Below are 72089 nucleotides of genomic sequence, written 5' to 3'. Positions count from 1 at the left end.
TTTCCAAGCTAACATTGAACCTCCTATTCAATGAACCTTACCTTTCTTACCCAAACCTTTACATAGGGACATATTTTCCAAGGAATGGCAATCCCATGCAAATTGTTACTTTAACACTTATTTTTATGAAAGGAGAGAGCTCTGTACTTCTGAGACGAAAGTCTGCTCAGACCTCTCTCAGAAATGAGGAGCTGTACTGTTGTTCAGTCAGTTCCTTCAAAGTGCAGAACTGTCAGGTGAAAGCAAACAAGACCCCTTTTTAACAGCAGCCAGCCAACGTATTCTGAAATTTCAAGGTCCTGATGACCACAGCTGCTGTAAAACCTGAGTACAAAAGGCAGGCCTGCTGAGAAGGTAGGGTGCCAGATGAGTAGGGGGGAATAGAGTGCCAGGCAAGAAGGGTGCAGGTTCGTAGGGTGTCAGGTAGGTAAGGTGACAGCTGGGAAGGATACTCTGCACTTGGTAATGCCCAAAGGGCCCTGAAATAAATGTCCAGAATGTCATCTGTGAGTGAAACTGGAATGTCCAGCCTATCAAATACCAACAATTCATCTATAATGGTGAAGTATGGTCAATAAATCTTCATGGTCATTCCACTGGACCATCAGTCTGTCAAATCTCCAATACAATATGGGGTGGCATGGTGGCTCAGCTGTTAGCATTGCTGTCTCACAGCATCAGGGACCCAGGTTTGAATCAAGCCTCGGGAGACTGTCTATGTAGACTTTACACATTCTTCCTGTGTCTGTGTGGGTTTCCTCTGAATGCTCTGGTTTCCTCCTACACTCCAAAGATGTGCAGGTTAGGTGAACTGGCCATTCGAAATTGCCCTTAGTGTTCAGGGATGTGTAAGTTAGGTGCATTAGTTAAGGGTAAATGTAAAGTAACAGGGTAGGGGAATGGCTCTGGGTGGGTTACTCTTTGAAGAGTTGGTGTGGATTTGATGGGACAAATGGCCTGTTTCCACACTGTAGAAATTCTATTAAAAAGTACTGATGAATAACACATGTCAGGTCGTTCTTTCGTTTCCATTGGTTTTCAATGAACCTGATTTGGGTTGCTGACCACAATATATCTATGGCCTAAGTTTATGATTCAAGTTCAAGAGGGAATTCCATTTCAGTTGTTGCAAGTTAATAGGTAGTCAATCAATCTGTAGAAAGCATCACTGTCATTTACAGATTCCCTTGCACATATTTGGTCTCCAAGGCAAACCTCTTCAGGCAGAGACATAAACTTTGTATTTGTGGATGTAGCCTTGCAAACTCATCCTCATTGAACAGCAAGACCAATGGTTTATGATCCATCTCTATGACACCTTCCAGGACAAGGATGTGTTATTTTTTCCTCTTGTGGAGTATTCTTACCTTATGTGGAACTGGTTGTGTTATCCCTTTTAACATAGGAAATTAGGCCTCGATAACATGGCATTGAGGATTTCAAAATAAACTCGAGTAATAATCAATCTCATGAAAACGTTGACCCCATATTTTTGGCCAAATAATCTGGAACCTTCCATAGATCCCATCTTCAACCCTAGTTCTTCACAGATAACAGATCAATGTATATGAGTCAATGTACCGCCCGTCATGTCCCGCTCCAGCTTTCCAGTCTGCCAGTTTTTCCGCTCTGCTCCCGGTCTTCCAGTCCAGATTTTCAGAATTACCATAATTCGTTTCCTTTATTCATTTAAAGATCAGTTGGGCTTTTGCCAATGATATGGTATGAATTTTAATGGGCGTGAATTTCAGCCCCTCCAAAGTAATAATCAACCCCATAAATTTAACCTTAAAATGCTGTCAAAAAAATTTGACTATGTACAAGAATATTTTCTGACTCAGTATATGGATGTACCTACTTGAGAAGGTGCAAAACTTGACCTACTCTTGGGAAATAAGGCAGGGCAAGTGACTGAAGTGTCAATGGGGGAGAACTTTGGAGCCAGCCACCGTAATTCCATTAGTTTTAAAATAGTGATGAACAAGGATAGACCAAATCTAAAAGTTGAAGTTCTAAATTGGAGAAAGGCCAATTTTGACAGTACGAGGCAAGAACTTTAGAAAGCTAATTGGAGGCAGATGTTCGCAGGTAAAGAGACAGCTGGAAAATGGGAAGCCTTCAGAAATGAGATAACAAGAGTCCAGAGAACGTATGTTCCATTAGGGTGAAAGGAAAGGCTGGTAGGTAAAGGGAATGATGGATGACCAAAGAAATTAAGGGTTTGGTTAAGAAAAAGAAGGAAGCATATGTCAGGTATAGACAGGATAGATTAAGTGAATCCTTAGAAGAGTGTAATGGCAGTAGGAGTATAATTAAGATGGAACTCAGGAGGGCAGAAAGGAGACATGAGATAGCTTTGGCAAATAGAATTATGGAGAATTCAGAGGATGTTTATAAATACATTAAGGACAAAAGGGTAATTAGGGAGAGAGTAAGGCTCCTCAAAGATCAGCAAGGCGGCCTTTGTGTGGAGCCACAGAAAATGGGGAAGATACTAAATGAGTATTTTGCATCAGTATTTACTGTGGAAAAGAATATCGAAGATCTAGAGTGTAAAAAAATAGATGGTGACATCTTGAAAAATGTCCTTATTACAGAGGAGGGAGTGCTGAATGTCTTGAAACGCATAAAGATGGTTAAATCCCCAGGACCTGATCAGATATACATGAGAACTCTGTGGGAAGCTAGAGAAGTGATTGCTAGGCCTCTTGCTGAAATATTTGTATCATCGATAGTCACAGGTGAGGTGCTGGAAGACTGAAGGTTGGCTAATGTGGTGCTACTATTTAAGAAATGTGATAAGGACAAGCCAGGGAATTATAGACCAGTGAGCCTGATGTCAATGGTTGGCACGTTGTTGGAGGGAATCCTGAGGGACAGGATGTACATGTATTTGGAAAGGCAAGGACTGATTAGGGATAGTCAACATTGCTTTGTGCATGGGAAATCATGTCTCATAAACTTGATTGAGTTTTTTGAAGAAGTAACAAAGAGGATTGATGAGAGCAGAGTGTTAGATGTGATCTATATGGACTTCAGTAAGGCATTCGACAAGATTCCCCATGGAAGACCGGTGAACAAGGTTAGATCTCATGGAATATAGGGAGAACTAGTCATTTGGATACAGAACTGGCTCAAAGGTAAAAGACAGAGGGTTGTTTTTCAGACTGGAGGCCTGTGATCAGTGGAATGCCACAAGGATTGGTGCTGGGTCCACTATTTTTCATTATTTATATAAATTATTTGGATGTGAGCATAAGAGGTATAGTTAGTAAGTTAACAGATGACACCAAAATTGGAGGTTTAGTGGACAGCAAAGAAGGTTACCTCAGATTACAATGGAATCTTGATCAGATGGGTCATCTGAGAAGTGGCAGATGGAGTTTAATTTAGATAAATGTGAGGTACTGCATTTTGGGAGAGCAAATCTTAGCAAGACTTAGGCACTTAATGGTAACATCCTAGGGAATTTACTGAACGAAGAGATCTTGGAGTGCACGTTCATAGCTCCTTGAAAGTAGAGTCGCAGGTACATAGGACAATGAAGAAGGTGTTTGGTATGCTTTCTTTTATTGGTCAGAGTATTGAGTACAGGAGGTCATGTTGCAGCTGGACAGGACATTGGTTAGGCCACTGTTGGGAATATTGCTTGCAATTCAGGTCTCCTTCCTATCAGAAAGGTGTTGTGAAACTTGAAAGTGTTCAGAAAAGATTTACAAAGATGTTGCCGGAGTTGGACGATTTGAGGTATAGGGAGAGGCTGAACAGGCTGGGGCTGTTATCCCTGGAGCGTCAGAGGCTGAGAGGTGAACTTATAGTGGTTTATAAAATCATGAGGGGCATGGATAGGGTAAGTAGACAGGTCTCTTTTCCCTGGAGTTGGGGAGTCCAGAACTAGAGGGTATAGGTTTAGAGTGAGAGGGGAAAGATATAAAAGAGACCGAAGGGGCAACGTTTTCATGCAAAAGATGGTACGTGTATGGAATGAGCTGCCAGAGGATGTGGTGGAGGCTGGTACAATTGCAACATTTAAAAGGCATTTGGATGGGTATATGAATAGGAAGGGTTTGGAGGGATATGGGCTGGGTGCTGGCATGTGGGACTAGATTGGGTTGGGATATCTGTTCGGCATGTACGGATTGGACTGAAATGTCTGTTTCCGTGCTGTACATCTCTATGACTCTATCACTATTACATGAATACATCATGTATTACAGTTTATTAGTATGTACAAATATTGCATCAGTATCTAGGGCCATATTAAGCTATTGGGCCACAAAGAACAATTGCTTTCAAACGTATGTCATACTCAGGTAATCTGAGATAGATTAACATCTAAGAAGTTTGTACCTTAAGATCTTAGGACATGTGCTATGTTGCAGTGATGATATCATGAGCATGCTTCTTTCTGGTAAATACTGACATACCATGTCAATGTAAAAGCATGCTAATATACCAACATGAGACATAAGCCCCCCCTTTCCAAAGACATTACTCACTCCAAATGGATATATATATGATTATACATGGACATGTATAATCAACAATTATATGAACCAGTAAAAGACTTTATAAGAGTAACATTTCAAATTTTAATGTCTGGGAGGTTTAAAAATGCGTCCTGATCTGGCGATTCTATACTTGGCTTGACAACTTGTTTGTCTTGCTGCTAGTTGTGTCACTTAAAATCATTACATAGCCATCACTGTTAGAGTGCTCTCCCTCATAGTAATGACCTTTTTACCAGTAAGTTATTAATTTATTATTCTAGTCTTCCACCCTGGGCTTTGTTCAGTTATGGTATGTTTTGCACCCTGATTCCTGATGGCTTTAACTTACAACTGGGGGTCCTGATGTCTGTCTTCTCTGTCAGTCCTCTTTGGCCCAAGTCTCTCCTGTAGCCCATAATGGATTATTTGTGTTTCTTTTTCCTCAGGGCTGACTGCTTTGTTGCCTTGGACTACAGCTACTAACTGTAACAGCTTCCATAAGCCTATTCCATCTGATGACTGTTTTCAAAGTTTTCAGCTCCTGGTTAACTGGCTAGGCTTTTCCTACAATGGCAATGCTCTTAAAGTGGCAACTCACTCCTCTGCATTGTTTTTCTTCTTTGTCTTTAGGTCTCTCTGGATTTGGTCTTCTCATAGTGGGGCTCAGATCTGTATCACTGTAACACCCACGTAGTATTAAGCCCACAGTTGATGTCATACTGTAGCAAACACAATGTCTGGGTAACAACAACTTTATGGGGTAAAGTACTGTCACTAATCCTCTTTCCTGTGCTACTTTGAGCAGCTGTTCAGTAGTCTGTGATGGAGGATGGACATCAAATAAATCTCAGCAGAAGGGGCTGTTGTCTTAGGAAAATACTTAAATTAGCAATTACTGACAACAGATGAATGTAATAAGTTAGTCTCCATCAAAAGCTTGTGTCGAAGTCCTAATCCAAATTCTCCACCCAAAGACTATGTGGCATCATTAGATAGGGCCACATTTAGTATAGCTCAACTATGGGGCGCACAGTGCTCAGTGGTTAGCACTGCTGTCTCACAGAGCCAGGGGCCCGGGTTCCATTCCACCCTCAGGCAACTATCTGTGAAGAATTTGCACAATCTTTCCATGTTTGCATGGGTTTCTTCCAGGTGCTCTGGTTTCCTCTCACTGTTCAAAGATATACAGGTTAGGTGGATTGGCCATGCTAAATTGACCATAGTGCCCAGGGATGTGCAGACTAATTGGATTAGCCATGGGAAATGCAGGGTTATAGGTAGGGGGTAAGTTTGGGTCACACGCTCTTTGGAGGGCATCATGGACTTGATGGGCCGAATGCTTCCAAACTGTAGGGATTCTATTCTATGATTAACTCTTTCAGAAGTATTAATTGATACAGTATTCATCATAACCTTCAAACAACAATCACCTTATTAATCATTAACCTAAAATAAACAAGGTTCAGAACTTTCATTTCTCCAAATTGACGAATGAGGACTCCCTAAACAAATCTTCATCCAAGGTTATGAATTCCAGGGCTGGATTTCTATTTGAAAACCAAGGAGTTACAGGGGAGAGTTTCAGATTTCCAAATGATCCTTCCAAATATAAAGAATTTATTTTCAGTTTTTGAGTCCCTTTAGAGTTTGAGAAGTTGGTTTGCCAGATTTGTGACACCAGAATACAACTAGGGAGAGCAAAGAAGGGAGAATGGGATCAGAGGCCTAAAGAATCAAAGGACCCAGTTGAGAGATCTTTGAAGTCGGTGGATAAGAGAGGGTTTCAGCTAGAGAGGGCAGACATCAGCCATCAGAGGCTTGATACTAGTTGATCTGATGTCAAGGAGTGGAAGATAAGAACCTTTATGGCAGAATAAAATCAAAACAATACAGATGATAGAAATTTGTACAAAAAGAGAAAGTGCTTAAGAAACACAGCAGGTCTGTGGAGAGAGAAACAAAGTTAACGTTTCAAGGCCAATGTACCCACTGAAGAGTCATTGTGGACTTGAAGCATTGACTCTATTTCTCTTTCCACAGATTCTGCTAGGCCTGTTGAGTTTCTCCTGCATTTTCTGCCCTGTGGAAGTTGTGACAAACTGAAGGCTTGTATGGATGATGTCTGATCACAGTGGTTCATGGAGCAGACATGTTTGGCCAATCAGGTAAGTGGAAAGTAATGAACCTCACAGTTCCAATGGCACCTTGTCTTTATTCTACCTGTTGGAGTTACCATGGTCTGGGAAAACTGGTCAACCAAAGTTAAACTTGAAAATGAAAAGAATTACATTTCACAAAGACTAGCAAGAAACTAAATGTGTTTGGAAGTGTGCAGAATATCAGGGATGGATCTTTCCATTTCATCAGTTCCTTTGTGGATTTTAAGATTGTACATATGTCTGAATAGTCCAACTAACCTGAACTGAATTTATGACCCTGCACAAATGTTTAATTCACTCAGACGCCTCGATATTTTACATTTAAAAATTGTTGTATGCTTGAGACCATACCTTTAATCCAAAGGTCAATGTCTCAACATTTAGAGGCTAAAACTTTCAAGTTCCAGCCAGTCTTTAATGCAGCTTTGGGCTCCATAAGTGAAAGATTGAGAGAAGTTTTTTTTTGTCATTTTATTGAGCAAGAAACTAAGCGATAGTTTATACTGGATAACTTTAGCAAAGAATTCATTGTGTTCAAAAGAACAAATGGCCTTCCTTTGATTATTTGTTGCCAAAATTGACTGAAGGCACAATAGGATAGAAAATTGTCGAGTTGTATCCCCAAAGCAGAGTATCACATCAGTGACCTGTTTTATGTTCAGATCAGTATTCAGTCTTCAATAGACTGAATATTGAACAGCATGTATAAAAGGCACTCTTGCAGTATTGCCTACTTTGTACTACAAATCAAGTCATGCTTCTATTTTAGTCAGAGAATGACTGCAGCATATAATGATGCCATTTAACCCATTGTGTTTGAGATAGCTCTGTAAAGGAGCAATCCACTGTAAAAAGAGCAAAGTACTGACATGCTGGAAATCTGAACTCAAAGCAGAAGTTACTGGAGATACTCAACATGACTGACGACATTTGTGAATAGAATAATGGAGTTAATGTATTGAATTCAATTCAGTGCCCAGTGCCTCTCTTCAACTTCTCCTGACAATGTTATACATATTGAGGTTTGTTTTAAAAAAATGTTGATGACAAGCTACTTTTCAACAATCACAGAAACTACTTGAACTATTGAATTTAATTAATATTCCAGAGCTCTCTAATGAATATGGTCAATTGCAAACTGAAACATAAATGTGCACAATCCATGGCAATGTAAAAACTATTATTTAAAATGTACACAATTGATAACAACATACAAAGTAAAGTTAATATATACAAGTCTGATGTTCGAGAATAGTGTAAGAATATTAGATAATTCATTGCGCAGGGGTCATTTTTGTAAGCCTGCACTCCCAGTACATGAGTGTAAATTGGACAACTTGGCATGGAGATCAATTAAGAGGAGACAGTGAGGTCTGCAGATGCTAGAGATCAGAGTTGAGACTGTGTTGCTGGAAAAGCACTACAGCTTAGGCAGCATCTGAGGAGCAGGAAAATTGACGTTTTGGGCTAGAGTTAGCCAGGAAAGACCTAAAGAGAGCACGAAGAAGAGCCAAGAGGGGACATGAGAAGTTGTTGGCAGATAGGATCAAGGAAAACCCCAAAGCTTTCAATAGGTATATTAGGAATCAATGAATGACCAGCGAAAGATTAGGGACAATCAAAGATAGTAGTGGAAAGTTGTGCATGGTGTCCGAGGAGATAGGGGGGTGCTAAATGAATATTTTTCATCCGTATTCACATGTAAAAAGTCAATGTTGTTGAGGAGAATACTGACATACAGGCTACTAGACTAGACAGGATTGATGTTCACAAGGAGGAGGTGTTAGCAATTCTGGAAAGTGTGAAAATAGATAAATCCTCTAGGATGGAATTTATCCTAGAATTCTCTGGGAAGCCAGGGAGGAGATTGCAGACCCTTTGGCTTTGATCTTTATGTCATCATTGACTACAGGAATAAAGCCAAAAGTCTGGAGGATAGCAAATGTTGTCCCCTTGTTGAACAAGGAGAGTAGAGACAACCCTGGTAATTATAGACCAGTGAGCCTTACTTCGGTTCTGGGTAAAGTGTTGGAAAAGGTTATAAGAGAGAGAGGAATAAGTTGATTAGGGATTGTCAATGCGTTGTTGTGAAGGGTAGTTCATGCCTCGCAAACCTTATTGAGTTCTTTGAGAAGGTGACCAAACAGGTGGAAGAGGGTAAAACAGTTGAAGTGGAATATATGGATTTCAGTAAGACATTCAATAAGTTTCCCCACTGTAGGCTATTGCACAAAATATGGAAGCTTGGAATCTGTTTTGGGACCACTGCTGTTTGTCATTTTCATAAATGACCTGGATGAGGGTGTAGAAGGATGGGTTGGTAGATTTGCAGATGACACTAAAGTTGTTGGAGTTGTAGATAGTGCTGAAGGATGTTTTAGGTTACAGAGGGATATGGAGAGCTGAGCTGAGAGGTGGCAAATGGAGTTTAATGTGGAAAAATGTGGGGTGTTTCACTTTGGAAGGAGAACAGAAATAAAGAGTACTGGGCTCATGGTAAGATTCTTGGTAGTGTGAATGAGCAGAGAGATCTCAGTATCCATGCACTTAGATCCCTGAAAGTTGCCACCCAGGTTGATCAGGTTGTTAAGAAGACATATGTTGTGTTAGCTTGTATTGGTAGAGGGATTGAGTTTCAGAGCTATGAGGTCATGCTGCATTTGTACAAAACTCTGGTGTGGTCACACTTGGAGTTTTGTGTAAAGTTCTGGTCACCACATTATAGAAAAAATGTGGAGGTTTTGGAAATATTTCAGATGAGATTTACTGGATGTTGCGTGGTATGGTGGGAAGGTCTTATGAGGAAAGGCTGAGGGACTTGAGGCTGCTTTCATTAGAGAGAAGAAGGTTGAGAGGTGACTTAATAGAGACATATAAAATAATCAGAGCGTTAGATAGGGTGGACAGTGAGAGCTTTTTTCCTCAGATGGTAATGGCTAGCATAAGGGGACATAGGTTTAAGGTGAGACATGATAGATATAGGAGCGATGTCAGAGGTAGTTTCTTGGATAGTCAGCATGGTTTTGTGAAGGGCAGGTTGTGCCTCACAAACCTTATTGAATTCTTTGAGAAGATGACTAAGGAGGTGGACGAGGGTAAAGGGGTAGATGTGGTATATATGGATTTTAGTAAGGCATTTGATAAGGTTCCCCATGGTAGGCTACTGCAAAAAATACAGAGGTATGGCATTGAGGGTGCATTAGAGGTTTGGATTAGGAATTGGCTGGCTGGAAGAAGACAGAGGGTAGTAGTTGATGGTAAAGGTTCATCTTGGAGTGCAGTTACTAGCAGTGTTCTGCAAGGATCTGTTTTGGGACCATTGCTGTTTGTCATTTTTATAAATGACCTGGAGGAGGGGATAGAAGGTTGGGTGAGCAAGTTTGCGGATGATACGAAAGTCGGTGGAGTTGTTGACAGTGAGGAAGGATGTGGCAGGTTACAGCGGGATACAGATAAGCTGCAGAGCTGGGCAGAAAGGTGGCAAATGGAGTTCTATGTAGGTAAGTGTGAAGTGATCCACTTTGGTAAGAGTAACAAGAAGATGGAGTACTGAGCTAATGGTCAGATAGTTGGTAGTGTGGATGAGCTGAGGGATCTTGGTGTCCATGTACACAGATCTCTGAAAGTTGCCACCCAGGTAAATAGTGCTGTGAAGAAGGCATATGGCGTACTGGCTTTTATTGGTAGAGGAATTGAGTTCCGGAGTCCTGAGTTCATGTTGCAGTTGTATAAGACTCTGGTGCGGCCACATCTGGAGTATCGTGTGCAGTTTTGGTCGTCATACTATAGCAAGGATGTGGAGGCACTGGAACGGGTGCAGAGGAGGTTTACCAGGATGTTGCCTGGTATGGTAGGAAGATCGTATGAGGAAAGGCTGAGGCACTTGTGGCTGTTTTCATTGGAGAAAAGAAGGTTTAGGGGTGACTTGATAGAGGCGTACAAGATGATTAGGGGTTTAGATAGGGTTGACAATGAGAACCTTTTTCCACGTATGGAGTCAGCTATTACGAGGGGGCATAGCTTTAAATTAAGGGGAGGTAGGTATAGGACAGATGTTAGGGGTAGATTCTTTACTCAGTGAATCATGAGTTCATGGAATGCCCTGCCAGTAGCAGTGGTGGACTCTCCCTCTTTATGGGCATTTAAACAGGCATTGGATAGGCATATGGAGGATAGTGGGCTAGTGTAGGTTAGGTGGGCTTGGGTCGGCGCAACATTGAGGGCCAAAGGGCCTGTACTGCGCTGTATTTTTCTATATTCTATGTTTACTCAGAGAGTGGTAGGGGACATGGGACGCAGTGCCTGCAACAGTAATAAACTTGCCAAATTTAAGGGCATTTAAATGGTCATTGGATAAGCATATGAATGAAAATGGAATGGTATGGGATAGATAGGCTTCAGATTGGTTCCACAAGTCAGCGCAACATCGAGGACTGAAGGGTCAGTACTAAGTTTTAATGTTCAATGTTCTATGTTCGAAAAGATAGTCTTTATCTACACAGGAAATAAAAGTCATCTTCACAGTCAGATTACTTAAAACATTCATCCGATATATGTCCTTGAATTCCAGTGTAGTTTTCCAACATGGAAGTAAGCTATCACAAAACTAATGATGTTGCCGAATTATTCTCCCACCCTCCTTTCTAATTTTATATGACTCTTTGATCAATGATTAATAGGCAGTGTGCAACATCAGTGAGTGATGCTTTTAAATATATTTTGCCTTCCTATAAGATCAGAAATTTCAAATTTGAGTTCAAGATTTTATTGCATTCATCTATCAAGTCATTGAATTTTGTCAAGGTAAGTGAAATATTATGACTGCTATCCATTTCAGTTAAAAGCAAATATGCACACCCGCAGCCACACACCCTCTCAAACATCGACAGATGGACAGGGCGTTGCAGAATTATATTCTTTCCAGTCTTATGCAAATAAATCAGGTAATGAACAAAGCTTGAGCTAAGATTTTACAGCAGTCAAAGTGATGCATTGTGGCGATATATTTTAATAAAACTTTGAAAGACTGTAACAGTCATTTATTTGCACAGTTCAGAAAAAGTAACAAATGCTTTCAGTGCTCGCTTACATCAAAGCTAATTAGTATGCATGCAAGATAAGAAAAAACAGGTAATTCAGGCCAGGAGCGTGGGTTCAATTGGAACATTCAAGAGGGCATTGGATGATTATATATAGAGAACCAAAATGCAGGGTTACAAGGAAAAGGCAAGCAATTGAAACTAAACCAAAATGCTTAGAATCAGGGCAGACACAATGGCCTGCTTCTGCAGTGTTTTGATTCTGTGACTGTGATGCCTATTTTGTCAATGTAACTATGGAGAAGTATCCTGAATCCTTGAATCACTAACATGAATTGAACTGAAACAAGTATGAAACAATAACTGAATTCTCTTCCATAATGTGAAGACACACTTTCCCAAGTAATTTCTGACTAGCCTCAGAAGTGTAGAAACAGAATGGGCACTAGGATATTAAGGAAAAAATGGAATTTATTTTTGTATATATTTTTGTTGAGAAAAAAAGATTTGAATTTTTTTTACAAAATTACAATATCACTTCAAAATAGTATGACAACCTTGTAATATAATGACAATAACAGTAAACAAACTATTGCTCTACTCCACAAACCACTGAGGAGAGAGAAAAAAACCTACAAAAACTAGAATTCAATAAATAACTAAAAACAAAAACTAAATTAAACCAAGGTAAAATTAAATTACATTCAGTTAAGTTACCGCACTCAGCACAATCCCACCAAAACTCCCCACCACTGGAACCATCAATAGGCAAACCCATATTTGTTCAGGATTCTTCCTCCCGGGAGCCCCTGGACGGCCAGACATAGCCCTCATGACTACACAAAGGCCCTGACCAATGTAGCCAACAAGTTTGCGTCTATATAATTCAGGAAGTGCTGCCACGTTCTCAAGCGGTTTTGTTTTTTAGTGCACCACTACTCGTAAGAAAGTCCGAGGTATGTGCTCAATAACTAATCTATGCCACCCTGAGAGTCCTGGGGGATTCTCTGACACCCAGCTCATTAGAATGTTCTTCCTCGTACAGAATGAAAGAATATTAAACCGTTTCTTCCCACGTGCGTCCAAAGAAGGGAGATTTGGCAAACCCAAAAGGAGGGACACTGGATCAACCTTAACTCAGTTCCTAAGACCCCAAAACACTCACCATGGCACACAAAAATCGAATGTTCTTAACACTTGCTTCTTTGATCTCTTGGATTGAAATAAACAGCTTTTTCTGAAGAAGAACCACTGGATCCAAAACATCAATTCTGCTTTTCCTCCACAGATGCTGTTGGACCATATGAGATTTTCCAACATTTCTTTTCTGATTTCCAGCATTTGCAGTTATTTTTGTTTAAGATTTTTGCAATCCTGTCACATTCAATCATGAATGGTGATGAACAATTAGGCAGCTAACTGGAGGAGACTGAGTTAAGTTAAAAATGAGGGGAGTTGTTCTTTTAGAGTATTATTAGTCAATGGAATTCTCTTCCCCGCAGAGAGCAGTGTCATTGAACATTTTGAAGCTGAGTTAGATGCAATCTTGTATGACAGGGGAATTAGTCGTGTGGAGCAACTAACAATATTCATCAAAATTAATGTTCATTGTTTTACAATATCTTTGATATATCTGTGTACTCTGCTGGACCTGACCTGAATTTACAAACTTAACGCCCTAGCACCAACATATCCTAAATGCAGATTCATGTTCATAGAAGGTGATTTTGACACTCAAAGAAGGCTGAAGTAATAGAAACAGTTCTCTCCATTCTTTGGCTGCTGCCCAAAGCTTGTAAGCCTGTATGTATATGAGTAGCATTTTAATTTGCTTCAACCTCTCCCTTATAGTCAAATGCTAGAATTGCAAATGTCAAAAGTCTGCCCTGATTCTCTTTTTGATTCTGCTAAGTATCTAAGAATTAAACTTTCAATAACTGTAAAGCCAAGAAAAGCAACCTTGTTATCTTTGTTGAGTTTACAACCACAATGTTCAATAAAAAGATATTTGTACCTTGTTGCCTTATCATAATAATTACCAAATTTATCAAAATATGTAAAAGGCTGTGTTTGCTTAGAATCAATGACTAAACAGATTATGATTGCAATTTTGGGAAAAGCTAAGGTATTCAGGAAGGGTCAGCATGGATTTGTGTAAGGAAAAACATGTTTATCTAATTTATTGGAGATCTTTGATTAACAGATGTGAAAAGTGGGGTCCCGCAGAGGTTTATGCTGGAGTCTTCACATTTTATAAGTTACATCGATGATTTAGATGAGGGGGGCAAAGACATCATTGTTAAATTTTCCGATGATACCAAGGTAAATAGGAAATTATTTATGAAGAATATGTAAGGAAGTTGCAAATGGATATAGATAGATTAAGTGAGGGGGAAAAGATCTGACAGGTGAATTTTGATGTGGGAAAATATAAAGTTATTCACTTTGGTGGGAAGAATAAAAATCAGCATATTTCTGAAATGTAGAGCAACTGCAGAATTCTGAGATGCAGAGAAATTTAGCTGTTTCAATAGCTGAGTCAGAGAGAGTAAATACATACGTACAGAATGTTATCCAGAAGCTGATGATTTGTTATCCTTTATTAGGTAAGGAATTGAACATAAAGGTAAGAATTCTACGTTTTAGTTGTATAGGTTATTGATGAGACCACATCTCTAATACTGTGCGCAGTCTTAGGCTCCATATTTAAGGAAGGCTATAAGTACATTGAACTGAATTGAATTGAATTAAATTTATTGTCATTTGTGCCGAGGCACAGTGAAAAGCTTTGTCTTGTGAGCAATACAGGCAGATCACAGAATGAAATAGCACAGATAAGTGAATACTAGGTAAACAGCGGCAAAAACAAAAAAAAAACAAGTACAGGTGAATGCTAAGATTTTGTGAGTCCTTTCAGTACTCCAACAACAGTAGGAAGAAACTGTTTCGAAACCGGCTGGTGCATGTGTTCAGGCTTTTGTATCTTCTCCCCAATGGTAGAGGTTGTAGAAAAGCATTGCCAAAGTGGGATGGATCTTTGAGAATGCTGGCTGCCTTTCCTTGATAGTGGGCCTAATAGATAGATTCTACAAATGGGAGGTTGGCCTTTGTGATTGTCCGGGCAGAGTTCGCCACTCTCTGTAACTGTCTCTGATCTTGAATGGTACAGCTACCATACCATGTATTCATATATCCAGACAGAATGCTGGGTACACATATAAAAGTTGGCAAGGGCATTCGCCATCATGCCAAATTTTCTCAGCTGCCTGAGGAAGAAGAGACGTTGTTCGGCCTTTGTAACCAGTGCGTTCACATGACGAGTCCAAGAAGGGTTGTTGTTGATGACCACTCCCAGGAGTTTGATACTCTCCACCTGGAAAAATGGTGCATTGAGAACAATCTAGCTCTCAGTGCTGTCAAAACCAAGGAACTCATTATTGATTTTCAGTGGGATGTTACCCATGCCATCCTACACATTAACAACACAGAGGTGGAACAAGCGGAGAGTGTCAAGTTCCTGGGAGTGGTCATCAACAACAAGCTTTCTTGGATTCTTCATGTGGATGCACTGGTTACAAAGGCCCAACAACTTCTCTCATCTTCCTCAGGCATCATAATCCTAGCTTGAAATAAATAATAATAAAATAAAATGGGCGGCACGGTGGCACAGTGGTTAGCACTGCTGCCTCACAGCGCCTGAGACCCGGGTTCAATTCCCGACTCAGGCGACTGACTGTGTGGAGTTTGCACGTTCTCCCCATGTCTGCGTGGGTTTCCTCCGGGTGCTCCGGTTTCCTCCCACAGTCCAAAGATGTGCGGGTCAGGTGAATTGGCCATGCTAAATTGCCCGTAGTGTTAGGTAAGGGGTAAATGTAGGGGTATGGGTGGGTTGCGCTTCGGCGGGTCGGTGTGGACTTGTTGGGCCGAAGGGCCTGTTTCCACACTGTAAGTAATCTAATCTAATCTAATCTAAAGTATTACAGCTTTGGCTTAAACCTTCACCTACATGTATAAGGTTCATGATTTTTTTATTTGGTATCTTACTACATGCCTATTATCTTGTGTTTAGATCGCCTAGTTCTCTGCACTGTCTTAGTTAAAAAGTGCCGGTTACATCAACATTATTAATGCGTTTTAAATTTTCAGGTTCCTAAATCATATCTATTCTTACTTTTGAGAACAGTTTGAGATTTTTGTATTTTTTTCAATATCATTAACTCGAAAACCTCACAGCTTCATATCCAGGCTCCTGGAGCTACAGTGTGCATATAGTGCTTGGTCAACCCTAAAGTAATTTATAATAAACATTTGTGAAGAGCTCCTTGATCTCTCAGCAAGGAAACAATGTAACTATTTTGATGAAAATGAGCAAGAGATAAAAGACTTCATTGAATACAAGCACAAGAGAACATCAGTAACCCTTAGATGGTTGAAGGCAGAGTTACAGCTAAAAATGCATGTAATAAAGAGCAAATTGAGTTGAAAAAGCAGAAGAGATTCAACAACTCATATATACCAACAATATGTGTGGTCTCTTCAAGATGATTTATGGTCCAAGCATCAAGGGACCACCCAGCTGAGAGCCAAGTATGAAGGAAAGCTCTTCAATGAGAGGGAAGCAGTCAGGTTTAATTGGAAACTTCTCAACCAAGGCCTATGATTTGAACATCCTTAACTCCATTTCTCATGTTCCATTTGGCTCTGTCCAGTGCTACCCTGGTCTCCAGCAGTGTTGAAAAAGCCATTCGAAAGTTATAAGACAATAAAGGTCCTGGAGCAGATGGAATCCCCACTGAAATTCCTGAACAAAATGAAGGTATGGTCCTAGAAGAGCTGCACCACCCCTTAGATCTCATCGAGAGAAAATAAAGCATGATTAGGAATCTCAGGAACACCGCCATTGCAAATACCTTCAAGAAGGAATACAAACCCAGTCCAATAAGTACAGAAGAGTCCACCTAGAATCTACCACAGGGAAGATCATTGCAAGGATGATCTTCAGCTGTCTCTTCCCAGTGCCCAAGGAAACCCTTCCACAATTGTAGCATGGTGTTCACCTATCCAGAGATACCACAAACATGATCTTCACTGCACAGCAAATTCAAGAAAATTGCAAGGAGCAACGAAGTTCTGCATGTGGTCTTTTCAAATTCATATAAGCTTTGACTATGTCACCACAGAAGCTCATGGAGAATCAATTTTCGATGACGTCAGAAATGTGCTGTCTATCTTTACTGATTTCATCGTGACATGCAAATTTAGGATGTATCTCTGAAGACATAAAACAGTGTAGAGTCATGGGAGACACTGCACTGTGACTGACCAAAATGGAGAACATTCATTTGGGAAGATACTAAAAGCTACAAGAGCCTTTGTTGAAAATAGGCAGAGGCAAATTTGAAACATCTGAGGAAATGCATAAACTTCTATCTACCAAATCCTTCAAACACCACCAGCCTTGCATCTGTTAGAGACTACAGATTGAACTTATCTGCTATGTCAGAAATTATTGAACTGAGTGGTATCAGGTTATTCTTGATTTTAAAGGAACTGCCTAGAAAGAGGTAATCCATTCCCTTCATTGTTTGCTCAACCCTTATTTGCCAACATTGATCTGTTTGAAGTTGTTACCCAAAATTGAACACATCTTAAATTTGGGCTTAATCTTGATTCACATAGAGTTATATGGTTCACATATCATGTACACTGAGGCTGCATGATGAAAGCTTTGTTGAAGATAGCTAATCATATCCACGTTCTTTTCATTAACCATCTATTATTATAGATAGGCCTTGATATTGCCTGTTCCTATGGATATTATCAGATATTCATTAGATCATGTGACACTGATGAATCAGAAAGATGAATTGGCCCATTTTATTCATCCATCTAAAGCAAGTCACATCCAATAGATCTTTAATGATTCCTGAATTTTTGACCTCCTTTCAGAATTTTATTTTACATGCTGATTATTCTTTGTGAGAATATGAATTTCTTGATTTCATGATATCAAAGTCTGTGTTCCCTCATTTGTCATTTTCATTTTAAATTAAAATATCGATCGGCGGTAACTTTTCCTAAAGCCTGAACAATCTTTATGTACTTTTAAACTCTTCCTTTTCAGAGTGAAAAGATCTAAGACCCTATTTTAACATTTGGCATACAACAGGAAGTCAATGCATGAAGAGCACCCATGTTCTCCCTGTTTCTGCAGCTGAAAAGCATGAAACAGCTTCAAAGTTACAGGTTCCTTTGTATTAATTCAATTCCTATTAGATCTGCTACTTGGAGCAAGGGGCAGTTCAGATTATTCCAGGGTGGAGTTTGGGTCCAAACAGAAGGAAGAAGGTGGTGATTGTGAAGGGAGGGCCATACATAGGTCAGTGACAGATGCAAATATTTTTGTGAGGTCAGCAGAAGCACAAAAAATAAAAGGTAGATAGATTGTAAGCCACTTTTGAGCAATCAAGAGCTGCCATTTCAGTAATCACTGGTTAATACACTTAATACCAATACAGATGAGTGAAAGCTGCTTATCTCAAAATTGCAAATGTGGTTGTATCTAATACAGAATCTCCTAGTTTTCAGCTTAGCCATATCTACTTCAAGAACATACACAGAATAATTGTGCCAACTATTTTTTCCCATAACAAGACTACATATTTGTCTGCATTAATCTCATCCCATTGTTTTACATGCTTCAATATTTCACCCAATGCATTCTAAACTTTGTTCTGTTTCTTTTAATTCCATACATTTATCCACATTAAATTCTATCTGCTCTTTTTTTGGTCATCACCTTTGTTGATTCAAATATTTTATTATATTATGAAACATATCCACAATCTTGGTCAAAAATTTCTGATTTAAACCCATTTTTTGAAGCATACAAATTATTCTAAAGGTTCTATTGTGTTCAAAATATTTGTTGGTCTAAAATTGATAGCTTCTTTCCAAACATTTACAATCAATTTATTATTACTAAGTAATGCCTATATAATGGGATAGATCCCATTGTTTTGTGTAAAGACAGGTATAATTATGAATAAATTATAAATGGAATTTTCAGTAGTGTCTTTGTTTATCTACAAATGGTCCTGAAGTTTGCAGATAAATGAACAAATCCATTTTACAATGCATTATAAAAATTGGAAAAGCTGAACTGCTACTAATGCTACTTAAAACTCCACTCAGCATGAAATCACATCGAACTGTAATATTTAAATCGCTAAGCCTAAATGGTAAAATAGCAATTATGAAGGCCACTAGGGAGAAAAGATTCCTATTATCAAATCAGGATACTGAATGTCCAAGAGCTTTCAATGAAAAGGCACAGTAAAGTGAATGATCTGACGGAGAAACTGTGAATAGGAAGTTATGAGTATGGTTGTGACATGTTTGGTTAAAGGTGAATCTTTAATTGTAATTGCAACTTTGAATGCGTTTTTTTTATTGGTTATGTAATAGAAATCAATTCTGAAAAAAACTGTAAATGAAATCCTTGGCCACAGCTATGATTTAAATATGACATCCCTAAAATGTTAACATTGTACATACATAAGTTTCTGCACAATTAGACTTTGTGAAATGCTCTGTCAGCAAAATACACGGAAGTACTGGAATAAGCATAATCAACATAGGCAAATAGGACAGAACAATGCCACAAGCAGTACTGACAAGGGTACAAGAGTCATAGAGTTATGGAGGTCTACAGCAGAGAGAAAGCAGCCCCCCCCCCCCCCCGCCCCCCCCCCACCACTCCCGCGGGAGTCTGGGCCAGTTTAAACAAGCACCTTACTATTTGAATGCCATTTTACAGCACTTGGTCCATTTCTTCTCAGCACTTGGCATGACAAGGCACATCAAAATACTTTGTCAATACTATGAGGGTTGCCACCTCTCCCACCCTCACAGGGGCATTGGATAGGCATTTGGAAGTTATTGGGCTAGTATAGGTTAGGTAGGACTCGGTCAGCGCAACATCGAGGGCCGAAGGGCCTGTACTGCGCTGTATCCTTCTATGTTCTATGTTCTATGAATACAGCCACGGAGTTCCAGATTTCTGCCATCCATAGGATGAAAAGATTTTCCTTAAATCCGCACTAAAACTCCTCCCCTTTTCCTGAAATCCATGCCCCTGTTCTTTCACCCCCTAAAGGGAAATGTTCTTATCTAATCTATCTAATCCCTTCATAATTTCATCAAGTCCTGTCTCAAACTCCTCTGCTCCAAGGAAAACAAACAGACTGTTCGATCTCTCTTCATAACTAAAACTCTCCAACCCAGGCAACATCCTAGCAAATTTCCTCTGTGACCTTTCCAGTGTAAATATATCCCTCCTGCGATGCGGATTACAGAACTGCACAGAGTGCTCCTGCTGTGGCCTAACCAAAGCTTCAGGTAAAAAATGAGGTCTGCAGATGCTGGAGATCACAGTTGAAAATGTGCTGCTGGTTAAAGCACAGCAGGTCAGGCAGCATCCAAGGAATAGGAAATTCGACGTTTCGGGCATAAGCCCTATCCCCTGAAAACAGCCTATCCTCATGAATGAGCACCCCACCAATTTTATCTATGAGCCAACTGATCAAGTCTAAATCATTTATATATGTAACACAAATAACACAGTCCCCAATACTGATTTCTGCAGGATCCCACTCATTTGAACTGAACACAGTTTTCCACTCACAAAAATACCTCTCAGCCATCATCCTCTCTTGACCACCACTCAGCCAATTCTGGATCCAATTAGCCACACCAAAGCTTCATACAGTTACAGCACAACCTCTCTGCTCTTAATCTCTATGCCTCAGCTAATTAAGGGCAAGGCTCCATTTGCTTTCTTAACCACTTTACCTGCCTGCCTCGCTTGCCTTGAGATTAGTGGATAGACACACCAAGATCCCTCTGATCCTTGGTGCTTCCCAGGATCCTACTGTTCATCATGTATTCCCTTTCCTTGTTTGACCAGCCTAAGTGCATCACCTCACGCATATATGGATTGGATTCTAATTGCCACTGATCAGTCTATCTGACCAGCCCATCTATATCCCCTGAAAACAGCCTATCCTCATGAATGAACACCCCACCAATTTTATCTATGAGCCAACTGATCAAGTCTAAATCATTTATATATGTAACACAAATAACACAGTCCCCAATACTGATTTCTGCAGGATCCCACTCATTTGAACTGAACACAGTTTTCCACTCACAAAAATACCTCTCAGCCATCATCCTCTCTTGACCACCACTCAGCCAATTCTGGATCCAATTAGCCAAATTTCCTTGGATCCCATGGGCTCTTGACTTTGCTATTAGTATTCCATGCAAGCCTTTATCAGCAGCCTTGTTGAAATCCAAGTAGGCTACAACAAAAGTATTTCCTTCATCTGCATAACTGGTTAGCTCTTCAAAAAATTCAATGAATTTGGTCAGACATGACCGCTCTTGAACAAAACCATGCTGACTGTTCTTGATCAATCCTTGCCTATCCAATTGCAGATTCATTCTGTTCCTCAGACCTGCTTCCAATGTTTTTCCCACCACTGAAGTTAGACAGACTGGCCCATAATTTACTGGTTTATCCCTTGCTCCCTTCTTGAATAAACTGTGATTATGTATTTTGAACATATGCATTGAGAGCATTTTGGGGGTGTCAGCAAACATTTTATTATTTCTAACATGAAGGAAAGGACAAGCTTGCTATGTACAGTAGATTGTATGAATTAACCATGCTGCGGTTTAGGAATGACATCTTGATCTCTTTAACACAAAAAACATAGCCCCTCCCTACGTAACTATTATACAAGACTTACAAGCAGAAGTAGGCATTTGGACCATCAAGCCTTTGAATACATTCACAACTGATCTGATTGTGAAGTCAATTCCGCTTTCCTGATTGCATGCCATTTTATTCACTATTTTGTCTATAAAAGTATCTATTATCACAGTCTTGAATAAATTTAATTATGCAAACTCATTTCTTTATCTGGGGATGAGAATTCCACATATTAAGATAGAAATGTCCCCACTTTAAAAGCAGGGTTACCTATTCTTACCTTGTGCTCCCTAGTTCTAGTCTCTCCTACAAGACAAAAGCCTGTAAGACCCTAAGAAATAGAGACAAGAGAAGGTGGTTCAGCTGTTGAATCCATCATTCAATAGGATCATGGCTGATCTGACTTTCCTCACGACACCTTCTTGTCCTTTCCCTGTAACCCTTGATTCCTGACTGATCAAGTATCTATCTATTTAAGCCTTAGATATGCACAAGGAATCTGCACACACAGCTTTGTGTTCCAAAGACTCCAAGGACTCCCAAACCTTTGCGAGAAGAAATTACTTCTTATTTCAGTTTCAAATTGGCACCCCTTTATTTTGAGACTATTCTGTCTCATCCTAGAATCTCCCAGGAGGGAAAACATCATCTCAGTATTTATCCAGTCAAGCTCCTTACAAATCCTACATATTTCAATCAGATCACCTCTCATTCTTCTAAACTCTAGTGAATAGAATTCCAACCTATTTAATCTTTGCTTATAAGACAATTCCTAACTGGCAGGGATCATTGTTGAGACCTTTCCCTGAGCTGCCTCCATTGAAATGATATTTTTACTTAAATAACCATCAAAAGCTGCTCATAGTACTCTAGACATAGTCTCACCAATTGTTGTTAAACCAAACCATGATCGGTTTCCATTGCAGTCACACTTCAATCTCCTTGAAATAACGGCCAACTTTCCATTAGCCTTCCTGATTACCTGTTGCATTTGCATGCTAGCTTTCTGGGTTTCATGCACTTGTATCCCTAAGTCCCTTTGTGTTGCAGCTTTCTGCAGTTTTTCTCCATTTAAATAATACACTGTTCTTTTTCTCCCTTCCAAAATGAACTTCACATTTTTCCACATTATAGTTCATTTGCCAATTTTTTACCCATTTATTTAACCTATCACTACCTTTCTGTAAACTGCTTGCACCCCTTTCCCCACCTGCCTTTTCACATATTTTTGTGCCATCTAAAAATTGTAAGAATGCTCACTGAGCTGGAAAGTTTGTTTTCAGATATTTCATCACCATACTAGGTAACATCATCAGTGAGCCTCTGGATGAAGCACTGGTGTTAGTGACCTGCTTTCTATGTATGTGTTTAAGTTTCCATGTGTTGGTGATGTCATTTCCTGTTCTTTATCTCAGGGTCTGATAAGTGGGGTCCAAGTCAATGTGTTTGTTGATACAGTTCTGGTTGGAAGCCATGTTTCTAGGAATTCTTGTGTATGTCTCTGTTTGGTTTGTCCTAGGATGGATGTGTTGCCCCAATCAAAGTGGCTTCCTTGTTTATCCGTATGTAAGTATACTAGTGAAAGTGGGTCATGTCTTTTTCTGGCTAGTTGATGTTCATGTATCCTGGTGGCTGGTTTTCTGCCTGTTTGTTTAATGTAGTGCTTGCTTTAGTTCTTGCAAGATATTTTGTAAATTACATTAGCTTTGTTTTTTGTCTGCATGGGGTCTTTTAAGTTCATTAGCTGCTGTTTTAGTGTGTTGGTGGGTCTGTGGACTACCATGTCGCCAAAAGGTTTGAGTAGTCTGGCAGTCATTTCTGAGATGTCTTTGATGTAGGGGAGAGTGGCTAAGGTTTCTGGATGCATTTTGTCTGCGTGTTTGGGTTTGTTGTTGAGAAATAGAAAGCGGGTCACTAACACCCGTGCATCACTGGACGCTCACTGATGATGTTTACTAGCATGGTGACGAAACATCTGAAAATGAACCTTCCAGCTCAGTGAGCAAACTTACTGAGAACCTCAACCTGAGCTACAAATCTTCTCAAAATTCGCTTGGCTGTAGTATATTCACTTCCTCCCGCCAGGACATTGACAGCCATAGCACCAATTGTCCTGATTGGTCACAGGATGCCAAACTGAAAAAAAGCCCCTTGTCATCACTCCTGTTGATGAGCCAATTCTCTACCCATGCCAAAATACTATCTCCAAATCCATGGTCGCTTAGCTTATGACTCAATTTTTTGGGAGGACCTTATCAAGCATTCTCTAAACATCCATTCCATTGAGTCACCTTAGTATCATACATGTTTCAGTAAGATCACCTCTCATTCTTGTAAGTTCCAATGAGTAAATACCTAAACTTCTGAAGCTTTCTTCATAAGATAAGCTCAGGACCAAGTAGATTAAACTTTCTCTGAACTTTTTCTAATTCAATTATATTATTTTTAAATTGAAGAGATAAAAAAAAACAGAGATGTGGTCCTGCCAATATCATGAAGAGCTGCAGAAAAATTGTCCTACTCTTACATTACATTCCCCTTGCAATAAATACCAACAATATACTTGGTTGGGTGCACAATTATGTATTTTGTCTGCTGACATTTATCTAGAGTGGTACCCACCAGTTTTCCCTCTATCTCAAGAGCAATTGGAAGGAGTGTCATCATATTTAACCATACTGCTTCTCAGATAGTTTTGACATTTTTCACCTTGAAGACTTTGATTGGAAGTAATGATCAGGATCCTAATTATTATCCCAAAAGCCTTCCTGGGGTCCCCTTACAATTGTTGTTAAACCAAACCATGGTCAGTTTCCATAACTGACTATTTGAAATGTTGACGTTTCTCCTCCCCTTGAACAAATGTTCTATCTGCTGTTCACTGTTAGATATGTAGGTGGGGTGCTGGCCCTTTAAGAGAAATGGTCATGTGATTCAAAGGGCCAGCACTTGTGTCCAGTCTAGAACTGGCTGTGGAGGCGTGAGCATTGCCAGTAAAGTGTTCTTGTTCAGATTTACCATTTGTCTACTTGGTGTATAATTCCTGGTTACAAAGGAAGCACTAAAAGTCATTGATTCAAGACAGGATCTGTCCTTGCTTAGTCTACTAACGATTCTCCCTCAACTGTTCAATCATCCCCTGGCCCTGGCCATATATGATCCTATTCCGTTGTATACTGTCATCATCTGTCTTTTCCCAATTGATCTTGATCATGGCTTGCCCTTTGAGCACCAATACTTGGTATTGTCCTACCTGGTTTTCTTTTCTTCTCCTCTCAGCATTTTGCCAATTGTCCAGATTAATTTTAACCAAGGTCTGTTTATCTTGCTTTGTTAAATGTCTGAACTTATTATTCAATTTAGCCAAATTGAGGGTATTGGCTATGAACACTCTTGTACATAACCTGTTGCCAAATCATTCAACATATGTCTTTTACTCCGCCCTGCTGGCCTGGGTCTGACCTCCCCTGTGAAAATCCCTGTTTTCTGTCATAATTACTGATGGGTCAAGTACAAGTATCATTTCCGTAGTTGGGAAGGGCACCACTGTGGCAATTTGTTTCCAGATGTAGCTAATAGCACCGGTGTGAATTTATGGCGAATGTTGTTGTACAGGGTTTCGCCTGCATGTTTTGTAACACCCCATTTTGTGATCCTCAGGTTGACCTTGGACAAACATGTAGGCATGTAATTCTGGCTGGTTTTAGCCCATGTCTGATTTCATACAGGGCATTGTTCACTCTTATGACTTTCCAAGGCACTGTTGTCCAATTTCTGGCCTTTTCTCTTAGCCGGTATTCAAATATCACATTTCTGTGTATCTATTTGTGGACAAATCCCATCAGTCACCTATAGTGTCTGTGCTCAGGCAGCAATAATCTGAGCTTCCATTTATCTTCCTAGACACAACCTACTTGTTGTTACACCCCAACATCACAGATTTGTTGGGATGAACCATAAAACAACATCCTCACATGCTCCTGCCTCCGATGGGGCAAACCACATCAAGCCGGCATGTGTGACCAACAGGCTGTATGTCATCATCCTGGAGAGGGGATCAAGATGGTATCTGTTATTATCCTTATCTAATATCTTACCAAGTTTAAATACTTGGTAAAAACAATGACTGCAGATGCTGGAAACCAGATTCTGGATCAGTGGTGCTGGAAGAGCACAGCAGTTCAGGCAGCATCCAACGAGCCGCGAAATTGATGTTTCGGGCAAAAGCCCTTCATCAGGAATAAAGCTTTATTCCTGATGAAGGGCTTTTGCCCGAAACATCAATTTCGCTGCTCTTTGGATGCTGCCTGAACTTCAATTTTAAATACTTGCCCATCCTTCTCCATCGGTGGAGATTTTTTTCTAACTCCGCCTTGTCTTGGTCTGTACTTGGCCAAACACTTCCCAAAATGTAGTTTTATTGAATTCTCCCAAATCTCCTTTTGTCAGTCAATTGTGGGTGTGCCAGACCTCACTCTCTGATCTCACTTTAGGCCCAAAGGTGGTAGTGGTGTTTGTGTGGATTGTGTGTGTGTGTGTGTGTGTTGAGGTGTACTGGATGGTGTGTGGTCCCTTGGGGACAAATTATGTCAGTGAAGAAGTTAATTATTTTGATACATTTGACTGCAATGTTGCAATCCTGTAACATTAAATCTGCAGTTTTGGTTGATCATACCTTCTGTAGTCCTGCCATCTAGTCAAAGTTGACTGGAGGTGTGCCTCGTCACAATTTTATGTTCCCCAAAACATCTCACAGCTCCCAAGTATGGGATCTGAGACATAGTGATCTGCGCCTTCTTGGAGTTAACTTTTAATCCTAGGGTGATGAGGAGGGTTAACAGTTCCTTTAACAGGATCAAATGTTCAGTGCTTGTCTCTGTCTGCAGAAGGAGATCATCCAAGCATTCTGGTTGGGAAAAGCTCTCTGGTCCTTTAGCCAGCCTCTAATGAAACATTGATGGGAAATTGTAAATACCCTGGAGTAAGCAAATTCATGTTTACTGCTGACCCTGAAATGTGAAGACACGTTTATTTTGCAGTATAAATAGAGGGGGGTGGACCACATTCCGCTAGTAATGTCCAACAGTGACATATTATACCCGTGGGCCTGGCTCTTCATGGTTTCAGGGCTAGTGACTACTGCCAGTGCTGTGAATGGTTTGGTTTTATTTAGTTCCCTGTAACTGATGGTGACCCACCAAAAACCATCCAGTTTTTAACCAGCCATTTGCTGAGCTATTGGTAAATGTTACAGGATGGAGGACTCCTGATTTTAACAAGCTGCTAATGACCTTGGCCACTCTCCCTCTGCCTGCTTGGGGAAAGTGTATTGTCTTTATGATTTTGCATCTGGTTGGTTGATCATGACCTCACCATCTATATGAACACAGTCATATTGGTGACTTGTCCTGCCTGAGAATTGCTTGTCCTCAGTCATTTTGGTGGATTTAATCCACAATTCCTCCTGGTACAAATTCTCTGTGTATGTGCCTGTTGCAATCTCTTATGGAGTCTCACCTAGCTCAGGCATTTGTCAAATACAACAATTAAACTGGTCAAAGGATAAATTACACTTCTCAGCTGAAACTGTACTCAGTGTCTGTATGGAGATTAATCAACATTGCTGGATGATGGGAAACTGTGTCTCTTTGTTTAGATTGTATAGGTTCTGTCTCCAGCCCTCCTGACGGTGTCCAGCAATCTGCTCAAAATTTTTTATTGATGCTTCTTGTACTTATCAAGGTCTCAGGATGTGTTCAGTATCATTCTGGACCCCTCCCCCCGCCTATGTTTCATAAAAATTCAATGGGACAGCCATCCCCCTCTATGTCTACTGGGGTGTTTCACACTGACCCATCACGAGCAGTGCAACCAGTAAGGAGAGACACAGCTCCATCACACTTTGGGGTTAGATGGTGGGATTTCCTCCCTAACTTTGGATGTGCAATCACTTCAATGAAATTAACTGCTGCTTATCTCTCCTGTCCTTCTAGCAGCATGGACCAGGGGTGGGTACCTGGCACTCCCTTGTGCAGTAGCCTGTATACCCACAATTGTAGCATTTCTCTTGCAGCAGTGGCTGCTGCCTCACACCTCATCAAGCCTGTGGAGAACCATTTGTTGGTGATTGCTGTTGAAAGCATAAGGGGATCACCAGTGGACTCAAACGTGTGGACTTCTTGCTATCTGTGCCAACTGGATCACTATAAATGGGATTTTAATAAATAATAGGGTAATTCTCTGACAGTCCTGATGGGTTGTGCTCAGTGAGTTCATTGGGACATTATAAGATCCTGGGATGCCAAAGGATCTACTCCTTCTGGAAAGAGAGGTGGGGTCCCCAATCTTTGACAGTCTTGGAGTATCTACAGGCTTGTTCTTCCATTTCTTTCCAATCTCTCCCATAATCACTGTCTCCATCAGATTTGATTGTCTCAAATGTGCACATCATTCTATTTAGCATGGGAAGTTAGGATTTTCGTGTTTCATTTTGTGCTGCCCATTTAAATGGTCTGCAGCTCAGGCTCAGTTTTCTTTGCTTGCTGGGGCAGCACTCTGGGCACAACCTGTAGGCTTTTGCATTTCTCTTTGGGCTGCATCCCACTCACTGACCATGTGCTGTGACTCATGATGTGCTCAAGTATAACACATCCATTTGGTTCCTCTGCTCCTGCTCTGATGATTTGCCTCTGACTTTCTCCAGGTCCTACTTCACTTCGTCCAACTTCAGACTGAGCTTTACCTTCTCCCATTCTCTTACTCTCAGCTGCTCCATGCAGCTGGCTATCGTTATAGCTTTGTTGTGTCTTAAAGCATACTTCCCTTCTGTCTTTCATGCTGCCTCTCAGTATTCTTGTCACGTGGATCCCACACCCAATATTTGCTCACTGCAATGGTGAACCCACCTGAGTCCCCAACCTTTTTCACTACCTTTTACCATGTGTGTTCAAGACCCTGCTGTAGTTTCTGTGTATCGTCAGGGACACCAACTGCAATATCTGGCTTCTCATCACCTCATGGCTCCTCTGACCTTGTATTTAGCTTTGTTACTTCTGTTTTCTGGAGGTTCCTGACCCCGCATTAGCCTCTGTTAGATTTCCTTTCTCATCGGCCGCCAAATCTATATGAAGTTTTGCTCACTTTGCTCTCTTTCTGTCCCACTAGAGTTCATCCCAGGACACTGGAGGACAGCTCTTGCTAAAGTCTCACCAATTACACTGCATCCTGGACTATTCTAGCTCTGAACTCTGATTCTGCACGTTTCAAGCACTTGGTTTATGGTCCAATCATTGGTTAGAAACCTTTACCCTCTTTCACTCACTTGAATCCCTGCCATCACATGGGACAATTGCCCTCTGAAATCAGGCTCAGGCTGAATGCCCAACAGGGTTCAGTTTTGGAAGTTATACAAGCACTTCTAATTGATGCCCACTCGGGGATGCTGATGTCTGTGCTTTGAACAGTTCAACCTGTTTTTGTACTAAAAACACTTTACCCATCCCTCTTTTCAGTGAAGTGGACAAAGGAACAACAAATTTGGTTAGCAGTTCAACTTGATTTTATTAACTAAATACACTATTTTAAAAAACTGTGAGCATCACACAATACTTACTCTTTATCTAGCTCTAACTGTCTGAGAAAGAATATTACCCACAACAATTCATGTGTCTGAGCTGGGCCATTGGATTACCTTTCCTCTCCGATGTAGGGCTGCCTCTCTTCCATGGAGATGAGTCTCGCAGGTCAGGGTGGATCTTCTCCCAGGTCTTCTTGGCTTCCTGCATAGTCTTCTGCCATGAGTCTTGCTGTGAGTCTTCGCTGAGGGGGTGACTCCCAGGTGTCTGTTTCATCTCCTTCACCCTGGACCTTCCAGAATGTTCTGTGGCTTTTGGCTAAGGGGGCCATGAACTGGGTTCAAACTATCCAGTGTGGTCAGGCCAACACTCATCCTTATTGCTACGCTGGGGAGATGCAAAATCTCAGGCAAAGTCTGATCGAAACCTCTCCAATAAATAACCATCAGGCTGGTAGTAATTGGAACTTTTGTGACCTCTTCTGATCTCGGTTCCCACTGTTATATTTAGTTTGACCAGCTTTCTGTGAGGAGAAAGTGAGGACAGCAGATGCTGGAGATCAGATTCGAGAGTGTGGTGCTGGAAAAGCACAGCAGGTCAGGCAGCATCCGATGAGCAGTTGAATCAATGTTTCCGGTATAAGCCCTTCATCAGGAAAGAAACTGATGAAGGGGTCATTTTTGATGAAGGGCTTGTGCCTGAAACATTCATTCTCCTGCTCTTTAGATGCTGCCTGACCTGCTGTACTTTTCCAGCACCACACACCGAACTCAGTTTTCTCTCAGGCCCAATTTCTCCAGCTGTGGGTATATTTAAAATGCCCAATTTTGATCATTTGACCACACTGCTAACTTCAGCATCACTGAGATGATGATGTTCAATTTGCAAGAACCAATGGCATATTGCAAATTGCCTTTGACCAGTATCTAACCCATGAGTATCCTCACTCTGTGTGTATAGTAAATGGCTGATGAAATTATTGCAAATTAAATGTAATTGGTGCATGTTCATAGTTCATGGAAAGTGCAGTTGCAGTTAGATAGGATAATGAAGAAGGCATTGAGTATATTTGCCTTTATTGGTCAGTGAATTGAGTACAGGAGTTGGAAAGTCTCCTGTACAGGAGATTAGCCATTTTTGAAAAACTGATTCATATCTGGTCTTCTTCCTATCAGAAGGGCGTAATGAAACTTAAGAGTTCAGAAAAAATTTACAAGAATGTTGCCAGGGTTGGACGGTTTGAGCTATAAGAAGAGGCCGAATAGGCTGGGTCTATTTTACCTGGAGCGTCGAAAGCTGAGGGTGGCCTTATAGACATTTATAAAATCATGAGGGGCATGGATAGGGTAAATAGACAAAGTCATTTCCCTGGGATCAGAGAGTCCAATACTGGAGGGCAAAGGTTTAGGGTGAGAGGAGAAAGATGTAAAAGGGACCGAAGGGGCAATGTTTTCATGCAGAGGGTGGTGCCTGTATGGATTGGACTGCAACAGAAAGTGGTGGAGTCTGGTACAATTACAGCAATTAAAAGGCAATTGGATGGGTATATAAATAGAAAGGGTTTAGAGGGATATGGGCCAAGTGCTGGCAAATGGGACTAATTTAGGATATCTGGTAGATGTGGATGAGTTGAAACGAAGGGACTGTTTCTGTGTTGTACAGCTCTATTTCTCTACGACTGCATAATTGGGGCTTGCAAATGGCAAATTCACATACTGCAATGCCCTAGTGTCCAGCAGACATAGATTGTGCTTTCACCCATCAAAAAGGCACTGACTCCACCCATTATAGTCCCAGCTATTTCTAGTGGCAGTGAGAGAACTGAAAGTGGGAACAGGAAATGCAGCTCATATTGGATACAGTCAGCATTGAGCGTGGCTTCATTACCAAGATTCCCCCAGAGCCTACATGTCGATTTTTACCTTAACTGTCCTGACAACTCATTTCCATCCAAACTTCCCATGTGGAGTTGCATCATATTGAACTTTCCCTACACTGTTCTCCCTGCCCCTAGGACACTTGCATTACTTTTCATGGATGGTCATTCTGCTCTCTATGCTCTCCCGGTGGAAGAAACAGTGGTGGTCACTGTTATTATCCCCTTTCCCACAGCCTACAATGCCTTCTGCTGTAACTCTGCATATCTCATATCTACCTTGAGATGTCCCTCATTATCATCCTTAAAATCCACCTCTTCAAATGACTAGGCTTTCCCCTATCAGCCTTCACTCTCCAACCCTTTTTTGGCAGTAATCCCTGCCAATGCCCCTACTGCATTGCAATCCTTCGTTTCACTTTCATTGTGTGCAGACGGTGTCCATGACTGATGGTACTGAAATCCCCTGAGGCCACTCCTCCGACTGAACTAAGTGCTCATCCTCATCAGTTTTCGACATGGCGATTTGGTTGAATATGAGTGCAATGTGTTTGCTGAGTGGGGAGCTGGCACATGATTTATGGATTAGATCGGCATCTCAGTATATCTCATATCAAAATGTATTTCCAGCTCTCATGGATAGATCCCTTCTGACAAATAACACAACTGCCTGGCTGTGTGTCTACACTAACATTCATGTCAACACAGCAATGCTAAAAGCAATGGCTCTGCCTGAAACCCTAATGCACTAAAAGGTATGGAGTGGCAAGAAAATGCAAGGCACGCATGCTTTAAATTTGTAGGTAGGATCTAAGTGAGTGGGTTCTTGGAGAGTAAGCAAGTAGCACTGAAATGCAGCCCAGCACAATCTGTGGGCTGGGTACCTGACCTTGTGCACAAAGTGCACTACTGCATCCTTTCAATTTTAACTACTTGTATACCCTACAATGTGAGTCTGTGCCTTCTAAGCAGCCTGCCAATGGATCAGAGAGGTACCATGATGGTTTTATGGGGTTAGCACGTGCCAGATGCCAATGTCTGTAGATGAGCATGCAGCTGGTGCCTGTGGATTGTGTCCTGCAATGCTGTTTGGTATGGATAACATGAAGGTCCTTTTGGTGCAGGTGGTAAGCTGAATCTACCAGGTACATGCTGTGATTTCACTATTGAGCTTCTCAATGTCTATGTTGCTTGTTATGTTTGGTATGGTTGGAAATAATAATGAACTGGACCTCAACAATGTGTTTGACAAGCAATAATCCCTCTTAATTTGCAACTCATTGCTGCCTAGCAAGAAACTCGCTGTGCTGCTTGAGAAAATCATCAAAGATAGACTAAGAATCTCCTGGTGTCAAATCTTTCTCCAATTCTGCCACAAATCTCACATTGCCATGTCACCCAGAGCCCTACACATTTCTTTTTGACAAGTCCATGTTTGACAGAAGATGAAATGTCTGAAAACAAACCTTTCAGCTCAGCGAGCTAGCTTTCATACTTCTACTTTAAAAGATGTCTCCTAATTCATTGAGCTCTCATTACTCTGAACTGAAACATTTTATAATGTGTTACAAAGCATTCTGTTATCGAGGGTTAGGCCAAAAATGAATTTATTTCATATTATTTGTTTTTATGATTCATAGATTTCATTTTATATCGGTTCAAGTTTGTCCTTTGTATAGGTTCAGGTTTGTCCTAGCTGTGTTATTTTTTCAGTACAATGAATTGTACCTGAACAGCAGATGAAATTCATGTTCAATGGGTTTGATACTTTAACCATAATCATGAATTATATTGCAAAATTGCATGTTAAAGAATAATTTATAAAGAATACTTCATAAACTATACTCAATATATACAGAACAAAATCATTTGTATTCATCATTGTCATCAAGTGAAAGTCCAGTCATGATGTTTATTGATGTGTTTTAAACAAAATTATCTGCCTCATGGCTTGTTATCTAGAGTGAGTGATATAGTCAGCATCACATTGGATCATTAATTAAAATATTCAGATTTCATCTCCTGCTTTAATTAACTTTATACCCTCATGTAGAATAAATCACACTGGACCATGAAAATCCTGTATTTATTTGAATTTCTAAGTTACATCAAATGCTACAAATGGTGATACGTTTAGATTTTAAAACAGAAATGGCTGCGGGGTCTTTAAATTGAACATGGTGTGAATTTGCCTCTAACACATTATTTTCTTTGATGCAGAATTATATATGCTATCTCCGGTAGCATAAGAAACAAATGTTGATGTTTGGATGTGCTTTGCTGACTGTACAACTTGTGTTGGCTGCATGGAAAGTATATAATTATTGCTGGACTGCCACTATGGCTTCAAATTTGCATCCATCTTCAAGAAATAAATCAATTATATGGCCCTTTTCCTTGCCCAAAAGATCATTCCCAAAGAATGTATTAGGTGCACAATGATTAACACAATGAGCATCTCTGACAGTACCTCCTGAGATAAGACATTCATATGTGTCCTTTGTTGTGGCATCTTCCAACAAATGATCACAGACTCTTGGTGCTGCTTTTTGAATGACATGATTTGGAGTCTGTCAATCCTGGTGTTAGTTGTTACTTTGAACTGGTCTCTGAGAATCTTTTCTCGATCTTTGTGTCATCCTTGGAAAGATCAGATGTGTTAATTCTGCCAAGTCCTTCCTTGCCATTAATATTTTCAGAGATCTATTTTCTTGGCACATCCATCGCTTTGCATTAAATTAAACTACAGACATTGTTTGAACAAACATGTGTCAGTGAGGGAGTCATTGGATCCCCAAGCCATAATGAGGTTTCTAGTATCCATGATTACACCTTAAAAATATTACATGGTAGCACTTAACTGTGTGTTCCTGACTTTGTGCCAATGTAAATTAAAACAGTTCTTTCAGCTATAGTTATGACAAACTGTGTTTTATATATCAATCAGTAAGAACAAAGCATTTGAGGCTCCAGCCTTTATATTACACTGCACAGGCAATGTTTGACAGCTCAAAAGTGGACCTCAGCCTTTTTATTTGTCTGTTTAAATAGGACAATCTTAGAAATCCTTTCTTGAACAAACTTAGATTTTAATCAAAAGGAAGTTAGCTCTGATTTCATGGTAATTTATGCCTTATCTACAAATCTGTGTAGATTGTTACTTACTTATCAAGTGTCAAGAATACATCATTCTAACCTTCCAAATCTCTGTACTGAAGTGTACTGGCCTGATGTCACAGCTCATGAGTACACTTCTGGCTATTTGTTTAGTTACTTTTTAAGGCAATCTTAGAAATTTATCTTGTATTGAATTGATCTTGTGTTGAAAGAGTTCTAATCAAAAATAAATTAGTTCTGTTTTCCTGATGGTAAATGCCCTATATCATCTATATCACCAACAGTACTCATAGGCACTCTCCCATTGTCCATTTTTTCTGTTGCCCAGAGTTGTTGTTTGATTGGTCTTCAATTAGTTTTCCAAACATTTACCACCAAGTTTTGTTTATAGGTCCTTCACGACGTAAATTCCTTCACGTCCTTCACCACCTTTGCTATAATGGTGTGATTTTGCCTCCAACAGTGTGCTTTACTGATATACCAAATCTTGTGTTGTCTGCATTTATTTGCATTTCCAAGTAAAATTGAATGTCAGAAAAAGCAATACATTTAGAATAAAAACAGAAATGGCTGCAGATCTTTGAGTTGACTAAGCAATGAGTTTGCCTCCGAATTGGCATTTTACCAGATAAGTGGAGATGCTTATATTTATCCCCATAGAATAAGAAACTGGGCATGGTTATCATGGCAGTGAAGGTCCAGATAAATATTTAATATAACTAATTACAATATGCAAATATTTTACTCTGCAGGCAAATGCATGTCTAATCTAATATTAAACTATTAGGTTACAACACAGGATAATGCTTCCAATATAGTGCCATGCTTCAAGTGATCCAAGGTAAAATGGAGTATGAAATCTTTATACCTCAGGTTACACACTATGACACAATGATGAAAACATCAGCAAGTCTCTTAAAGGCATATTGGCGTACAGACTGCGAGACACAGCACAACAGAATATGACTCTTCCCTGAAACTCAGCTCAAAATTCTACTTGAAACATTAGCTCTGTCATTCCCTATCCACACATTCTGCCAACCTTTTGAGTTTTTAAGTGCTTTCTGTTTTCATTTCAGCTGTTCAGAATCTGCAAGTTTTTTTTATTATCTGTTTAGATTTGTTTATATTTTGAGTTACCATTTTATATTGTGTTTTGTAGTTGTCACCATGTCAATAGTAGCTCAGTTAGTAGTGCTCTTATGTCTAATTCTCACTATAGAGCTTTACCAAAAGAATCAAGGCTGACTTCGTCACATAGAAAACGGAATGTGGAATGAATTACCAGAGGAAGTTGTAGGTGCAGGTACAGTTACAATGTTTAAAAAACATTTAGATGGGTACATTAATAGGAAAATTTTAGAGAGATATGGGCCAAATGCAGGCAAATGGGAATAGTTTAGTTTGGGAAATTTGGTTGGCATGGATAAGTTGGACTGGAGGGTCTGTTTCGTGCTGTATGACTCTATAATTTTATGACTTTCTGGTGCAATATCAAGGGAGTACTGCACTTCCAGAGATGCTGATGTTTGCTTGAGATGTTAATTCAAAGCCACAACTATTTGCTTTGGTGGATGTGAAAGATCTCATGGCACCTTTTCAAAGTAGATCCAAGGAGTTATCCCCATTACCCTGATTAGTATTTATTATTCAATCAATACTACAAAAAACAAATGATCTGGCTATTATTGTTCGGCTGTTTATGGGAATTTGTTGTGCAACATAGCTATCATATTTTTAACATTACAACAGTAAATACACTTCAAAAGTACTTCATTGTTTGTAAAGCACTTTAAGATGCCTGGAAACTATAGTGTAAATCTAGGTCTTTCTGTTTAATTTGAAAATATTAATCACTGCTCACATAAAACACAGACAGATATAACTCAAGCCTCACTCAAGCCTCCTCATCTGAACTGCTTCAAACATGGAATCTACCAAACAGAACTTTTATTGTCTCAGAACATGGGCAAGGAAAATTGCCTGTGGAGCAGCAAAAAGATAAACAGAATGAGCACTTTCTTGACTATAGACTATAATGAGGTGCAGCAGATAATAATATCGATTAATTTTTAAGGTTTTCTTGAAGATCTGTAGCTCAGGCTTTGGGTGAGATAGTTGGTGAGCTTGCAAAGCTGATGGATAATCATGCAGATGTTTCATTACCATGCTGGGTAACATCAGCAGTGCAACAGTACTACATGGAACTTGCACAGTTGATGTTACTCAGTATCATTACGAAACATCTGCACGCTAACCCAGCAGCTCAGGGAGCTAATATAAAGTTATGGATAATTGAATCAAGGACTATTAGGGCAAGTAAAGTTGAACTGTTGGTCTGAAAGAATATTGAACCACCAACTTTTGTTGAATTATCCTTTGAATGAATTTGGACTTGGGGTGCATTAAAGATCATGTCATAGAAGAATTACTCAATAACACAGTTTGTCAATGATGTATGATGGGGTGGGGATTCTAATAAATGTCTGCTAGGTAGTTTTACAGCATGGGAAAAAAAAGGATACGTTACTATAATTCAACTTATTACAGAAAGTACAATGATGCAGCCAGGTGTCTGTGAACTATCTTTATTGAATAATACCTTGCTGTGTTCAACAGGCTTTAAGGAAATCAAAAGGGTTTAAGTTTATTACATTATTTTTAAATGTAGGTATAATAAGCAAAATTGTGCAATAGGTTGTCCTCAGTGGAATAAGGAATATACACAAATTATGTGATAGCAAGAGCTCACAGAAGAAAAAAAAAAGTGCCATCAGAACAAGAAGGCAGTGCCTTTCTTTAGATTCGTGTTAAGTATTTTGTCTATTCAGAAATGTTTAATCGCAAAATGAGATTAGAAACTCCAAGAAAGGCTATTGTTGTGGTCCCACCTCTGCTCTGCACTCCCACTTAACATGGTTCCATATGGAGAATTAGATCATGGATTTTCCCTCATACAAGGACATACATGGAAAGGCAAGGTCTGATTCGGGATAGTCAACATGGCTTTGTGCGTGGGAAATCATGTCTCACAAACATGATTGAGTTTTTTGAAGAAGTAACAAAGAAGATTGATGAGGGCAGAGCAGTAGATGTGATTTATACAGACTTCAGTAAGGTTTTCGACAAGGTTCCCCATGGGAGACTGATTAGCAAGGTTAGATCTCATGGATCTCATTCCTGATGAAGGGCTCTGGCCCGAAACGTCGAATTTCCTGTTCCTAGGATGCTGCCTGACCTGCTGTGCTTTAACCAGCAACACATTTTCAGCCTAGATCTCATGGAATACAGGAAGAACTAGCCATTTGGATACAGAGCTGGCTCAAAGGTAGAAGACAGAGGGTGGTGGTGGAGGGTTGTTGTTCAGACTGGAGGGCTGTGCCACGAGTATCGGTGCTGAGTCCTCTACTTTTTGTCATTTACATAAATGATTTGGATGTGAGCATAAGAGGTACAGTTAGTAAGTTTGCAGATGACACCAAAATTGGAGGTGTAGTGAACAGCAAAGAGGGTTACCTCAGATTACAACAGGATCTGGACCAGATGGGCCAATGGGCTGAGAAGTGGCAGATGGAGTTTAATTCAGATAAATGCGAGGTGCTGCAGTTTGGGAAAGCAAATCTTAGCAGGACTTACGCACTTAATGGTAAGGTCCTAGGGAGTGTTGTTGAACAAAGAGACCTTGGAGTGCAGATTCATAGCTCCTTGAAAGTGGAGTCACAGCTAGATAGGATAGTGAAGAAGGCGTTTGGTATGCTTTCCTTTATTGGTCAGAGTATTGAGTACAGGAGTTGGGAGATCATGTTGCGACTGTACAGGACATTGGTCAGGCCACTGTTGGAATATTGTGTGCAATTCTGGTCTCCTTCCTATCGGAAAGATGTTGTGAAACTTGAAAGGGTTCAGAAAAGGTTTGCAAGGATGTTGCCAGGGTTGGAGGATCTGAGCTACAGGGAGACGTTGAATAGGCTGGGGCTGTTTTCCTTGGAGCGTCAGAGGCTGAGGGGTGACCTTATAGAGGTTTACAAAATTATGAGGGGCATCGATAGGATAAATAGAGAAAGTCTTTTCCCTGGGGTCGGAAGTCCAGAACTAGAGGGCATGGATTTAGGGTGAGAGGGGAAGGATATAAAAGAGGCCTAAGGGGCAACTTTGTCATGCAGAGGGTGGTACATGTATGGAATGAGCTGCCAGAGGATGTGGTGGAGGCTGGTACAATTGCAACATTTAAGAGGCATTTGGATGGGAATATGAATAGGAAGGGATATGGGCTGGATGCTGGCAGGTGGGACTAGATTGGGTTGGGATATCTGGTCGGCATGGACAGGTTGGACCGAAGGGTCTGTTTCCATGCTGTACATCTCAATGACTCTATGACTCTATGACTCTACTGGATTGCAATTGTACTGTATAATTTTAAGTTGTGTTTTATCATATACAAAGGTCTAAAAGTGCTTCATCCACAAGTTAGCTTTGGAACACAATGACTATGCATCAAGAAAATCTTGTACCTGCTTCCGAGAAAAGTTTGGAGGTGGCGCTGAGACCCCTACCACAGCATTGAGATCTGGAGCATTCTAAGTAAGATATTTTGGCAAATCGCAAATGCCACTGAGAGTTAGGTTTCCCCAAAAATATCAACATTAACAAATACAGGTCAGGTATTTTTTTATCCACACATCTGAAAACTGAAAAGAGCTAAAACCTAATTGTGTTTTGAAAGTGGACACAAACAAAACTGTAGACACGTTGATATCAGACATTTTGGGAAAAGAAAACATCACTTTTAGGTTCATGGGGGCCCAACGGAACTAAACAGACCTGGACAGCAAGTAGGTCTAAGAACCGTAAATATCCCTTATCTGAAAACTAATTGGTCCCAAGGGTTTCACATGAGGAGCCCTAACCAGTAGCAGCAACAACAACAATTTGTATTACAAGGTAGTAAATTAACACGAGATATTCCACAGGGCCATTGTAGTGCAAACATTGGTACTGTAGTATTGAAGATGATGTTACATGGCATCATAGAATGGTTACAGCATAGAAAGAGCATATTTAGCCTGGCATGTCTGTGTTAGCTCTTTGCTGAAACAACTCAGCTAGTCCCACCCCCTCGCCCTTTCCACCATTGATGTGTATTAATTCTTGTCATCAGATACTTAATCAATTCTCTTTTGAAAGCAATGATTTAATCTCCCTTTACTATATGCGCAGGCAGTGCATTTCAGATCATAACCACTTCCAGCATATGAATGTTTGTCACTGTTAGTTCTGTAATTAATTACCTTAAATCACTATCCTTTGGTTCTCAACTGACTCGCCACTGAGAACAAATTTCACTTACTACTCAGTCTGGATTCTTAATGATTATGAACATTCTTTTCTTCTCTATTCAGGGCAACAATCTGATCTATCCACATATCTGATGTCCCCCAATCCTGGACCAAGATTTGTCAATCTTTTTCTATTGCTGAAGCTTTAACATCTTTCATACATCAGGGGCACAGAATTGACCTCTTCTTCAGTTGAGACCAAATCAATTTTTATGAAGGTTTATCATAATTTATATACAAAAAGGCTGTTAAATCATAATAAGGTAATTGGTGTTCCTCTTCGCGGGATTCCTCCACCAACATTTTAGTACAGAGGTCTGGGAGTCCAGCACCTTGCATAATTCTTGGATAAGTTTTGAAGATATAGAATTGCATTGGAACTCTGGTAAAATGAGTGTCATAGCAGAACATGATTCAAATTCAAAAACAGAAATAATAGCTGTCACCAATACTTTGAAATCTCAAATGAGACAACATTCACTCACCTTGGATTCCTTGTGTAGCAAGTGTTTGGGAGATCATTATCAAAATCATTTTCTTAAGCTGTATTCTGAAAGTTATCCGATACAGCTTGAAACTCAAAAAGGAAAAGTACTGGAAGTAAGCAAGATGGTATCTCAGTGGTAGGGGAGATTACTTCTCTGACTGCAGAAAGACAAACAAAGCTGTGATGAAGTGCAGCAAAAGACACATTATGGTAGTGCACAGTAATCGAAAACTAAATCTGACTACATAACAGAAGCTGGCCAGAAACAAATAATTGAACTGAAAGTTTAATGAGAGCTGAGAGTGAAGGAAGAATTAAAAGGAATAGGTTTGAAATAATTAAAAAGAAATTAATGAAGTGGGGGTTGCATGGACTGAAAAATCTTTCCACGTAATTGAATTTTTATTTTAATAATGACTCTGAAATGAACATGATCCATAATGTAGACATTATTTAATGTTGATAACAAATAAAATTAGACAAAGACCTTTCTGAGGAGTAAAGACATACGGCAGAAAAAATTCAGACTTCTCACTACAATAGGAGTGATTTTGTCTTTCGTATGTTAGTTGGACATTGAGTTTAAAGATTAGAAAATCAATGCCAATACCCATAAAACGTTTGGATATGTGCAATGCATAAGGCTAACCGAGAGAAAGGGAGAAATCATAAAAATCACCTGCTGTAATATACAGAATAATTACTTAGAAAATAACTAAGAAAGAATTCACTTCATTTATCTGTGAAATTTTAGTCTGAAGGCTGATTATTTAAGGTACAAATATATCGCCTTTAGCTGAATTATTGCCGAGTTTATAAAGTTATTAATAATGTATAGTAAAACTCCAACAATCAAGGTAATTATTTAATCAGTAAAATATTTCCCATGGTACCACATTTCTGATAAACAAAATAACAAAATGATTTGGTAATGGAACTGCTCCCACATGGGAACAAGTGAGACACACATTCACTTATTCTTCCATTGTTGGATCTTGGAGAAGTTCACCTTCAATTCCCATGTCTGCCTCCTCCTCTTTGATAGATATTTCTTTGATAAATTTTTCTTTGATTCCTATTGCCTCAATATAGTCATTTGTTGAACTTTATAACTATATTGTCTGTTCTCTGATTGATCACAAAACCTTGATGTCTCAGCCAACCTTCGGATTGTACATTTTGCTAGCTTTTTACAAACCACCTCTACTGTAGGGATTCTATAAACCTATTATTCTATGAATAAATTTCCTTCTTATCCTTAATGCACTATTTCAACACTTACTTGTTTGTCCTTTGGAAAAGGTTTTAGGACTCAACAAGGAAGAAAACATTTTCCCTTAGTTTTAATTATATTCAAAAGTTCCAGCATGTGTCTGAAAGGTAAATTACGATCTTTAAAAATTTGTCCCAGTATATTTTACCTCATAAAATATAGGCTGTGGATAAAATACCATCTGACCAAAGAATTTCAGACTACTTATATTTGTAATTATTGTGTAAGAATTTAGTTGCAATTCCCTGAAATCATTAAGAATGATGTAAGGACAAATCTTAAGTTAGTATTTGTTCTAGATCTCTTATGAATTTGTTTGAAGAGATGTGACAGAATCTTGAGTTTATGTGTTGGCATATTATGCATCACAGTAAATTGACAACCTGTTTTACATCTCTGCTGATTTTTATTTCCATCAAAATCAATTCAAATAAACTTGGGAGAAATATAAAACAATCTATTGACTGGCTAGCAACTATTTTAGAGGATTTTACAGGATAAAGCATAGGTAAAATCACATCAATGTATTCAATTAGTTTAAGTACCTGGAGTGAACATAAATGATTGGCAACCTAATGATCATTTGCAAATATTTTTTAAATTGTGTACAAAACATTTCAAAAACGTAATGAAAAGCTAGTCATATAGAGTATGAGCAGAATGTTGTTAGGAAATGGATAATATTGTCATTAGTCTGAGATAGATCTTGAGTTTGTTTAAATCAGTGGAAATAAAAATAGGACAAATATTAAATGGGCTGCTGAATTGACTTCACCTAGCTGACACTACTGCAAACAAAGCCTTTCAGAATTTCTCAGCACCTCATTAACTGCAATGAGAAGATTACCTGCTTCAGTTTTAATTTCCAACAAAACGTAAGGAAACATCTTCAGGATTTTTGCTGGTCATCAGAACCAATAATATGAACATACAATTGGGATCTGGAAGAGATCACTCAGTCGCTCTATCTTGTTCCACCATTTAATAAAAACATGACTCATCTGACTGTAGCCTCAAATCCGCATTCCTACCTAATCCTGATAAACTAGGACTCTCTCAGGAGATACCGTAGTGTGTTGGTAATGTCACTTAATAAGTAATCCAGAGCCACAAGTTAATTTTTCTGGGGGACATGGGTTTGAATTTATCCTAACACATGGTTAAGTTTGAATTCAACAAAAACATTTTGGAATTTAAAAATAACCTAATGGCGACCTTGTATGCATGTTTGATTGTCTTATTAACCCATCTTGTTTACGAATGTCATTGAGGGAAAGAAATCTGTCTTCCTTAAGTCATCTACATGTGACTTAAGACCCATTACAATAAGGAGGACTCTTAACTGTTCTCAGAATGGCGTAACTCAGTTGTACCAAAACTGCAACAAAATCAAAAGAAGAAAATAAAACCAACTGGACCACCGAGCATTGACTCAGACACCAAAAGCAAACATCAAACCCAGTCACGATCAGTCTTATGAACATTTGGAGGTATGTATTAAATTGGGGCATCTGCACCACAGCCTAGTCAAACAATAGCCTGATGTAGTCATGTTCACCTAATCATATCTTATAATGTCTCAGACACCATAATCATCATCCCTGAGTATGTCCTGTCCCAGCTGCAGGATAAACACACCAGGGATGGGGCTATATTGGGATACAATCGAGAAGGAGTTCCTCTTGTAGTCGGAAACATTGACTCTTGACTTAATGATGTTTCATGCTATCAACTCAAACATGAGCAAGAAAACCATCTGTTGATTATCATCTATGCTTGCCCTAAGCTGATGGATCAGTACTTCCTCACAATTAAGCACCACTGGGAGGTTGGCAATGTTACAGAATACACTCTAGGTGGGCTTTTCAATGTACAACACCAATTGTGGCTCAGCCACACTACTACTGATGGAATTGGCTGAGCCCTAAAAACAGGAGTGGCTCGACTGGGATTACAGCAAGTATTGAGAGAACCAATGAGGGAAAATTTATCTGATATCATTGCCAACCATCTACTGCTGCAGCATCATTGTTCATAACAATATTAGATGGAATGACTGCTGCATTGTCCCTGTGTAGATGATGTCCCTTATTCACATCGAGGATACCTTCTAAAATGTGGGGTGGCAACTCTACTGTGCAATGGAAAGACCTTGAACAGCTGTTAACATTAAGACAGGAGACACTATAGGCCATCAACAATAGCAGAATTACATAAAATGTGCATGGCAGCTCTGGGTTGACAGCTCTCATCCAGGTTCACGATGGGTCTTTAAAGATGACATGAGTGCCAGGGATAGCAATCAATTCCAGGATTTCTGCTAAGTGGTAAGCAGTTCCAGTAAGAATGCAACTTAATATTGGGCTGGAATCAGTGGGATGATAGTTAAGGAGTAGATGGTTATGTAGTTAAGGAGTCAAGATTTGTAAAATATGGTGAGTAAACTCATTAGGTGCTGAAGCAAGAAACGCTCCAAAAAACTGAACGTAATTCACCCAGGCATTAATTTACACACATAAGGTTCAGCAATTATTTTCATCTTATATAATGAAGACAGATGGAAAATATCTGTCCAGTTTCTCTATTTTCCATTTTTGAATTCCTCACACTCACTCCCTAATGTACCAGCGCTCATTTTTCCTGTTATCCTGCTCACGTTATAGGATTATCAAATCATAGCAATCAGAGAACTACTTCTTTCCTCATGGTTTCATTTCCTTCAGGAAAAAGATCTTCAACCAGGCCAGAATAATACATGCAAGTAGTTAAACTGTGTCATCCTGTCTGAATAGCATCTGTTCAAAACCTCCAAGACATTTTTATGAGCTGACAGATGCAAGAATTCTGCTGCATAATTTTAAATTAATGTACAGCATGACTTTCAACTTAATGGTGTATACCATTAAAATTTAGTTAGCAATTCATTTATGGAGCAACTCTTCCAGCTGTAAACTTGATAATATCTTTGTCCTTCATGGGAATATTAGAATTTGTTAATGCTTTAAAATAATACTCCTTTAGCTTTACATCACATCTATTGCCTACTTTTAATCAAAATCCATTTGCAAAAGACATCTTAAAAATTCCTTCACAAATAGCCCAATTTCAAAAGAAAACTTGGACTTTACTGGATAAAATTCTTTCTGTAGTATGTTGCGATTTTTGTGTGTAATATTAACCCTTCCCTGTTTTAAGATAGAAAATAATTTATTTCTAATTTCATCCATCCATATGACAGTATAAATCTTTTCCACACATGTTTTAAATCCTTTTATCCATTCTAAAAAGATGTATCATGAGCATGACCAACAAGACAAGTGGGAATGATCCAAAAAATAAAATTCACACACAAAATTTCTGTTGGATTTTATGCTCTTGGTGTAATAAGGAAACTTATCAAATATTTCCATTGATGAAATGTTCTGGAACATTAAGACACCATTGAAACTGTGAGCAAAAACCGGGACATAAATTTGAAACTGAAGAACGCCATGCTGATATTTAAAAATTCAGATTAAAAACCAAAGGATAAGCTTTTGTTGGCTAAGAGTGAATTGCATTGAGTTTTTTAGAGTGTTTTTTACCGCAAGGCCCAGTGCGGTTTCTCACCATATCTTACCCAAACATGCCACACATTATCTACCTCTTATCCACTCCTATCCCCATCCTACTGCACGGTGTTACTAGAACAACTCACTAGTCAACAGATATCCACCAGAAGACTAGCTTCCCTGCTACCTGTGCCATCTTTAAAAGGCTGTTCTGCACTCAGATGAGCACTGACATTCCGAAGTTGTTCTGTTCAATAACAGACATTCATCAAGAGGTGTTGGAGAAGAGAATGATGGTGCTGTGATTCCCTGACAGAGATCTAAACATTCTGAACGGTGGTACAGAGGAAGAGTGTCCTTTTCCAGAGAACAGGCAGAGGTAGCCATGACCCTGGTAGCCTGATCTGAAGTCACCACCAGATCCCCCACCACCACCTGAACACCCCCCCCCCCCCACCCAAATCCTCCCAGTACCCATGGATAGATTCCTGAGACTCCTTTCTTCTACATCAGACTCTCTCATCTGTCCTCCCAATCCCCTTTTCCAATAGTTTTTTTTTCTTGATGGACCTGACAGATGGACTGTTTCCATCCCTTTGAAGGGCCTAAATGGACAGCACAGGACAAGTTGCCCAACCCCTTGACTGATGCCTGTTACATCTCCCCAATTACATTAGCCTTAAATTCTGGATGGATTGCTATGGAGCCCATGGCCTGGACAGCAAAGACATAACCCCTGACCATCTATAGCCCAATCAGCATGATCCTGACCATTGGCAAAATGCCTGGACTGGTCTCAGAGCCTGTCCTTCAGTTACTGTGAGTCCCTCACTGACTGTGCCTCCATAGATTTTACTGTGGACCATTTCCCTAAGTCTATCAGATGTAACTGCTTGCTTGTTGGACATGCAGTGCGTTTTTTCATTATTGTGAAATGGGGCACTGGAACATGATCCAGGCATGAGATTTACATCACAAACTGTCATATAATAAGATGTGCGCCCCTCCACTGAGGAGAGTTGATCAGAAAAGGAAAATGCCCGGTTGTGTTACTGCCCAGATTGGCACCACAAGACAAAGCTAAGCATGAACGCTGTGAGCATGTAGTTATTAAGTAAGTTAGTGTTATGAATGAGTCAGCTACCTGCAGATGCAGCCTGTTACCATCCCGACAGATTGATAAGTGTCCCTGCATGGAATGTCTCCTTGTTGTAACCTTTCCATACTAGCTGCTGGTGTGCCCCGCAATGCAGCTCTGTGCTTTCTGGGCATCCTGTAAGTGGAATAGAGTGGTGCTTTGGGTTATTGGAGGTTAGCAAGTATCAGATGCCAATGTTTGTGCATGAGAGGAGGTGCGTGTGGCTAGTGCTCATGGATTGGGCCATGAATGCTACTTTGTGCTGGGTAATGGAAGAGCTCTTTGCAGCCAATAGTGAAGCAGAAATCATCAGATACCTGCTCTGACTTCCTTGTCAAGAATTCTCAGTGTCTAGTTTGCTCAGAATGTTTGGTAAGATATGAAGACTCAAAAAATCATCCACTTCAATTGGCAACTCATTGCCTTGTAAAACAATCACCTCAACACCCAGTAGTTGCTCAAAAGGTGCAGTGAGTTTCTTCTGATGACAAAATAGGCATCACTAGATTTCTCACTCAATTCTGAAACAAATTTCACCATAGCACACATTGCTCAGACAGCGAAAAGATTCCATTCCAAAAGCATTAGTAAGATCTTTAGTAGTACATGAGCTGAGACAGTGTATAATCAGCTGTTTTCATGGAGATAAATGGACATTGTCTTTCTGAATCCATGGTTATGTGGCTGGAGGAAGTCAAACAAGATAGCAACGTGGTTATCAGTCTTTTTCAGCCTTAGAAAGGTACTGGTGAGATGAGTGGAATTAGTGGCTAATAAGGTAGGTTTGTGGTGAGGAGCAAAGATAATAAATTTGGTCTTCCCAATATTCAGTTGGAGGAATTTCTGCTCACAGAATGTGGGGTGTCAGAGATTCAGTCTGACAAGTTCCAGACATCCACGGCATGAAGCATTTCTTTATAATCTACATTCCAATCTTTTGATCTTTTTGATCTTTCAAATCATTTGGAGTTTCTGTTGTGGCAATCAAGCATTCAAAGACTTAAGAACCTTCAGCACAATGGCAAAGGACAAGCACTAATTTATTTGATGATGACAGAGAAGTAAGAGGGAGCTAAAAGTTGCTTACAATCTTCTCTTCAGCAGAATGAAACTTGACTGGGCCAATTATGCTTTATTCTTGTAATAATTGCATTAAATATCTGCACTATTCCTCCTATCTTCAAATAAAAGACCAACATTGATACTTATGCAAGCTCATCATTTAGGCTGTTAACAGCTCTAAAGAAATAACCAAATTAAGTTACAACCTGGTCAGAGGCAAGTAACTTTATTTTGTTCAAATTAGAAGAAATTTGAGATCCATGAAGTTTGAGATCCAGCTACATAATTCCATTGTTTTGAACAAATAAGCACAAGTTTATTGTACAAGGTTAGAAAAGTAAAATAATCTACTATATATATTTAGCTATACTCTAACAGAGTTAACAAGAGGGAAATATGAGTTAACAGATAAATTATGGTTGAACACCCCATAAAGCACATCAAATTACAGCTGAGATCATGACAGAATGCATGGAATTTTCTGCAATCCACACAAACAGGAGAAAAGTCACAAAATCTCATTTAAATATTTTGTCTCCTTTTCAAGGCATTCCAATGCTTTTATTCCAAAGTTCTTGCCTTCAAATTCTCTCAAAGCCATTCTGCATGGACTTCCTGAATGACTGCTCACATCCTGGTCATCCAGTTGCTTCCATCAAGTCTGCATTTATTGGATTTCTAAACCTGAATATCAACACCTACACCTGAAGTTGCATCAACTACTTCCCTAGGCAAGGAATTTCATAGATAACAACACTTTGGGTGAATTCGTTTCTTCTCAGTTCAGTTCTAAACCTGCTTCCCCTAATCTTGAGGCCATGCCCACTTGTCCTAATTTCACCCACCAGTAGAAACATTCTATCGATTTCTATTTTATCAATTCTCTTCATAATTTTATATGTTGTGATAAGATCCCCCCTCATTTTTCTGAATTTCAATGAATATAATCCCAATCTACCTATCGTCTCCTCATAAGTCAACCCCCTCAACTCCGGAATCAATCTAGTGAACCTCCTCTGCACCCCCTCCAGTGCCAGTAAACCTTTCTCAAGTCAGGAGACCAAAACTGCACACAGTACTCCAGGTGTGGCCTCGCCAGCACCTTGTACAGCTGTAACATTACTTTCTGCTTTTAAACTCAACTTCTTTAGCAATGAAGGACAACATTCCATTTGCCTTCTTAAATACTTGTTGTAACTACAGACTAACCTTCTGTGATTCATGTACAAGGACACCCAGGTCCCTCTGCATAGCAGCATGCTGCAACTTTTTACCATTCAACTAATAATCTATTTTGCTATTACTTCTACCAAAATGTATGACTACACATTTATAAACATTGCATTCCAACTGCCAGACCTTTGCTCACTCATTCAATATATCTATTTTCCTTGCAAAGTTTCACAGTCCTCTGCACAGTTTGCTCTGCTAGTATTTTAGTGTCGTCAGCAAACTTTGACACCATACACGTGGTCCTCAACCTCAAATCATCCATATAAATTGAAATTATTGTGGTCCCAATACTGATCCCTGAGGGACACCACTAGTCACGAATTGCCAACCAGAATAGCACTCATTTATCCCCACTCTTTGCTTCCGTCAGTCAACCAATCCTCTATCCACACTAATACTCTACTCCTAACACCATGCATCCTTATTTTATGCAGCAGCTTCATGTGCAGCACCTTGTCAAACACCTTTTGGAAATCTAGGTACACCACATCCACTGGACTCCTGTTGTTCACCTTGCTTGAAATGTCTTCATAGAATTCCAAAAGATTTTTGAAACATGACCTGCCCTTCATGAACCCGTGCTGCAATGGGACAATTTCTTTCGAGATGCCCTGTTTTCAAAATGAAACTGCTCCTGCCTTTCATGGAGCTTCAATATTCATCAGATGCACCAAGAAAATAATGGTTATGAGCTTCATTTGCCACCACTGTCCGCTACACTGATCTATCAATAGTGCCCAAGGGTACTTTTGACCCCTGACACTACCTAATACTACCAACAATGATGTTCTGACATCTTCTAGTCAATTCAGGTCTTCTCACAAGATCAGAGTGTGGAGAAACTGCTAACAATACAATATTTTCCATGTGGGTTATCTTCCCCTGCCGCAGAACACTTCCATTCTTGTGGACTTACCCTTCTCCTTCAGTACCTATTCATGGGCACATATGCAGGCCTTTCACAAAGAGCTTTACTAAAGCCTTCACTGTCCCTGGGTTCTCTCAGGGTGGACAGATTTTGAAGTGTCAAGTGGTGAATTATCGCTGCAGTGTTCCTAGTCTCTGACTGGCTCTTCTGGCCATTAAATTTATATGGTGCGTTCAATTGAGTTCCTGGTCAATAGTAATCCCAAGATGATAGTGGGAAATTTAGTGGTGTTAGCACTATTGAATGTCAAAGGAGGGGGTGTGGTCTAATTGTTTCTTATGGATATGGTCATTTCCTGGCATTTGTGTTGTGTGAATGTTGCCCAGGTCTTGTCAGTTCAAACCTGAATGTTGCCCAGGTCTTGTTGCATTTGAAGATGGATAACTTCAGTGTCTGAGGAGTTACAAATCATGCTGAAAATTGTGAAATCATTAGCAAACAGCACCACATCTAAACTTATGCTGGCGGGAAGATCATTGATGAAACAGCTAAAGACAATGGACTAGAGGAACTTCTAATATGCCAGGTGTAACTCCAACCAGAGGAATGTTTGCCTCAGATTCTCATTTATTCCAGTTTTGCTGGGGCATCTTTGATGCCATACCTGATCGAATGCGGCCTTGGTGTGAAAGGCTATCACTCTCACCTCACCTCTGGAATTCAGCTCTGTTGTCCATGTTTGAACCACAGCTGTAATGAGATCAGGAGCTGAGGGCCTTGGTCGTACACAAATTGGTTTGCTCTGCCTATCACTTGCTGCTTATGCTGTTTGAAATGCAAGTAGGTATGTTTGATAGCTTCACTCATTTGGCACTTTGTTTTTATGTCTGCCTGGTGCTGCTCCTGGCATGCCCTCCTGGACTCTCATTGAATCAGGATGGATTCCCTAGTTGGATGGTAATAGTTGAGTAGGGAGTATGCTGGGTCATGAGGTTGCAGATTGTGCTAGAAAACAGTTCTGCTGCTGTTGATGCCCCACAACCCTCATGGGAGCGCAGTCTTGAGTTGCTCTACCTGTTCACAGTCTGATATTAACTTAGGGACTGGCTGAGGCACTCAGACTTGGGATCCTCTCCCCATAAGGGATAAGGAGCTGCGTGGTAAGATACTTGGTAGTGTAGACGAGCAGAGAGATCTCATTGTCCATGTACATAGATCCTTGAACGTTGCCACCCAGGTTGATAGAGTTGTTAAGAAGGCCTACGGTATGTTAGCTTCTGTTAGTAGAGGGATTGAGTTTCAGAGCCACGAGGTCATGCTGCAGCTGTACAAAACTCTGGTGTGGTCACACTTGGGAGTATTGTATATAGTTCTGGTCACTGCTTTATAGGAAGCATGTAGAAGCCTTGGAAAGGGTTCAGTGGAGCTTTACGAGGATGTTACAAGGATATGGAGGGAAGATCTTACGAGGAGAGGCTGAGGCTGTTTTCATTAGAGAGAAGAAGGTTTAGAGATGAATTAATAGACATATAAGATGATCAGAGGGTTAGATAGGATGGACAGTGAGAGCTTTTTTCCTCAGATGGTGATGGCTAGTATAAAGGGACATAGCTTTAAGTTGAGGGGTGATAGATATAAGACAGATGTCAGAGGTAGTTTCTTTACTCAGAGAGTGGTGGGGCATTGAATGCACTGCCTGCAACAGTAATACTTTAAGGGCATTTAAGTGGCCATTGGATAAATAAATGAATGAAAATGGAATAGTGTAGGATAGATGGGCTTCAGATTGGTTCCACAGGTCAGCATAACATCGAGGGGCAAAGGGCCTGTACTGCACTCTGATGTTCTATGTTCTATGCAAATGACAGGCTGCCCACCATCTGTCTTGAACATACTGTCCTTTTGCATATTGCTTTTCACATGGAATGTGAGACAGGTAGGTATTAGAGAAGACATAAGTGGGTTGTTTTAGAATTGAATGTGATAAGATAGGGCAGAAAACAAACCCAAGAGACATTAGAGAGGTAAGGTAAGTAATTACTGAGATGGGTTAGGTAAGATACAGTGAGAAAATGTTCGGGGCCTCATGGCAAGAAGCCCTCTAAAATATTTGACACTTACCCAGAAAATAAGATTATCCCATTATGCTGGAGTGAAGAAAAACAATTGGATTGTGATTGGAGGAAGGGATTAATGAACTTGAATTGTTGATGAATGGGGAATGAGAAGTATTATGTAGTGAACCTGTCTTTGAAACCTTGGACAGATAATGACGCTGAGTACTTGCTGACCCTTACTTCTTCTGTTCTTCTTCCTACTCTTCTGCCAATATTCCTTAGTTTCCTGGTGATGACCAGACACAAGGATTAATCCCTTGTGATGACAATGTTGTAGAGCTTGAGGCACAGAAGGTCAGGTCTAGATATTTGCTTAATAGTTGTTAATGTTCTTACAGCAGCAAAACTCTCATTATGGATGTTAATCTACATTCGAATATGACTGTGACAGGAGTCATGACCTAGATCAAATGAGAATATCTATTAGAACTACATAAAGTGTTTCCTGTGGTCACAAAATAGTTGTGCTTGATCAAGTGAAATCTTGTTTGGTTGCCTGACTGATAAAAAGGAGTGTGTAAACAGTATGTGATTTCTCAAAGACACCAATTATAGCAATATGCATGAAGTGTCCAATACAATCTAGTACCACAAATTCACTTCCTTATCATTCTAACTTGGTGTTTCATCCTGATTTCCACTGATACCCTCAGCATTGCCAACTTTTCTACCAAAATAAGAACAGAAAGAGGCAAATACAAACAGGGAATCATTGTTTTGCATTTTGAAGTTTTTGTTTTAAAATTCTCCTATCCTGACTCTGGCTATACTTTGAATCTTCAACTAATTGAATACAGTTCATCTGGATAAGGAGTATTTGTAGGAGATTTGATTGTGTTGGACTGAGGAGTAGCGCCCTCCACTTGACTCCAATTCCTGCATGCTGTATCACAATCGATGTAGTGGTGTAATAAGTATGCCCGAAACGTCGATTCTCTTGCTCCTTGGATGCTGCCTGACCTGCTGCGCTTTTCCAGCAACACATTTTTCAGCTCTGATCTCCAGCATCTGCAGTCCTCACTTTCTCCCTGTAATGAGTATCATCCCTACCTCTGAGATTGATGCTCCAGGTTTGAGTCCATCTGAGGACATAATAGCCAAAAAAGGTGTGCTCATAATGCAACCAACCAGGTTGGGAATCCACCTGCAAATTCCTAACTCCTTCTCAGTCTTGTGTAAGGTATCTCAGGCTACACACACTGTCATAGGAGAAGGCTACAAGGAGATCCTGCTGTACTCCATTAGATACTGTTTGCATGAAAACAGAGCGAAATGAAAATAAATGGGCATTTGTCCATAATATCCAACTCTTTGGTGCTTATTTAACACAGCACAATTAGATATATATATATCAATACATACTGCGGTACTTTCTTAATCCTACACTTCATTTCACGATACTTACTGTTAATGTTCAGCTTGTGATTTTGCTCAATTATTTAACACAAGTATTTGATTTGTGCTTTTGTTTCTAAAATGCTGATGTTATGATTCATTAGTACTCATCCTTAGTTGAGTTAAAAGAAAGATGTCTCACTTTCTTGGCAAAACAACTGTGAAATGCTGTTGTGTCAGGGTTAATGTGGCTCATTGGATTACCAAGTTACGTTGATATTTTTAATCAGTTCTAAATTCTAGTCCTTGATCTTTTTCCATCAAGGTATCGGTGATGGAAGCTGGTTGACTCTTGCAAACTTGCTCTTTAGTCTCTGTTATGTGAACAGTGTTTATGATTTTCATATTTGCAAGTTTAATCCATTGAAGAACATTTTAGATTTACTTGTCCTAATCCTTTAAAGATTATTTTATGTAAAGGTGAAATTTCAGGTAGGACACCACAATCAGGTAATAGGCCCACTACTGTACATAGTAAATGCATAAGTCTCATGCCTGTCTCAAGCACAGGTCCTCGATCACTATACAAGAACCTTTATCTATTTCATGGCTGCATACTTCCTGTGCAAAATGTGTACACACTGTGTACAAACTGTTCACGTAAGCCTGCAAAACAGGCTTAGATTTTCAAAATCTATGAACTAATTAATTGCAAAGTTACTCATTGCCATATTATTAAATAGCTTCATTGGGGTAGATTCTTCAAGTATTATTGCATTTTAATTCACTATTATTATTTTTATAATTTGCTAACAAAGGCACACCCACTTTGGAGTGGAAGTGAGTCATTCTCAACGCTGAGGGACAGCCAAAGAAGAAGAAAGAGATGACATTTTGAATACTCAACACTTGTATGCTCCTTTTAAAAACAAATCATTCTGTGTCCTTGCTGGATTCGAAGTTGAAAAAAAATCAATAGTCTCTCTATTTAGCAATCTACAAGTACTTTGATGAATGGATGTTGTTTTTTTGCTAGTCACAGTGTAACTTTAATATAGACTAAAATGTGATGTTTATTCTCTCCATAAATTACTGTTCATTTAAATGAGTTCCATTTGTCTTTTCGCGTTGAAGCTTTGGGAACATCATTATTTTGTGTTTAGCCTTCAGTCTTATAATAAATTATATTTTAAAATGAATTTATTGGAGTTTTTCAACTATAAAATTCAGTGCTGATTGTTTGGTTATTGCCAATAACAAAAATATTTGGCACGATATTCCCCTCCCTGAAGATGGTGAGGAAGTTGTTAAAAGGGACAAATAACTGTATGAGTTGACCACAGAGAAATACTCCATTCTCAAAATCTCAGAAAGTGAGTTCTGAGTGACAATGTCAATGGGTGACCTTCTCAATGTGCCAGCAACTAAGGCCTATCTGTGGTCAATTAACATTCACTTCAGAACCTCAACTTGCTGCTACTTGATTACCTGTTTCTTTGGCAAGCAAGAGCAACAGCAAGTTTCCAAATGGAAAACATAGTGGCCTGCCTACTTTACTGAGGGGGACATGCTTTTTCCCCAATCTGGGGGAAGCAAGACCAGGAATGGGGGCGGGGGAGTGGCAGCGGAAAGCCAGACTCCTGCGTTGCTTCCAACCTCTCAGATTCCAGTCTTTGCACAACTCCTACCCTGCAATCCTTTTAAAAAAACATTCAACTATAACCCCTCGTGGCTCCAGCAGTGGCCTCCAAATCTCAGAAACTGCCAGCCTCAAGCAGGGCAAGACACAGCCGCTGGAATGGACCTGAGATAGATGGTGAGACAAAATTCTATTTGATCTTGACCTCATTAACTTTCCTGCAGCAAATGCATCTGTCCATTATAACGTCAATAAGAGCAACCACATAGCACAAAGGAAGATAGCTGTGCTATTGGAGGTCAATCATCTCAGCACCCGAGCATCATTGTAGGTGTGTCCATGGCCCAAATGTCTAACTTCTTCATCAATGCCTTTTGCCCAATTTAAAATAAAATCAGTGCCCATAATGGCATTGGATTTCAAGGAACAATAGGGTTGGATTCACTGTTGTTTGACAAGGCCATAGACTGGCACTTATGTGACACAAAGCTTACTAGCCACTTATCACCCAGAATCTGAAATTTGTTGAATTTAGACCAAAACTGTCTCACTATCTGAGAAGCTGTGTTTAATGCTGAACGTTGTACACACATCTGAGATCATTTGGAGGGCGGCACGGTGGCACAGTGGTTAGCACTGCTGCCTCACAGCGCCTGTAGACCCGGGTTCGATTCCCGACTCAGGCGACTGACTGTGTGGAGTTTGCACGTTCTCCCCGTGTCTGCGTGGGTTTCCTCCGGGTGCTCCGGTTTCCTCCCACAGTCACAAAGATGTGCGGGTCAGGTGAATTGGCCAAGCTAAATTGCCCATAGTGTTAGGTAAGGGGTAAATGTAGGGGTATGGGTGGGTTGCGCTTCGGCGGGTCGGTGTGGACTTGTTGGGCCGAAGGGCCTGTTTCCACACTGTAAGTCTAATCTAATCTAAATTCCTTGTTCTGACCAATTATAAGAATTTAATTGTATAATTACATATTTAAAGCATGCAGTTGCTAACACAGAATCAATTTCAGTGTGCAAATGTATAGAGGCACATAAGGGAATCCCTCAAAATGTCCTTGATCTACCAATACTTAAATAAAAGTAAATATACAATTGATATATTATTTTCTTTCTCTTCAAATAAAAATTTGACTACACTTGTACAATTAAAATTTTGAAACAAATTAAATCAAAAATTCAGATTCTGTATGAAGCATTGTCATAGAGTCATAGAGATGTACATCATGGAAACAGACCCTTCGGTCCAACCCGTCCGTGCCGACCAGATATCCCAACCCAATCTAGTCCCACCTGCCAGCACCCGGCCCATATCCCTCCAAACCCTTCCTATTCATATATCCATCCAAATGCCTCTTAAATGTTGCAATTGTACCAGCCTCCATCACATCCTTTGGCAGCTCATTCCATACACCTACCACCCTCTGCGTGAAAAAGTTGCCCGTTGGTCTCATTTATATCTTTCTCCTCTTACCCTAAACCTATGCCCTCTAGTTCTGGACTCCCCAACTCCAGGAAAAAGACTTTGTCTAGTTATCCTATCCGTGCCCCTCATAATTTTGTAAACCTCTATAAGGTCACCGCTCAGCATCCGACGCTTCAGGGAAAACAGCCCCAGCCTGTTCAGCCTCTCATATAGCTAAAATCCTCCAACCCTGGCGACATCCTTGTAAATCTTTTCTGAACACTTTCAAGTTTCACAACATCTTTCCAATAGGAAGGAGACCAGAATTGCATGCAATATTCCAACAGTGGCCTAACCAATGTCCTGTACAGCCGCAACATGACCTCCCAACTCCTGTACTCAATACTCTGACCAATAAAGGAAAGCATATCAAACGCCTTCTTCACTATCCTATCTACCTGCGACTCCACTTTCAAGGAGCTATGAACCTGCACTCCAAGGTCTCTTTGTTCAGCAACACTTCCTAGGACCTTACCATAAAGTGTATAAGTTCTGCTAAGATTTACTTTCCCAAAATGCAGCACCTCGCATTTATCTGAATTAAACTCCATCTGCCACTTCTCAGCCCATTGGCCCATCTGGTCCAGATCCTGTTGTAATGTGAGGTAATCCTCTTCGCTGTCCACTACACCTCCAATTTTGGTGTCATCTGCAAACTTACTAACTGTACCTCTTATGCTTGCATTCAAATCATTTCTGTAAATGACAAAAAGTAGAGGGCCCAGCACCGATCCTTGTGGCACTAAACTGGTCACAGCCCTCCAGTCTGAACAACAACCCTCCACCACCACCCTCTGTCTTCTACCTTTGAGCCAGTTCTGTATCCAAATGGCTAGTTCTCCCTGTATTCCATGAGATCTAACCTTGCTAATCACTCTCCCATGGGAAACCTTGTCGAACGCCTTACCGAAGTCCATATAGATCACATCTACTGCTTTGAGATTAGATTACTTACAGTGTGGAAACAGGCCCTTCGGCCCAACAAGTCCACATCGACCTGCCGAAGCGAAACCCACCCATTCCCCTACATTAACCCCTTACCTAACACTACGGGCAATTTAGCATGGCCAATTCACCTGACCCGCACATCTTTGGACTGTGGGAGGAAACCGGAGCACCCGGAGGAAACCCACGCAGACACGGGGAGAATGTGCAAACTCCACACAGTCAGTCGCCTGAGTAGGGAACTGAACCCGGGTCTCTGGTGCTGTGAGGCAGCAGTGCTAACCACTGTGCCACCGTGCCGCCCCAATTTTCTCTGCTGGCCACAGAAACGTCTGTCTGTACCTCTGACCACAGAATCCCCTAACACAGTTGATCTCTTGGAAGCTGACATACCCCTCGTTGTATTAGAGCCAGTCTCAACACCAGAAACTTGGCTGTTTGTACTACATTCCCCTGAGAATCCATCACCCCCTACATTTTCCAAAACAGCATACCTGTTTGAAATAGGTATATCCACAAAAGACTCCTGCACTAGCTGCCTATCTCTCTTACCCTTCATGGAGTTAACCCATCTATGTGATAGTATCTGAGACTCTTCCCCTCCCCCCCTTCCTATATCTGCCATCCATCACATACTGTTGGTGTGGCAAATTCCATTGTTTTAGCAACCAAAGCACTTTTAACAAGCCTTTTAATTTTCTTAGTATGCCAAGCTGAAGAACATTTCCCATTCCTAGCCATAAGACAAATCATCAAACCAGTTGCATTAGATTGCTCATCAAGACGATTCAGCATAATTAGGCATTTCTTTTTGCATGTTCCTTAGTTTGCCTAAGAGTGAAAACTCAAGTCTACATTGATCCATATTTAACAGGGTAGATTTTCCGTGAGCAGGGATGATTCCATGGAATGGCAAAAATGGCAATCAGGACCAAATCATGACTGCTCATCCAATCCTAGGGCTTCTAAATTTCAGCAAGACCTATGAAGGGTAGGACTGATTCAGCTGAAGGCCTACACCCTACGCTCCTGACCTGGTTGGCTTAATTGCAGGGCTAGATAAGTCATCATTCTCCACTTCTTTAAATTGTTTTTGGGAAGTATTATTTGGCAAGCATTCATTACCCATCACTAAACTGCCTTTAGGGCAGTTAAGAAACTTCATTGCTAAGGTTCTGGAGTCACATGCAAGTCACAGTCATAGAGTAATAGAGGCCTATTTCACAGAAAAAGGCCCTTCAGCCAATCAAGTCTACAGTGATCAAAAACAACCACCAAACTATTCTAATCCCATTATCCAGCTCATGCTCCATAGTCTTGTGTATGTTGGCTGACCAGGTAAGGGTGACAGATTGCCTTCCCTAAAGGACTTTAGTGAACCAGATGAGTTTTTACAACAATTGATAGCTGTTATATGGTCACAATTAGGCTAGGTTTTTTTAAAATCAAAGATTATTATTGAATTCAAGTGTGGTGGGATTTGAACCCATGGCCCCAGAAAAATAGCTAAGAGCCCTGGGTTAGTAGTTCAATGGCATTACCACTATACTATCACCTCCCCTTAAGAGAGTAGTCAGGCTAACTTTTGAAAGAGTCACGATTCACAGGACCTCAGCGTTATCGTAAGTATCATTTGAATGAGGAAACCTTTTGGAAAGGAAAGTTCAAAAGTTCTGTCCCATGTACTTCATTGTCAAATTATGCAACTCACCCTTCGCACTGACTTTCCACACCCTCATACTTCCCATGCCAAGTTAAGGCACTTCTTACCATTCACCTCGAATGGATTGTACAGAATGAACAAACACTATTGAATAATAGGATGTGTAAAAATAGATGTTTTTCTATCTAAAATAAAGTCATTCTTTATTAACTTTTCACTTACATTATGAAAACTTCTTTTACAACAAACCAATAAAAGTGTCAATCAGCCAAGCTTTTAAAAGTATGAATAGTAGAGACTACAAGTTCCTGAAACCTCTCCATCTTGCAGGAATAATCAATGTGCATTTTCCAGAAGAGATCAGAGAACCAAAGCAGTAATTCAAGTAGTCTTTCCCAGGGGACACTACTCTTCCAACAGTCTAATGGACACCTGAGTTCTCATAATACATTCTTAGCTACAACTACACCTGCCACTTGCAATGAACATCTGATCTCTGCAGGCACTTCCTCACAAGATGAACAGGTTGGACTCAGAGGATAAAAATTCAGCTATATGTTTTGAATGTTTTATTTGCCTTTAAATCAATGTCAATTTTAGAGTGCTTCCTATTATTATTCAGAATACCAAAATCTGAGTACCAAACCAATTTTATTTGACTTTTTGAGCTTTGCAATTGCTCTGTCCCTTCTTTTGATAAAATATCATCATTCTATGATGACCATGCGTAATTAAGCAAAATGGGACTAACATTCTAAGTAGAAATCGAAAGTTAGCTCTCACCTACTTTGCTTAATATAAAATTATTACATATTAAAAACTCTAAAAATGAAAGAAATGAAAACTGCAAGTTGCAGTTCAGGATATTGATGACTTTGGTGTTGACCTGGAGATTATCATCCAGCAGCACCCTGTGTATCAAGCAGTCTTTTTGAAGAACAACTGTGATCACTGCTTTCACACTAATTACTGAGAGCTTGTTGTATACATATTGGTTGCTACAACTGCTTCATTACAATGATGTCTATACTTCACAGGTTTCAATAGGTTTTAATGTGCTTTTCAACATCCAGTGTTTGTCCAAAGAGCTACAGAAATATAAATATTTCCTTCATTCCCTGCAGTAATGGAAGTTTTAGTGTAATCAACAAATCTCTCTCTTGGGACAATCTGCAGCCTGAGTGATGATTATCCCTGATTTTGCCTCTCCCACCTCTAGTTTTAATTGGATAGGAAAACCATTCACACAATAACTGAATACTTATTCACTTTAAAATGTTCCTACTGGAGTTAGTTTCGGATCCATAAACAAACTTAGTTCGTCTTTGCCACCTCAAACACAAATTTAGCCACTGATCACCTGATGTAATTTTTTAATATATTAAGACAATTTTTTTTAATGGGGATGCAATAATGTCTTATAAATGCAAACCTTTCTTTTCTTTCTGACTGGGTAATGTATGCTTCATGTCAAGTTTCATTTATCCATTTATGTGGAACGTGAATTCACCTTCTTTCCCATGGTTTTTAGACTTCAGAATGGACTTCGCAAATTTTGAATTTAATGTTGATCTCACTTTCTGTGCATCTTCTCTGCAGTTGTAATATTATATCCTTCGTTCTGTTTGATTACCCTATGCACTTTGTACAGTGTGATCTGCCTGTATTGCACGCAAAATAAAGCTTTTTGCTGCATTTGCGTATACATGACAATAATAAATCAAATCATATCAGAATGTCCTCCTGAGATACTGTTAAATTCTAAGCTTCCACGATCCTAAAAGTTCAAACTCAATCAGTTAACACCTCATCAGTCTGTCCCCAATCAGCAGCAAAGGGTTGGGAAGAGTTGTCAACCGTGCTATCAATCAGTATTTGCTTGTCAAAGCTGTAATAAATAGCTGCTAAATGTTTCGGTATGACATTATCTTCATCTAGTTCTTCTGCTATGGCAGCTAATCTAAGTGTTGCCTCCTCAGATACAAATACCTTGCAAAAGCCCACATCATGGTGACAGCTCACAGGGAAAACACATTGAGCATAGGGTCTTTTAAAAAGAATTCTACAGGGTCTCCTATAGGGTCTTTCTTGTCTGCCCCTTTGCCTGTCCTGCTTATGCTAAGGAGAGAAAATGAGGACTGCAGATGCTGGAGAGTGACAGTCAAAAAATGTAGTGCTGGAAAAGCACAGCCAGTCAGGCAGCATCCCAGGAACAGGAAAGTCACATTTCCGGCATAAGTTCTTCATCAGGAATGTGGGCGTGGAGTTGGTGTAGGGGGCTGAGAGATAAATAGGGGGTGGGGCTGGGGCTGGGAAGAAGGTAGCTGGGAAGGCGATAGGTGGATGCAGTTGGGGGATACTTGTGATAGGTCGGTGGGGAGGGTAGAGTGGATAGGTGGGAAGGAAGGTGGCCAGGTCAAGAGGGGAAGTTGTTGAGGGTGAGGACCAGTTCCTCCAATCAAATGAGTGTATTGGTGGAGGGGATATTTTGGGTCAGCGGGAGAGGAAGAAACAGAGAGCTTGGAGGCCTTCACAATGGTTGATGGACGTGTATAGGGACTGGATGTCAAAGGTGAAGATGAGGCATTGGTGGCCGGGGAAACAAAAGTCATGGTGGAGGTGGAGGTGAGTGATGTCCCGAATGTATGTGGTGGGGCTTCTGGATCAAGGTTACAGCATAGTGTCTAAATATGAGGAGATAAGTTCCGTGGGGCAGGAGCAGGGGGAGACAATAGGTTGATTGGGGCAGTCAGGTTTGTGGGTTTTGGGTAAGAGGTAGAATTGGGCGGTGCGTAGTTGAAGGACTATGAGGTTAGAGGCTGTGGATTTAGTAAGAGGAGGTCATGCCTGGCAAACCTGTTGGAATTCTTTGAAGAGGTGACAAGTAGGTTAGTCCAGGGAAACCCAGTGGATGTGGTCTATCTAGACTTTCAAAAGGCCTTTGATAAGGTGCCACACGGGAGGCTGCTGAGCAAGGTGAGGGTCCATGGTGTTCGAGGTGAGCTGTTGGGATGGATTGAGGATTGGCTGTCTAACAGAAGGCAGAGAGTTGGGATAAAAGGTTCTTTATCGGAATGGCAGCCGGTGACGAGCGGGTTCAGTGTTGGGGCCACAGCTATTCGCATTATATATTAATGATTTGGATGAGGGGACTGGGGGCATTCTAGCGAAGTTTGCAGATATACGAAGTTAAGTGGACAGGCAGGTAGTACTGAGGAAGTGGGGAGGCTACAGAAGGATCTATCTCAGGAATAGAGAATTTGACATTTCGAGCATAAGCCCTTCATCAGGAATGAGAGAGAGTAGCCAAGCAGGCTAAGATAAAAGGTAGGGAGGAGGGACTAGGGGGAGGGGCGATGGAGGTGGGATAGGTGGAAGGAGGTCAAGGTGAGGGTGATAGGCCGGAGTGGGGTGGGGGCGGAGAGTTCAGGAAGAGGATTGCAGATTAGGAGGGCGGTGCTGAGTTGAGGGAACCGACTGAGACAAGGTGGGGGGAGGGGAAATGAGGAAACTGGAGAAATCTGAATTCATACCTTGTGGTTGGAGGGTTCCCAGGCGGAAGATGAGGCGCTCCTCCTCCAGCCGTCGTGTTGTTATGTTCTGCCGGTGGAGGAGTCCAAGGACCTGCATGTCCTCGGTGGAGTGGGAGGGAGAGTTAAAGTGTTGAGCCACGGGGTGATTGGGTTGGTTGGTTCGGGCGGCCCGGAGGTGTTCTCTGAAGCGTTCCGCAAGTAAGCGGCCTGTCTCACCAATACAGAGGAGGCCACATCGGGTGCAGCGGATGCAATAGATGATGTGTGTGGAGGTACAGGTGAACTTGTGGCGGATATGGAAGGATCCCTTGGGGCCTTGGAGGGAAGTGAGTGTGGAGGTGTGGGCGCAAGTTTTACATTTCCTGCGGTTGCAGGGGAAGGTGCCGGGGGTGGAGGTTGGGTTGGTGGGGGGTGTGGATCTGACGAGGGAGTCACGAAGGGAGTGGTCCTTGCGGAACGCTGATAGGGGAGGGGAGGGAAATATATCCTTGGTGGTGGGGTCCGTTTGGAGGTGGCGGAAATGGCGGCGGATGATACGTTGTATGCGGAGGTTGGTGGGGTGGTAGGTGAGAACCAGTGGGGTTCTGTCTTGGTGGCGGTTGGAGGAGCGGGGCTCAAGGGCGGAGGAGCGGGAAGTGGAGGAGATGCGGTGGAGGGCATCGTCGATCACGTCTGGGGGGAATCTGCGGTCCTTGAAGAAGGAGGCCATCTGGGCTGTGCGGTGTTGGAATTGGTCCTCCTGGGAGCAGATGCGGCGGAGACGAAGGAATTGGGAATTATGGGATGGCGTTTTTACAGGGGGCAGGGTGGGACACCTCCTCCCACCCTGCCCCCTGTAAAAACGCCATCCCATATTCCCAATTCCTTCGTCTCTGCCGCATCTGCTCCCAGGAGGACCAATTCCAACACCGCACAGCCCAGATGGCCTCCTTCTTCAAGGACCGCAGATTCCCCCCAGACGTGATCGACGATGCCCTCCACCGCATCTCCTCCACTTCCCGCTCCTCCGCCCTTGAGCCCTGCTCCTCCAACCGCCACCAAGACAGAACCCCACTGGTTCTCACCTACCACCCCACCAACCTCCGCATACAACGTATCATCCGCCGCCATTTCCGCCACCTCCAAACGGACCCCACCACCAAGGATATATTTCCCTCCCCTCCCCTATCAGCGTTCCGCAAGGACCACTCCCTTCGTGACTCCCTCGTCAGATCCACACCCCCCACCAACCCAACCTCCACCCCCGGCACCTTCCCCTGCAACCGCAGGAAATGTAAAACTTGCGCCCACACCTCCACACTCACTTCCCTCCAAGGCCCCAAGGGATCCTTCCATATCCGCCACAAGTTCACCTGTACCTCCACACACATCATCTATTGCATCCGCTGCACCCGATGTGGCCTCCTCTGTATTGGTGAGACAGGCCGCTTACTTGCGGAACGCTTCAGAGAACACCTCCGGGCCGCCCGAACCAACCAACCCAATCACCCCGTGGCTCAACACTTTAACTCTCCCTCCCACTCCACCGAGGACATGCAGGTCCTTGGACTCCTCCACCGGCAGCACATAACAACACGACGGCTGGAGGAGGAGCGCCTCATCTTCCGCCTGGGAACCCTCCAACCACAAGGTATGAATTCAGATTTCTCCAGTTTCCTCATTTCCCCTCCCCCCACCTTGTCTCAGTCGGTTCCCTCAACTCAGCACTGCCCTCCTAACCTGCAATCCTCTTCCTGAACTCTCCGCCCCCACCCCACTCCGGCCTATCACCCTCACCTTGACCTCCTTCCACCTATCCCACCTCCATCGCCCCTCCCCCTAGTCCCTCCTCCCTACCTTTTATCTTAGCCTGCTTGGCTACTCTCTCTCATTCCTGATGAAGGGCTTATGCTCGAAATGTCAAATTCTCTATTCCTGAGATGATGCCTGGCCTGCTGTGCTTTGACCAGCAACACATTTGCAGCTGTGATCTCCAGCATCTGCACACCTCATTTTTTACTTACAGAAGGATCTAGACAGTTTGGGAGAGTGGTCCAGGAAATGGCTGATGGAATTCAACGTGAGCAAGTGCGAGGTCTTGCACTTTGGCAAAAAGAATAAAAGCATAGACTAATTTCTAAATGGTGAGAAAATTAGTAAAGCCAAAGTACAAAGGGATCTGGGAGTGCTAGTCGAGGATTCTCTAAAGGTAAACATGCAGGTTGAGTCCGTGAATAAGAAAGCGAATGCAATGTTGTCACTTATCTCAAGAAGATTAGAATATAAAAGCAGAGATGTGCTATTGAGACTTTATAAAGCTCTGGTTAGGCCCCATTTGGAGTACTGTGTCCAGTTTTGGTCCCCACACCTCAGGAAGGACATACTGGCACTGGAACGTGTTCAGCGGAGATTCACACGGATGATCCCTGGAATGGTAGGTCTAACATATGAGGAATGGCTGAGGATCCTGGGATTGTATTCATTGGAGTTTAGAAGATTAAGGGGAGACTTAATAGAGACGTACAAGATAATACATGGATTGGAAAGGGTGGACGCTAGGAAATTGTTTCCGTTAGGCGAGGAGACTAGGACCCGTGGACACAGCCTTAGAATTAGAGGGGGTCAATTCAGAACAGAAATGCGGAGACATTTTTTCAGCCAGAGGGTGGTGGGCCTGTGCAATTCATTGCCACGGAGTGCAGTGGAGGCCGGGACGCTAAATGTCTACAAGGCAGAGATTGATAGATTCTTGTTGTCTCGAGGAATTAAGGGCTATGGGGAGAACGCTGGTAAGTGGAGTTAAAATGCCCATCAGCCATGATTGAATGGCGGAGTGGACTCGATGGGCCGAATGGCCTTACTTCCACTCCTATGTCTTATGGTCTTATGGTCTTATGGATGGGAGATTCCCTGGTGATGAGGTTGTGAATGGTCTGGGAGATGATGGTTTGGTGACGGGAGGTGAGGTCGTGGTCAAGGGGGCAGTAGGAGGAGGTGTCCATGAGTTGGTGCTTGGCCTTCAGCAATGTAGAGGTCAGTGTGGCAAACTACCACACCAACTTGCACCCCATCCCCGGTCTGCTGGTTTAATGGGGAGGTCGGGGTTGGAGTGGAGGGATTAGAGGGCTGCACCTTGTGAGGGTGAGAAGTTGGGGTGAGTGAGAGGGATGGACAAGTCAATGTCACTACAGCGGTTGGAAATAAAGAGATCAAGGGCGAGTAAGAGACCAGGATGGGGTGTCAAAGAGGGTGGAGTATGTTTGAGGTGGGTGGCCGGGTCCTCAGAAGGTGGGTTGGGAGTCACAGTTGATAAAGTAAGTATGGAGGTGGAGGAAGAAATGTACAATGTTGCAACACATATGGAATTCATTGATCTGGGAGCATAGTAGGATGAATGTGAAAATGTTATTGAAGACTAATCATTCATCCTCAGTGAGCTGGGAGGTCTGGGGAGATGGTAAAAATCTGTCAGAGGTGGGGGCTAAGGCCTGATATAGAGCTGGAGTTGGGAGTGGGTGTGGACACTGTCTTTGGAGTGGGGACGGTCACGTGATCATTGGGCATGTCACTGGAGGAAGTGACATAAGTAGCAGCGGCCGGGGTGAGGGGGTGAGAGGTGGAAGCAGTGCATTAGATGGCATTGTGGGGGCGGAAATAATGTTTGGGTGGCGTCAGCAGATGCGGTGTCTTTGGCGGTGGTGGCTGTGCTCTTGGTGGTGGCTACGGAGGTGACATGGTCAACAGAGCTTCAGTGAATGATGTCAGTGGGGGGGGGGGTAGATGTGGCACGTTTGGTGGCAACTATGGGAGCAGAGGCAATCGTCAGCAGTGTTCTGTTGTGTAATGTCAGTGGGGGCGGAAGTGATGTAACAGGCAGTGTCTGTGGAGATTTCAGTGGTGATCACAGAGGCAGAAATTGTGGCGGTGATATAGTCAGCAGTGGCTGCGGTCTATGGGGTGCAGGGGTGGAAGTGATGTCATCGTTTGCAGCAGTAGTGTAATGGCTTCCAACCTGTTCCGGAGGCTGAGGGAAAGGACTGGAGTGGTCGAAGAATCCCGGCTTTAGAGGCAAGTAGATTAGATTAGATTACTTACAGTGTGGAAACAGGCCCTTCGGCCCAACAAGTCCACACCGACCCGCCAAAGCGCAACCCACCCATACCCCTACATATACCCCTTACCTAACACTACGGGCAATTTAGCATGGCCAATTCACCTGACCCGCACATCTTTGGACTGTGGGAGGAAACCGGAGCACCCGGAGGGGACCCACGCAGACAAAGGGAGAACGTGCAAACTCCACACAGTCAGTCGCCTGAGGCGGGAATCGAACCCAGGTCCCTGGCGCTGTGAGGCAGCAGTGCTAACCACTGTGCCACCGTGCCGCCCCTGAGAGTTTGGTATACCTACGGTCCTTAACATCCAATATGCTGGAGAAATAGTGTTTATTGAGTGTGTGGATCCTTCTCAGGATGAAGAACAGCAGAGGCCCTTTGCAGGTCTGAGAGACCGTAATCCTCAGCTGGGGAAGGGCTGACTGCAGTGACCGTAGGTAGCGGCTCATGGCTGTAAGCTTGGAGCTGAAGATCCAGAGGGAGAACCATTTCTGGAGGCTTTAGATTTGCTGTAGGTAGTGGTTGTCCTGGTCAGGTCCAAATGAAGATAGTCTGAATGTTGTTTGGAGCCCATGCAGGATAAGTCAGTTGCAGAGGCAGGTGCTGAGGAAGGAGATGTGCTGCAGCAGCAGGTCTGCTTCAGGATGTGGCTGAAGAGGTTCAGGGCAGAAGAGATGACGTAGAGGATGCAATGGGAGAGAGACTCACTGAGATGCTTGTGGAGGGAGGAGGAGAAACTTTTCAAGGTTGGGATCCTTGGAAGAGGCTTCTCAGAAAAGTTACAGCAACTGAAATAAATTGAGGACTGCATATGCTGGAGAGTGAGAGTTGAAAAGAATGACACTGGAAAAGCACAGCAGGTCAGGCAGCATCCAAGAAACAGGAGAGTCAATGTTTCAGGCGTAAATTCTTCATCAGTAATTGGGGTGAAGGAGTCTGAGAGACGAAAAGGAGGGTGAGGGAGAGAATGTGGGGTAAGTAACTGGGAAGGTGATAGGTAGATGCAAGTTAGGGGTGATTGTGATGGTTCGGTTGGGAAATTTGGAAACTAGTGTAGGCCCTCAAGGATCTTTTCAATCCGGTCGAGATTTTCCTGCACATCCACCCACCTCATCGACTGTGTCTGTTGAACTCGATGTGGTTCTACTACACCACAGAACGTGACCACAGAGACAGAACGCCAACATACAAAGCTTTTCAGGGAACGTCTCTGGGACACATGCACCAAACAACCCCACCACCCTGTGGCTGACTATTTCAACTCCCCCTCCAACTCCACCAAGGGGATGCAAGTCCTGGATCTCTTCTACTGCCAAATTCAAGCCACCCGACAACTGGAGGAAGAATGCCTCATCTTCCGTCTTGGAAGCCTTTTAACCACACAATATCAACATTGGCTTCACTAGTTTCCAAATCTCCCCTTTCCCTACCTTACCCAGATCCAACCCTCCAACTTGGCACTGCCCTCTTGACCTGTCCTACTTATCCATCTTCCTTCCCACCTATCCGCTCCACCCTCCTCACCTGTCTTCCCAGCTACCTTCCCGCCAAGCCCCACCCCTACTTCCCTATTTTTCTCTCATTCCCCTCCCCCCGCCCCCACCGCCCAACATTCCTGATGAAGGGCTAATGTCAGAAACGTGACTGTCCTGATCCTTGGATGCTGCCTGACCTGCCATGCTTTTCCAGCGCCACACGTTTCAACTATACTTATGCTAAAGACAACCCTGAAGAAAAAAGAAATAGTAAAACTGACAAATGAGACACACTGGTGCAACATATCTCATCAATGCTTCCTGATCAATCTACTATTAAGCACAGCTAGAATAGCTGGGACACGAAGCCAGATCTTCTGACCCACATTTAGGGACACCGCCACTGCACCTTCAGTCATCTCACTCAATTATATATTTCAGAATGTAACTCCAGTATACCCACTATGTTCATTTCTAAGCACTTCTAGATTTCTCCTGTGAAGTAGCATTGCAATTACTGTCCCATATCTATAGGTGGACTGATATTCTCTGCCTTTCTGTGGCTCGGTAAAAACTCTAAATTTCTGGAGCATTTCACAACAATGCTTTGACAGATTTTCCATAAGTATAACCCACAATACGGCATAAAAAGTTGAAATTGGTGGCGTAATGTTCAACATTCAGCTCTTAGCTTCTTTTGAGGAGATATTCATAACTTTGACTGCTCTGAGGAGGCTGCTATCACAGGCTGCCCTTGACCTCCTTCGCTTGATTAAAAACTGCTGGAACCCACGACAAGCTTCTTGGTTTTGTAGCTGTGCTGAACAGCACAGCAAAATAGCAGTATTATGAATGTAGACTGGCTGACAGGCAAGGTGCAAAAAGATAAGGCAAAGCAAGGATGCTGTGAGCACTCACATAGATTCAAAGTGAATGAACATTAAGAGAGCAAGTGAAAAAGCCGCCCAGTCCCTGTGTGTGTGTGTGTGTGTGTGTGTGTGTGTGTGTGTGTGTGTGTGTGTGTGTGTGTGTGTGTGTGTGTGTGTGTGTGTGATTGAATGCACAGTGTCCTTGCTGCAATATCACAATGACTGCTGCTGTTGCACCCTGAGGCGCAGAAATGAAGTATAAAAGTCATATCTATGTGGATCAGAGATGAGTCATAGGGGTTCTTAGAAGCTATCACATGTCAATGCCAATGACTGGATGTGGCATTCAGTGCCCATGGAACATGCCCAGAGGTGTTGGTGCCAGGTGTTCGATATGGAGGTGCTCAGAGGAACCAGCCAGCTGAAGTTGCAAGATATCTGCTCTAATGTCCATGGTGAGAATTTTCAGCAATGACTGATACAATAGGAAGCTGCATATTAATGAAACAAGACCTGCTGTTAATAAGGTCATTTATAAGCAATAAAAACACTTAATAGGCAATTTGCTGCTGCCCAGTGAAAATCTCACCTCAATGCCCTGGACTTAGTTAAAAGATGTGATAAGTTGTTTCCAACATCAATATAGACCTTGTTGGACTTCTAATGCAATTCTACCACAGTTCTCCTCATTTCCGGCATTATTCAGAACTCACCCCATGTTCAAACCTTGTTTCAGGCTAGAAATGTAATAAGTTAAACTGCTGATTTCAGTTAAATGCAAGCCAATGCTAGTTCCAAACTAAATTTGGTCTGGACAAAAGGATTTAGATGTTCTTTTTTTTAATGCTGCATGATTCCCCAGTTTGTATTTTTTTTAATATAACCCCCACACTACCACCTAACTGCGGTAGTGCTTATTTTTCCCCAGCACCCATGGTGTGTGTGTGTAGTTGTGAGACACAGTGAGAGACACGAAGTGCACAAATCTTTATTCAATTTCCACCACCAGGAAGATAGGAAAACACCTGAGTGGCCAGTGACAAGCAGTGCCCTTCACATCAAAAAGGGCAATGCTGTGTGATGAAACAGTGAAGGGGAGGGCAGGGACTAAATCAAAATAGAGTTGGAGGGAGAAGATTTAGATGTTCTTACTCACTAACTGCTACCATACGATTAGTTGATAGGCAGAATTTGGTTATTGCTGCCAAGAGAAACATCTTGTCAAAGCTTTTTGGCGTGGGCTCATCAGGACAACTGAAAAATGCCAAACCAAACTTAAAATTATTACAACAACTTATATAACAGGAGAAATATGTTTCTTTGGTTGTTCATAAAAGGCAGAGACCATTCCCAACCACTCCACACTTGTAAAATCTAAAATAGAATATCTCCTGATAGGTATGATTCCACAACTGAGCAACACATGCTGAAAAACCTTAAGTGCACTTTTAGATACATCAGCAGCAAATGTAAGATAATCAGCTGAGCTCATAATGTGTTTCAATTACAATTGCTAGAAGAGATATACATATGTAAAGGATTTGCCTTCCACTTTTTTTGAAATTTTTCACAAGCTTCATGAGCATGTAGTCATGATAATGAGCCTTGGTCAATCAGAATCAACTTGTTAAACAATAGATTAGATTCTCTACAATGTGGAAACAAGCCCTTCAGCCCAACAAGTCCACATTGACTCTCCAAAAAATAACCAACCCTGAGCCATTCCCGTCTGACTAATGCACCTAACACTACAGGCATTTTGCATGGCTAATTCACCAGACCTGCACATCTTTGGACTGTGGGAGGAAACCGGAGCACTTGGAGAAAATCCATACAGACACAGGGAGAATGTGCAAACTCCACACAGGCAGTCACCCAACGCTGGAATCAAACACAGGTCCCTGGTGCTGTGAGGCAGCAGTGCTAATCACTGAGCCACCATGCCCACCTGAAACAGTTCTGAGGAAGGATTACTCAACCCAAAACGCTAATTCTGATTTCTCTCCACAGTTCTGCCAGACCTACTGAGCTTTTCTAGCAATTTTCATTTTTATATCTAAAAAATAAGAAATCTCACCTAAAATCTTGCATATTTCTGAATGCAGGTAGCAAACTCAGAACTTATTATTGTCGCTTAATTGTAGTAACCACTGGAGATTGTACAATTTGCCTCCTACATTGTTTTCCTCTTTCAAAACATAGAAAATACCATGTATTCAGATCAATGTATGCAATATATTGAACAGCAAAATATGGAAAGCTGATGAGAGCATAATACTTAAATCTGGAAGAATAGAATCAGTCCATAATGATATAAAATATTTAATTTTTTTGTGAGTATATTAAAAACTGTATTCTAGGATGAAATGAGTTTTCATATGTCTTCTTCAAGCAATGCTGTATTTGGATGGTGATCTAGTACATCAAATGGAAGTTAGCATCTCTGTTTGGTCTCCAACCAGCAGAACCAGGGGGGAATCTGTACCATTGGGACGGTCTCCACCTGAACCAATCAGGTACCAATGTTCTAGCGAAGTGGATAAATAGGGTGGTCAGTAGGACTTTAAACTTCTGAGTTGGGGGGAAGGGAAAGTGAAAGTGACAGGGAGTATGGAGTTAAATGGAGAGATAAGCAACAGGATAGCATGTGTGCAGGCAGATTTAAACTCGAGGCAGACTGGGGATGCAACAAAAAGGAAGGATAACTTAGGACATCTTATGACTTCCAATATCTCTAATGATAAAGTTAGCATTAAGGCACTTTATCTGAATGCTTGTAGCATTCATAACAAAGCAGATGAACTAATGGCACAGATCATAGAGGATGATTATGTGGTAGGCATCACAGAGACGAGGTTACAGGGGGGTAAATATCCAAGGATTTTCAACTTATTGAAAAGACAGGGAGGTGGGCAGAGGGGGTGGGATTGCCTTGTTAGTTAAGAACAAAATTAAATCTATGTCACTGAATGACATAGCGTCGGATGATGTGGAGTTGAGGAACCGCAAAGGCAAAAAAACCATAATGGGAGTTCTGTACAAACCTCCTAACAGTGGTCAGGACCAGGGGCGCAACATCAACCAGGAAATAGAGAAGGCATGTCAGAAAGGCAAGTTCACAATGATCATGGGAGACTTCAACATGCAGGTGGACTGGGTAAATAATGTTGCTGGTGGATCCAAAGAAAGGGAATTCATGGAATGCTTACAGGATGGCTTTTTGGAACAGCTTGTCATGGAGCCCACAAGGGAACAGGCTATTCTAGACCTAGTGCTATGTAATGAACCAGATTTTATAAAAGATCTTAAAGTAAGGGAACACTTAGGAAGCAGCGATCATAATATGGTAGAGTTCAGTCTGTAGTTTGAAAGAGAGAAGGCAAAATTGGATGTAATGTTACAGTTAAATAAAGGTAATTATGAGGGCATCTGCAAACCTCACCTTTTACTTGAAATGCACATTAGCCATGATTGAATGGCGGAGTGGACTCGATGGGCCGAATGGCCTTACTTCCACTCCTATGTCTTATGGTAACCAGCTGCCCATATTCCACAATGTAAAAAACATATTTGAGGGCCAGGAACACATTTAAATAGAAGTAATACACTGTTCAACCTAAACAAGTGTCCCGATGCAACATGATTCATTCTGGGCAGAAACCACAAGAATGAACTAATAGATTTTCATGGGGTCTGGAGGAGCATTCTCATTTCTCCTGGTTGCACTAGTTAGAAAATAAATCTTTTGGAAAGTTTGGTAAGAACTGCTGTACAGATATCTCAATGCCTGCAATCAGCTTGCACAATATCTGCTCATGGGCAAGGTCAATTACAACCAGGAACCTGCACATGACATATGACTTAATTTGAGTATTTAAACCCCATCTCATCTGTTTTTGTATGGAGTGTGCTGAGGGCCTTCTTAAAAGTCTGACCCTAATGGGATGGCATGGTAGTTCAGTGGTTAGCATTGCTGC

The sequence above is a fragment of the Hemiscyllium ocellatum genome, chromosome 6 (genome assembly GCF_020745735.1).
Source record: "Hemiscyllium ocellatum isolate sHemOce1 chromosome 6, sHemOce1.pat.X.cur, whole genome shotgun sequence".
NCBI classification, from domain to species: domain Eukaryota; kingdom Metazoa; phylum Chordata; class Chondrichthyes; order Orectolobiformes; family Hemiscylliidae; genus Hemiscyllium; species Hemiscyllium ocellatum.
Note: the sequence above shows the minus strand (reverse complement) of the source record.